The following is a 60,663-nucleotide window of genomic DNA, read 5'->3' as shown; positions in this document are numbered from 1 at the left end:
CTATAACCCTAGCTACTCAGGAGGCTGAGATCTGAGGATCATGGTTCAAAGCCTGCCCAGGCAGTAAGGTCACAGGAGACTCTTTCCAATTAACCACTCAAAAACCAGAAGTGGAGGGGCTGGGAAGATGGCCTAGTGGTAGAGTGTTCGCATCGTATACATGAAGCCCTGGGTTCAATTCCTCAGCACCACATATATAGATAAAAGCCAGAAGTGGCGCTGTGGCTCAAGTGGCAGAGTGCTAGCCTTGAGCAAAAAGAAGCCAGGGATAATGCTCATGCCCTGAGTCCAAGCCCCAGGACTGGCAACAAAAATAAATAAAAAACCAGAAGTGGAGCTGTGGCACAAAGTGGTAGAGTGCTACCAAAAGAGCTCAGGGACAGTGCACAGGCAAATAAATAAAAAATAAAACGTCAGTGCTTGATAGAATCTAGAATTTGAGGTTTTTTTGTTTTTTTTTTTGGCCAGTCCTGGGCCTTGGACTCCGATTTAAAAGCCTCTGCCCAGTACCTGCGATACCTAGATAACTGGCACACCTGGAGGCAGCCACTTCCTCTCACCTGGCCACACCTCCCAGCTCCTGCCCTAGATAAGGCATGGCCCGGCGATTACCTTATACTTACATCCAATCTCCACTTACATTCCATCCCAGAGTCCAGGAAAGAGGCGGACACTAGGACCCTGGCGACTCTAACCAGTTTAGCCGGCTGCCCGGAGTGACGTGATGCGTCAGTGGCGGCCGAGGTCATGTGACCGCTCCATCACGTGACGGAGAGTTCGCGACAGTGGAGCGGGTGGGCGGGGCAGCAGGCAAGATGGCGGCGCACTTGTCCTATGGGCGAGTGAACCTGAACGTGCTGCGCGAGGCCGTGCGTCGCGAGCTGCGTGAATTTCTGGACAAGTGCGCGGGAAGCAAGGTGAGGGTCCAGAGGCAGCCACACCGCCCTCGTCGCCCCTGACCCAACCAAGCCGAGTCCGCTCCGGCATCCTCTGGGCTTCGGATGGATGAGGTCTCCCAAGGCGGCGGGCCTCAGGGCCTTGCACCTGCGCCTCAAACTGGCTGCCGCGACCAGGCGGGAGGGCCGGGGTCGCGTGGCACCGCGACCGTGGTGACCGCAGAGAGCTGTCGTGATGGCCCACGGCCGCTGCCGCCGAGGCCCACTGTTCCCCGCTCGCGGGTCTGCGCCGCCGGCCTCGGAGACACGGGACCGGCCGGCCCAGTGCCACTCATCCCCGCGACTGCACGGGCCATGCTCGCGCCTCCTGAGCTCTGAAGCTTTGACGCCTGTCCACCCGGATTACAAATGGAAGACCCAGTTCCTGGGCTTTCAACTTGGCCTTCCCAAAACACGATTCTTGCCCGGCAGATCGGGGACTTCATAGTATTTTGTTCTTTTGACGCAGGGCCTCGCTACGTAGCCCAGGCTGGCCTCGATTTCATGATTCCCCCCTGCCTCCGCCGCGGCCTCACAAGTACTGGAAGAACCACTTATGGATATGTCAGTCGTGGGGTTTGAACTCTGGGCCTGGGCGCTGTCCCTGAGCTCTTCCAGCCCAAGGCTAGTGCTCTACCACTTTGAGCGCCACTTCTGGTTTTCTGGTGGTTCATTGGAAATAAGTCTCACGGACTCCGCCCCCCCCCACCCCCCCGGTTTGAACCATGATTTTCAGATCTCCGCTGCCTCCTAAGTAGTAGCTAGGATTACAGGCATGAGCCACTGGCGCCTGGCTATGGCCTGCCTTCCTTCCTTCCTTCCTTCCTTCCTTCCTTCCTTCCTTCCTTCCTTCCTTCCTTCCTTCCTTCCTTCCTTCCTCCTTCCTTCCTTCCTTCCTTCCTTCCTTCCTTCCTTCCTTCCTTCCTTCCTTCCTTCCTATGGGTCCTCGAACTCAGTACTTGACACTTTTGTTCATTGGCTAGCGCTCTACCAACGGAGCCACGCCTCCGCCCACCCCAGCCCCCTTTTTAAGTATTATTACCTCCTCCAAAATCACAGAACTACTACTCTACTACTCTAAAGAAAAAAAAATAGATTGGAAGAGCCCCAGGAAACCCGTCTTGGAAAAGTAGAACCCCTGAGAAGAAATGGCAGGCTAAATCCTAGGAGCCAAATTAAATTCAGCAAATGATACTAGAGTAGAATCTGAAAGATCATGGATTGTATCATGCCAATATCCTGAGTAATACTGTATTTTGTAAAATGTTTCACTAGAGGGAACTGGGTTAAGTACTCAGGAATCTCTCTGTTGTTTCTTGAAAATGAACATTGATTTACAGTTATTTAAATTTTTTAAAATGAGAAGTGAAGTTGGGATTGTTAGCAGTAGAAATATTTATAGGAGCCATGCGTGGCAGGGCATGCCTGTAATCCCAGCACTTGGGAAGCTGAGGAAGGAGCATCTGTAATTTGAGTTTGGCCTGTGCCATACATTGAGACACTGGCTCAAAGTAAATTAACTAGGGCTGGGAATGTGGCTTAGTGGTAGAATGCTTGCCTATCATACTTGAAGACCTGGGTTTGATTTCTCAGGTACCACATAAACAGAAAAAGCCAGAAGTGGCGCTGTGGCTTAAGTGGTAGAGTGCTAGCCCAAAAGAAGCCCAGAGACAGTGTCTGGGCCCTGAGTTCAATCCCCAGGACTGGAAAAAAGAAAAAAAATAATTAAAAATCCAAGGGCCCAGAGTGGTAGTTAGGAATAATGATATCAAAGGTCTTAATAATTGTTGATTTTCATAAAGCCGGGTCTAAGAATAGCTTTTTCTTTCTGGTGATGACAGTGATTCACTCTTCAACTTCCTAGGAGCCTCCTGTAGCATCACTTGTTTCACATCCTGTTTTCCTTTAAACCCTTAGGTTATCGTTGTGATCAGAACCAGTTACTGTTTTTAACTCTTGAGTTTGAAGATGTATCATATTCCTACAGTATATAGCTGCTACTTTCTGTTGCTGTGATGCTGACATTCTTTCTTAAGTTCTTACCTGTAGTAAGAATGTTTCTCCTCTCTTGTAGGCAATAGTTTGGGATGAGTACCTAACGGGACCATTTGGCTTGATTGCACAGTATTCACTACTGAAGGTAATGAGTTACTTGGGTTTTATTCAAGGATTAGTATTTCTGAAGTTTAGCAGTGATAATGGGATTCGATGTTTTTTTCTTAGCAATTGCTTGCAAAGCTGTTTGGTTGTTACAGACAGTGATTCTAATATGTGATTAACATTTTGCCTACAATAGTCTATGCTGATCCTAACATTGTTCTATGTGACCATCGCAGGCTTTGTCCTGAAACTTTATCCTTGATGCATTGACTTGAGGAGGTCTAAATTTTGATAGTAAAGTATTAGTATTGATTTTATTGGGAGCATGAGTGATTTTTGCATCTGGAAGTGAGAAATGCAAGGATTTCCATTAACCTTTTGTGTATATGTTTTCCTAGGAACATGAAGTAGAAAAAATGTTCACACTTAAAGGAAGTCGTTTGCCAGCTGCTGATGTCAAGAATATTATTTTTTTTGTCAGACCCAGGCTAGAATTGATGGATATAATTGCTGAAAACGTGCTCAGGTATCTCAGTGCTTATATTGGCAAAATATAAAGATGTTTGTGTGGTTTTTAACGTACTGTGTTCTTTCTCATTACAAACCCCAACCCTTGTTCCTCTTGAAAAACTGTGACATGATAGAAAAATAGTAGAGTAGGTGTGGGAAACTCATCAAGTGTTCTGAACAGTTTGAGACCTATAACCTTATTATCTTGGGATAGCTAAATGTATAAAGTTGTGGGATTGGAGGCATGGCTCAATTGGTAGAGCACTAGCCAATGAGCAGAAGCATCAGGTACTGAGTTTGAGTCCTAGTCTCATACAAAAAATAAGAAAAGTTTGAAGCTGTATCAATAGAAAGTTCTCTAGTTGTTTTATTGTTTTGAAACGCCAATGCTTATTTTTCATTATATCAGATGATTACATCTAAGCTTGAGTTTCCTAAGTAACGTAAGTAAGAGCTGATTAAAAATTTAATACAGCATCCAATCTATAGAGGAAGTTCTCTCTGCAGTCTGCATTTTGTGGTACAATTGATTGATACAGCTCCTAAAATCTTAAAAGCATGTGGGTTATTTTTGGAAGTCCACTCTCAAAGAGCACAGGGAGAGAGTCAAGAGTGAGCTCTTTTAATGGCAGACTCTGTTGCATTAGCTTGGCTAAAGAGCTACTTGTTCTCAGTAAGTCATAGGTTCTGTTTTAATAAACCTGGGAGCTTAATGCCCCATAAGTGTCCTAAGAAAATGCAAGGAGATAACCACAAATATCAAAGTAAACCACGCCAAGTCTGTGATGCAGCACTGCTTTCGTGCTGGGGGAAAAGGGAGCAAACTGGGTCTAAGTCTTGGCTTTTCTTTTCTTTTCTTTTTTTTTTTTTTTTTTTTTTGCCAGTCCTGGGGCTTGAACTCAGGACCTGAGCACTGTCCCTGGTTTCTTTTTGCTCAAGACTAGCACTCTACCCCTTGAGCCACTGTGGCACTTCCTCTTTTCTTTTTTTAATTTGGTCTTGGGGCTTGGACTCTGGGCCTGGGCACTGTCCTTGAGCTTTTTAGCTCAAGGCTAGTGCTCTACTAGTTGAGCCACAGTGCCACTTCCTGGTTTCTGGTGGCTAACTGGAGATAAGTCTCATGAACTCCTGAGTATCTGGGATTACAGGCATGAGCCACCAGCACCTGGCTCACCAGCATTTCTTTTCTTTTTTTATTTTTTTTTATTTTTATTTTTTTTTTTTTTTGGCCAGTCCTGGGCCTTGGACTCAGGGCCTGAGCACTGTCCCTGGCTGCTTCCCGCTCAAGGCTAGCACTCTGCCACTTGAGCCACAGCGCCGCTTCTGGCCGTTTTCTGTATATGTGGTGCTGGGGAATCGAACCTAGGGCCTCGTGTATCCGAGGCAGGCACTCTTGCCACTAGGCTATATCCCCAGCCCCTCTTTTCTTTTTTTAAAAAATTAAATTTTATTGACAAGGTGATGTGCAAAGGGGGTACAGTTACATAATAAGGTAGTGAGTACATTTCTTGTCATACTTGTTACACCCTCATTTTTCTTTCCCTCCCCTAGTTCATGTAAGCATATATATATATATATATATATATATATATTATCCAGTGTACCAAAATCATATACAGTAACCACGTAGGGTACACCAAAGGAAATTCACCTAGAATATTAAACATAATGACAACAATAGAATCCTCCTGTGTCCTTCTCTTAGAGTTCTTTTTGCTTATCCCCATCTTATATAATCATGTGTACATTGCTGTTGAGTTATTCACCAGCATTTCTTTAGTGCCTGCTGTGTACCAGGCAATGGTAAGCAAAATCACCTCAGACCCTAAGGAGCTCACAAGCTATTTTACTTGTTATTTCCTGTACAGCGAAGACAGACGTGGGCCAGCCAGAGATTTCCACATTTTGTTCGTGCCACGCCGCAGCTTGCTTTGTGAACAGCGGTTGAAAGACCTGGGCGTTCTGGGCTCCTTCATCCACAGGGATGAGTACAGTCTAGATCTTATTCCATTCGACGGCGATCTCCTGTCCATGGAATCCGAGGGTGCATTCAAAGTACGCTGGGCACTTCCCTCACATTAGACTTTAAATTTTTGCCAAATGAACAAACATGGATGCATGACGATCTTTTTTGTTTTGTTTTGTTTGGTGTTGGGTTCCCTTTTTGTTTTGTTTTGGTTTGTTTTTTTGCCAGTCCTGGGCCTTGAACTCAGGGCCTGATCACTGTCCCTGACTTCTTTTTGTTAAAGGCTCGCACTCTACCACTTGAGCCACAGCACTACTTCCAGCTTTTTCTGCTTATGTGATGCTGAGGAATCAAGCCCAGGGCTTCAGGCATGCTAGGCGAGCCCTCTACCGCTAAGCTACATTCCCAGCCCCTCAGTTTGTTTTTGACACCCAATCAAGTCACCAGAGCCAAAGTTGGTCCGGAACTCTCTAGCTGTCCTTAAACCTTTGACCCTCTTGCCCCTACTTCCCAAATGCTGAGATTACAGGTACGAGATTACACGTGGCTTATGATATTGTCTTAATTTGCATTCCATGATCTTTGTCAAGCTGAGGCTCATTTCATGTTTCTTTTGTTTTTGCCTGGGCACTGTCCCTGAATTCTTTGGCTTAAGGCTAGCACTGTACCACTTTGAGCCATAATTCCACTTCTGGTGGTTAATTGGAGATAAGAATCTCACTTTCCTTCCTGGGCTGGCTTTAAACCACAATCCTCTGATCTCAGCCTCCTGAGTAGCTAGGATTATAGGCATAAGCCACCAATGCCCAGCTGCACTAGGTATTTTTGATCCAGCCATTTTAGCTGTCAGCTTCCTGTCATAGCTGGCATCGATGGCAGGTGTATACCACCTCAGTTATCAATTGAGAAGGGCTCTCTTCAGTTTTTCTGCAAAGCTGTCCTTGAAGTACAGTCCTCCTAATTTCAGCCTCTCGGGTAGCTAGGAGTATAGGCATGAGCTAACAGTGTTCAGCTTTCTTCTTTTTTAAAACAGGGTTTTGCTGTGTAGCCCAGGTTTGTCTGGAACACTTGACTGTTCTGCCTCTCAAATGATGGGATTATAAGCATGTACCACCACCATGCCCAACTCCCTTAATTTTGAAGATTTTTTTTTTCTAGTCCTGGGGCTTGAACTCAGAGCCTGGGCACTGTTCCTGAGCTTCTTTTGCTCAAGGCTAACACTCCACCATTTGAGCTACAGAGCCACTTCCAGCTTTTTCTGTTTATGTGGTACCGAGGAATCGAACTCAGGGCTTCATGCATGCTAGCCAAGTACTTTACCACTAAGCCACATTCCTCGCCCTTGAATTCTTAATATGTTCTGGATACCAATTGTGGGTTACAATAATATAATGTGTAGCTTGTATTTTAAAGTTGTTACAATGCCTTGTAAACACTTCCCATTGGACTTTTTCAATAATAGCTATGTTTTGTAATGATAGCTTTACTTATAGTAGCACATGCCTGTGATACTAGCTACCCAGATGTAGAGGAAAGAGTATTGTGGTGGAGATACAAGTGTTGAGGCTGGAGACCTGCTGTGGCAAAAGCTTGAGACAAACTTAAGAGCAAAAGGACCAGGGTCATGGCTCAAGTGGTAGAGTGCTTGCCTTGCATGTTTGAGACCCTGGGTGCAATCCCCCATACTGGGGGAAAAAAGGCCATGTATTGTGCTAGGTTGTCCTGTGAGACTTTGATGCGGTGCCCAGGGACATGTGGCCCTCAGGAGACACCCTGCCAGCTTAAACTCAGCAGTGAAAGCTAGAACCCTAGGTCGGCACAGACTTCTGTTCCAGGAACTCCAACTGCACCTAGGGGTGTGGCTCACCCAGCTGGGCCCTGCTGAGGACTACTGGCTTTGCAGCCTGCACTGTGGCACAGCAGCTTTGTGACATGTCCACAGTAAACCAGGAAGTACATGAAAGTGAACCACAGCACCAGGAACTGAGCAGGGCCCTGGAAGATGAACGCTCATGGCTTCTCTCCCCTGCAGGAGTGCTACCTGGAAGGCGACCAGACCAGCTTGTACCATGCGGCCAAGGGGCTGATGACCATACAGGCCCTGTATGGAACAATCCCTCAGATCTTTGGGAAAGGAGAATGTGCTCGGGTGAGAACCAGCTGTTTTCTGGTGCTGAATGGGGGCTCCTTGTCCTCCAAATGAGGGAGGAAGGGAAAACTTCACAAACACAACCAAGCCTGTCAGTCAACAACTCTGTGACTAGGAATTGGCCTCTGTGTACCACAGTTAATGCCTGACCCGCGTCAGCATGCATCAGGACCCAGAGTGCTTTGTGTTTGTGCGCCAGGGGTGAGGACCCACATCATACCCGGACCCTCTCCCAGCACAGGTGGCCTCAGCCTTCCAGTTTTGAGTCTTGGGTTGTGAACAAGAGCCTCTTTCTTTTTATTGGGCTTCTGCTGTTTAAACTGAGCCCCAAAGTACAGTGCTGCATTGAGTCCAGTGTTTCCATGCACTGGAAAGTCATGCTGTGCCTTCTAGAGATAATAATGTGCTAGGAAAGCTCCCTGAGGCCAGCTGCTAGCACTGCTGGACGTGAGTTCAGGGTCAGTGACGATTTCTGCAAAGCAGTAGAGGAGAGCCATGGGTGCGGGGCTCCGGGAGCCGCCCCCTCTGCTGGGAGCAGTGGTTTGGGGCAGTAAGACAGTGCCTCACTGGGAAGTGCGGGCTGCTGTCGTTGCAATGGGCAGCCAGTGGCAAATGCTTCTGATGGCTGCTAATTCCTTGCCGTTTTTCTCCTTTTTTACTTTTTTGATTGTGTTTCTGTTTTTAGCTGAATTTTAAAACCTGCTAGTTCCCAGGAGGGCCCAACCTGATCCAATATTTTGTTTCCAGCAAGTGGCCAACATGATGATGAGGATGAAAAGAGAGTTCACAGGAAGCCAAAATTCAATATTTCCTGTTTTTGATAACCTCTTGTTGCTCGATCGGAATGTGGATTTATTAACGCCTCTTGCTACCCAACTCACCTACGAAGGTCTCATTGATGAAATCTATGGCATTCAGAACAGTAAGTGAGGTGCCACGAGTAGCTAATGCAGAAATACCTTTCTACATGGAAGCTACCATGCCCCTTTTTTTTTTTCCGGGAGGGGACAGTTCTAGGATTTGAACTCAGGGCCTCATGCTTGCTGGCCTGGGCCTCTACCACATGGGCCATGCTCTGCTCTAGGCTATCACTTTTATATTACATTCTTAGACATTATTTGAACTTAAAGATCCAATTTCTAATGAGGATTATGATGATTTCAAAGTGTAAGATAATATAAACCTTCTAGAAAGCAGTTCAGCAAATATAAAATTTAAATTAAAAAACAATTTTTATTGGCTTATATTAATGATAGAAAGGGGGATTTCATTGTTAAATCTCCACACATTTGTCCTGTAATCCAATCAGTGTCACCCTCTATCACACTGTCCCCTTCCTCCCCCCCCCCCCCCGAAAAAAATAGTGTCTCCAAGCAGAAAACTTTAACTCTTGGCCCAAGAAAACCTAAACCATGAGGATGTCCCTTGTGGAATCATTTTAGAAAAGAACGGATGAGGCTATGGGGCCTTAGAAAATAAATAAGCATATAAACGTTTATTTATAAAAACAGGAAATGGTCCTGGTGCCAGTGGTTTAGGATTATAATCCTAGCTACTCAGAAGGCCAAGATATGAGGATTGCGGTTCAAAGCCAGCCCAGACAGGAAAATCCCCAGGGGACTCCAATAAACCACTAGAAAACTGAAAGTGGCACCGTGGCTCAAAGTGATTGAGGGTTAGCCTTGACCACAAATCCTCAGGGACAGTACCCAGTCCCTTAGTTCAAGCCCCATGACTAACAAAAATAAATGAATAAAATCAACAAATAAAATGAAAACAGGAAGTGGCCAGAATTTGGACCTCAGAGCAGTTTCTGTTCTTTGCATTAGAGCAACTTTGAGACTGCTTTGGGCACAACTCATGGTAAGAAATATATTCATACTGTGTGTATATATATGGATAAAATCAAAAGGTTATTTAAGTCGTGTGGTATTCTGTGGAATTTTGTTTTGCTTTTTGCTGTTTGGGCAGTTTTGTTGGTTTTTGGGCAGTTTTGTTGGCTTTTATGCTCCCTATAGCCCAAAGTCCACTAAGGGACAGGACCTCCAGTTGGTTTTGGGTGGTATTTGAGGTTGGAAATCATCTTTTATGCTTGGACACTTCTCCCTCCCTCCCTTCCTCTTGCCTTCCCTCTCCTCTCTCTCTCTCTCTCCTCTCTCTCTCTCTCTCTCTCTCTCTCTCTCTCTCTCTCTCTCTCTCTCTCTCTCTTTCTCTCTCTCCTTCCTTCTCCCTGCTTTCCTTCCTTCCTTCCCTTCAATAATTTCCGTTTTATTATTTACTTAATGGTTCTGTGGTATTGACCTCAGGGCCTTGCACTTGCTAAGCAAGAGTAAAGACTTAACTCACTTTTGGTAGGACCGACTTAACTGTTGATTCTTCAGTTATTGCACACAGGCCCATATTTTCTCTCTTGTTGCCCAGGTTATGTGAAATTACCCCCCGAGAAATTTGCACCTAAGAAGCAGGGTGATGGTGGGAAGGACCTCCCCACAGAGGCGAAGAAGCTTCAGCTCAATTCTGCAGAGGAGCTGTATGCCGAGATCCGGGACAGGAACTTCAATGCAGTGGGCTCCGTGCTCAGCAAAAAGGCAAAGATCATCTCAGCTGCGTTTGAGGTGAGACAGGCTTTGGTTGTCATCCTGCCACCCTGGGGGTGGGAGTTCAAGGTCCCTGCTACCCTGGGAATAGTAGGAGCTTCGGTCACAAAGGTGGAAATTAGTTTGGGACATTAAATATGATAGGTGTCTGCCAGTGCAGGAGAACCAGGAGTTTCTAGGGGTTGTGTTAAATTTTTCTCCTGTACTTACTTATTTAGTGTATGGTGGTACTAGGGATTGAACTCAGGGTCCCATGCTTGCTAGACAGGCACTCTTATCTCTTGAGTCATGCTTCTGCCCCTTCTTGTATGGGTTATTTTCAGAGTAAGCTCTTGCCTTATGTCCACGCCTGTCGGGCGTCGTCCTGCTTGTGCTTCCTCGTGTTGCAGGGATTGACAGGGCGTCCAGCGTGCCCAGCAGTGGGTGAAGAGGGAATCTTAGATACTCCTGCCCAGGCTGGGCTCCAGTCTCCCAAGTAGCTGAAATCTCAGGTTAAGCCCCTACACCCTCAGGTTTTCTTCTGTTTTAGGAGGCGTGGGAGCATAAGGGTTTGTAATTTATAATTATCATTAACATTTCCATTATCTTCTTTCATTAAATGATTTCCTGCCTAACTTATAAAGAAGCCAGCTGTACTAGGAAAAAAATCACCTATACTAGAATTTACAGCCTAGGATAAAAATTCTGGGTTCAGCCCACATGAAGGTGGCAGGGGACCTCACCATGTGCAGAAGGTGATAATAAGAGTGAAGTCCCTGGCAGCCCAGAGCTTTTCCATTGATGGCTTCATTATCACCTCCTGCCTCTTCTTGCCTGGTCCTTACCCTCATGGCTCCATTATCACCTCCTGCCTGTTCTTGCCTGGTCCCAGCTTCTTCAGCTTCTTTGCTGTTTCTGTATTCAGTGTCATGTCAGGGCTGTTTGTGGACTGATTTACATGTATTCCATTCTTTTTCACCGTCATATAAATGAAACGTCCTCAGGGATTTCTGCTTCTCCTGATGGTGCTGCCATCTTGTCTGTTCCAGGAAAGGCACAATGCCAAGACGGTGGGAGAGATTAAGCAGTTTGTCTCACAGCTGCCCCACATGCAAGCCGCAAGGGGCTCCCTCGCAAACCACACCTCCATTGCTGAGTTAATCAAAGATGTCACTAGTAAGTGTCCAGTAGCATGGTTCTTTTATTCTGGGCCAACTGATTCAGCACCCACCATGCTAGCTATTGGCACCTTGTTCTTCCTGGGGAAAGTCAGCTATTTTACTTTACTTTATTTTCTCATTTCACTTCATTTCATTTTGTAGCCAGGGGTTGCGTATGGCAATGGATTGTTGGGGGCAAGTGCACTACAAGTTCAAGTACACCTCTAACCCTTTTGTTGATAGTTTGATGGGGGGTTGTTGATTTTGTATATGTCAGTCCTGGAATTTGAGCCTGGGCACTATCCCTGAGCTTTTTCTTTTTCTTTTTTGGCCAATCCTGGGGCTTGGACTCAGGGCCTGAGCACTGTCCCTGGCTTCTTTTTGCTCAAAGCTAGCCCTCTACCACTTGAGCCACAGCACCACTTGGGGCTTTTTATGTGTATGTGGTGCTGAGGAATCGAACCCAGGGCTTCATGCATGTAAGGCAAGCACTCTACCGCTAAGCCACATTCCCAGCACATCCCTGAGCTTTTGTGCTCAAGGGTAGGTTACTGCTTTACCACTTGAGCCACAGCCCCATTTCTGGCTCTTTGGTGGTTAATTGGAGATAAGTCTCACTGACTTTCCTGCCGGGGCTAGCTGAGATCTCTCTGATTAGCTAGGATTACAAGTGTGAGCCATCGGTGCCCAAACAATATTTTGTTTTTGAGACAGGATCTTACTCCTACCTTTGAGCATTGTAGCCTCAAACTCTGAGATTACAGGCATGTAAAAAACAAACAAGCAGGGCTGGGGATATAGCCTAGTGGCAAGAGTGCCTGCCTCGGATACACGAGGCCCTAGGTTCGATTCCCCAGCACCACATATACAGAAAACGGCCAGAAGCGGCGCTGTGGCTCAAGTGGCAGAGTGCTAGCCTTGAGCGAGAAGAAGCCAGGGACAGTGCTCAGGCCCTGAGTCCAAGGCCCAGGACTGGCCAAAAAAAAAAAAACACAAAACAAAACAAACAAATACCGATGTTTAATTATCTGTCAGTCATGGGGCTTGAACTCAGGGCCTGGGCACTGTCTGAGCTCTTCAGCTCAGGACTAGGGCTCTACCACTTGAGCCACAGCGCCTTTTCCGGTTGATGGTTAATTGGAGATAAGAGTCTTACAGACTTTCCTTCCCAGGCTGGCTTAGAACCTTGATCTTAAGATCTCAACCTCCTGAGTAGCTAGGATTATAGGTGTGAGCCACCAGTGCCCAGCTTGTTTTGCTTTTTAAATGTATTTTTCGCCTTATCTGATTGAACACCATGGCCTTGTGTACTGTACCACTGAGCTGTACCGCAGATCTGTCAGCTCTATTTTCACATTATATGCTTTTCATCATTAAACAAGAGTATGAATGTTAACAGTTAAGAATGTTTCACTTGGGGCTGGGGATATGGCCTAGTGGCAAGAGTGCCTGCCTCATATACATGAGGCCCTGGGTTCAATTCCCCAGCACCACATATACAGAAAATGGCCAGAAGTGGCACTGTGGCTCAAGTGGTAGAGTGCTAGCCTTGAGCGGGAAGAAGCCAGGGACAGTGCTCAGGCCCTGAGTCCAAGGCCCAGGACTGGCCAAAAAAAAAAAAAAAAAAAGAATGTTTCACTTGTAGTCAAGCATGGTGGCACATGCTTATAATCCCAGCTACTTGGGTGGCAGAGGCAGAAGGGTCAATACTTTGAGGCCAGCCTGGGCAAAAAGATAATAAGACTTTATCTTAAAATTAAAAACTCTGGAGTGTGGTTCAACTGGTAGGACCTGGGTTTAGTCTCCTTTACCACACAATAAAAGAATGATCCATGTGTGATTAACTCAGTTGATGTATTAGTCATGTAACAAAATAGTTAAGGTAATTAAAACATTTTTTCCATATTGGGAAATGCTTAAGAGGAATATTTCAGTGCTCAAGGAATTTTAATTTGTCTTTCTGGTTTTTGTTTTGGGGTAGATTTTGTTGTTGCTTCTCCTTTGAAAAGTTTTTCTGTGATCAGGAAGCACTCGGCCCTCAGACAGACATGTTTCATTGTAACCTTCTTGTACAGCCTTTTGAAGTTCAGAAAATGAAAATTTTTGTTCTGGAATTGGGGATTTAGCTCAATGGAAAAGCACTTACCTGGCAAGTGCAAGGTACTGAGTTCAGTCCTCAGTTCTGAGGGAAAAAAATTGTTTTGCAGAATTGGCATAAGAAACCTATGTTTAGTATTTTGGAAAAGCTCAGAAAATTTATGTTAAGCCCAAAGAGTTTATTCATTAAAGCAGAGGTGTACTTTCCAGATAAGGTGGTTTTGAATCTTAGATGAAAATTGGTCCTTTGTTTTCATAACAGAAGAGGAAATTAGTTGAAAGTGACAAAAGTGAAATGTGCTTGGGAAATTGACTTTCATGGATACAGAGTCTCTGTCCTCAAAGTCCTGAATCTGCCTGTAAATCCCAAGTCTGTATGGAAATCTCCAGTCAGTATGGAAATCCTGAGGATGGCACCGAAGTACCACAGTTGGTCTGCAAAGTACAATGTAGGGCAGAGTTCTAGGGTTGTCCTGTCACTGAGAAGACACTTCTCAGCTAATAATTACAACTGGGCTGGGAATATGGCTTAGTGGTAGAATGCTTGCCTAGCATGCACAAAGCCCTGGGTTTGATTCCTCAGCACCACATAAACAGAAAACCTGGAAGTGGTGCTGTGGTTCAAGATGAAGAGTGCTAGCCTTGAGCAGAAAAGAAGCCAGGGACAGTGCTCAGGCCCCGAGTCCAAGCCCCAGGATTGAACAACTGGTACTTGCTTTTCCTTTTTGTATGTCTTATTTCTTATCATACTTTGTATATAAGATCACTTAAACCAACGTTTACTAAAATTCTAAGTTGCAAATTTGCTAATTACATTTTTTAGCTTCTGAAGACTTCTTTGATAAATTAACTGTGGAACAGGAATTTATGTCTGGAATAGACACAGATAAGGTATGTGGTAAATATATAACTGTTCTAACGTATAATTGAAAGCTTATTAAACATTATTGGTTATAACCAGATAAGGTTTTGTTCTGATTCCCAAGCCATGCCTAAATATTTTTAGAAGCAAATATTTTTAGAAAGAAATAGTGATTCTTATCAAGTAAAAGATATATAACATTATTCTATGTAAGATGTTTTTGAAGTACCTGGTAAGATGAGATGTGGGCTCTGAAATCCAAGATTTTTTTAAGACTGTAGTAGATAAATTAAGATATTTGCATTTGCAGATGGAGATTGTAGCTCAGGTGTAGAGGACCAGCCTACCATGCATGAGACCTTGGTTTGATCTTCAGTAGACAAAAGTTAAATTAAAAAAACAGGATAGATGCTTTTTTGTGAGAATTTGTCATTATTTCTTTAAATATTTGGCTTCATTAAAACACCTTAAAGAACCAGGCACTGGTGGCTCATGGCTATAATCCTAGCTACTCAAGAGGCAGAGATCTGAAGATCCTGGTTCAAAGCCAGTCTGGGCAGGAAAGAGTATGAGACTCTTATCTCCAATTAACTACCAGAAAACTGGAAGTGGCGCTGTGGCTCAAAGTGGTAGAGCACTAGTCGTCAGCCAAAAAAGCTCAGGAATAGTGCCCAAGCCTTGAGTTCTAGCCCAACTGACAATAAATAAATAAACAAACAAACAAACAAATAAATAAATAAATAAATTCCTGCTACTTTACGCTAAATTGCTACTGTTCTTGAAACTACTATATTACACAAGGCCTAAGCGCTCAGCCTCCTCTCGGTATGTGGCCTCAGAGAGATGTACCAGGTAGGCATATGGGTCCTTAACAGGCTTGGCTTGTTATCATTGGATCTGATAACCTGCATGTTTGCGTGGTGGCCAGCATGTGTGTGACAGGGTTTGGGGGAGCTATGAACACATAACGAGCTATTGTCTCATATCTTTGACTTAGACAAATAATAATAAACATCAAATTCTTTTTTTTTTTTTTTTTTTTTTTTGGCCAGTCCTGGGGCTTGGACTCAGGGCCTGAGCACTGTCTCTGGCTTCTCTTTTGCTCAAGGCTAGCACTCTGCTACTTGAGCCACAGCGCCACTTCTGGACATTTTCTATATATGTGGTGCTGGGGAATTGAACCCAGGGCTTCATGTATCGGAGGCAAGCATTCTTGCCACTAGGCCATATTCCCAGCCCAAACATCAAATTCTTTAAGTCCCACACTAGATAGTCAGTGCTTAATGTATATACTCTGCTTCTAGGTCAACAATTACATCGAAGACTGTATTGCCCAAAAGCATCCGTTGATCAAGGTCTTAAGGCTGGTTTGCCTGCAATCTGTGTGCAATAGTGGGCTCAAACAGAAAGTGTTGGATTATTATAAAAGAGAAATTCTCCAGGTAATATACTCTAAAATTGTTCACTTTCCAGGGAGAAAGCATGTTCTAAAACTAGACTTCATGCCAGGAGTGATGGTACACACCTGTAATCTCAGTTACTCAGGAGGTGGAGGCAGGAGAATCTTGAGTTTGAAGTCAACCCGGACAGTGATAGCTTGAGAAGTGTTTCAGAAACCAAAATAAAAGTACTAGGAATGTGGCTTCAGTGGTAGATCATTTGCCTTGCATAGGTACAATCCTATATACATATGCATATATGCGTATAATTGTACTGTTTGGGCATGTAGTTACTATCTTTTTACTTCTTTACCACCAAGAATTTTTTGGAGTCTCTGAGAATCATTGTTTGCTTGTATAATTAACAGTAGTAGCAAACATTTCCTAATCACTTACTATGTGCTGGGATCTATTGGAACAGCTTACACAAGTGAGGTGAGTATGTAGTTGTAGAGTCTTCAACACAACCCTGGGCTCCAGTCAGTTCCTGTCTCCAAATAGAAAAAAAATGTAAGCATTCATATTTTTTTTGTTTGTTACATCAGCAACATGTAGAAGAAGTATATGAAGCAAAATATGAGCACTCCTGCCCCTGCCCTATGTGTCCCCCTTCCCCTCCCTCCGCCCCAGCTGGGACCCATGCCAGCAAGTTTGCCTTCTTCCAGACTTTCACCTCCACATGTAGACAAAGAATGTTTCCTCCTCACTTTAGAGTGAGGAGACCGGCTGCTCCAGCCAACTTTGCGCTCCTGCCTTGGGACCTTGAGCAGGTCATTTCCCTAGCTCTAGCAAATGGTGGGGTTGGAAGATGACAAAGTTGATGAATATAAAGTGCTTGGACTAGAACTGCCCAGCATATAGGAAGTATCCTAGAAGAGTCTACAATTATTATTGTCTTAAAAAAATCTTCTACAGAGTCTATTATTCTTTGTCCCTATAACTAGATCTTATCAGAATGAATATATCTACAGATCTGCCCCATCCTTTTATAGAGCTAATTAGATCCCTTAATGTATTTCATGCTCATTAGGTTGGGCTCTAAATGTGACTTTAGAATAAAAATGTGAAATCCGAGTTGGAAACACGGAGTTAGGTGAGCAGTAACAGGCATTTTAGCACAAGTTTCTCCTTCTGCTCTGTCCCTCAGGCCCATTTGACGGTCACTGCTGGACCTTTACATACCAGATTAATTTGTTGGAAGTACTGTTGGAATTGCAGCCCTTCTGATCTGATATGGAGGGCAATGACTTCTCTTGCAGACCTATGGCTATGAGCACATACTGACCTTGAACAACCTAGAGAAAGCCGGCCTGCTAAAGCCACAGACAGGAGGCAGAAACAATTACCCAACGATTCGGAAGACACTGCGCCTCTGGATGGATGATGTCAATGAGCAGGTAAGATGCGCAGCTTAGTTATGTAACCCACCACAACCAGCCAGGCTGCCCAATCTAGACATCCACTTTGCTTTCTACAAGTCCTTTCTGGTTTGTTTGTTTTTAAGCAGCTCAGTCATGTGTTGTATCCATCCAAATCTCAGCAGGAAATGATGCTGTCAAACTGGGTGATCTAAGGAATGATTCAGAGAGATACCCAAAAGGGGGTATAGTTGGGAACCCATACCATTCCTTCTGGTTCCTTTTAATTACTCATAGTAGGGTTCCCATTTGTTTGCTTACAGGCTCTTTTCTCTTTCATTGTCTCACAGAATCCCACAGACATATCATATGTGTACAGTGGTTATGCCCCGCTCAGCGTGCGACTGGCCCAGCTGCTGTCCCGGCCGGGCTGGCGGAGTATTGAGGAGGTGCTTCGCATACTCCCAGGGCCCCACTTCGAGGAGCGCCAGCCTCTTCCCACAGGGCTGCAAAAGAAACGTAAGTCTCAGTCCATGGGCAGTTATGTGCTGCTAGTGTGGTTTTCAAGTATTGGAAGGTTGCTTTGTAAAGACATTTGTAAACCACTTAGGAGTCAGATGCCTGTGTCTATAATGAGCTCCAGAGCTGCGCTATTCCCTGGGGTGTAGCACTTTCCTTTTCTCCATCGAGGCTCCTGGGCTCCCAGAGGGAGAGATCAAAAACAGTGTTCCTGACTTTCCGATGAACTGTCTGCACCAACATCCATTGATCTTCCTATTGTTTGTTTTCTTGCCAGTCCACAAGCTTGGACTCAGAGCCTAGAAGCTGTCCCTGAGCTTTTTTACTCAAGGCTAGTGCTATATACCACTTGAGCCACAGTTTCACTTCCAGCTTTTTTTTTTTTTTTTTTCTGCCAGTCCTGGGGTTTGGACTCAGGGCCTGAGCATTGTCCCTGACTTCTTTTTGCTCAAGGCTAGCACTCTGCCACTTGAGCCACAGCACCACTTCTGGCCTTTTCTATATATGTGGTGTTGGGGAATCAAACCCAGGGCTTCATGTATACAAGGCAAGTACTCTTGCCACCAGACTATATTCCCAGCCCCCACTTCCAGCTTTTTGATGGTTAATTGGAGATAAGAGTCTCAAAGACTTTCTTGCCCAGGCTGGCTTTGAGCCAGGATCCTCAGATCTTACTGCTCTTGAATAGTAGGATTACAGGCATGAGCCACTGCCATCTAGCTGATCTTTCTATTCGTAAGAGTTGAAAAAAGTGCCTTAAGAGGCAGAAAGAAACGCACCAGTACTGAAGACTTTTGAGTTGTGAAATGTTTACATTGCAGGCCAACCAGGAGAGAACAGAGTCACTCTGGTGTTTTTCCTCGGCGGTGTCACCTTTGCTGAAATCGCGGCTCTGCGGTTTCTCTCCCAGTTGGAAGATGGTGGAACAGAATATGTAATCGCCACAACTAAACTAATGAATGGAACTAGCTGGATAGAAGCTCTGATGGAAAAACCTTTCTAGGGTATTCAAAGAGACTTAGCAAGGGAACTGCAGAACAAACCAACTGTCATTGAACAAGTGGCTGAAAGGAACCAAAACCCACAGAGACTAGAAGCACAGAAGTTGCTTTGGGGTCTGCTACCTCTGTTGCCTTCTTCTTCCTGCTTCTCTTGTATTCCTGATTTTCCAAAGGAAGGATAATCCACATGCATAAAAGAGACACTGGTTTTTTCACGTTTTTAAGTTTGGAGTCTTTATTTGAGAACTTTGGAAATATGGTAAGAAGTGGGATGGGTAGCTTAGGCAAGCATGCAAATGGGAACAGCTCTTAAAATAAAGCAGAGAGCTCAGGCTCTGTTTTGCCTCCCCAGAGGTGAAAGCGGAAGTGGCATATCTGCTGTCAGCACACAGCTGGATTTGTGTCCTAGGCTGTACATGACGATAGTGGTTGCATGTTGAGGTCTCTGAGTGGTTTCTTTGTTCTATCTTTAGCTGTAGTCTCTGTTATATTTGATTTTTAGGCCAAGACCGAAGTTTCTGTTTTTGATTTCCATCCATGGAGGTTCTACATCTACACTGAACAATGTAACAGGGAGCCATTCCAGAGCATATAACCCTTTACAAATGATTTCTTAGTGCATAAGTTCTAGTCTTGAAGATGCAACATCTCAGCGGTAGATGCCTCCCCTGAGGCTTGAGTTTGCTTCCATGTTCATCACAGATCCCACAATCCATGCACCATTCTGCTTGCAAGTGTCCAGCTTGTGGTCAGTCTCTGGTATGCTGACTTCAGCTGCCCCTGGCCAGTCTTATCGACAAGCAGAGGCAAGTTGGTAGCTTTTCTGCTGTTACCAGTTTCCAGAAAAAAATAAGTTGGCCCTAGCTGGGCACCATGGCTCATGCTGAAAGCCAGCAGCTCATAAGGAAGAGATTGGGAGGCTGGTTGGGGCCAGCCTGGGCAAAAAGTTAGTGAGACCCTCATCTCAACCAATGGCTGCATATGGTTCTGCACACCCACTTTCCTTTTACAAGGGTTCAGACTAGCCTGGGCAAGAACTTGAGACCCACAAAGATTTGGAAGTGTGGTGGGTTAGGTGGTAGCACAAGGCCCTGAGTTCAACCCCAGGTACTGCCAAAAAAATAAAAACAGCCTCCCTCCCCCCCACAATTAGCCAGTCCCCACTTAAAGGTGCCAGCTCATGTAGAGTCTCTATTGTTAATTACTAGCCACAAGTGTTTCCCTCTTGCCATTTTTCACTGCTGGAATTCTAACTCTGGTTATGAAAGAAATTCTGTATAAAAACTCTTTGGTATAAGGATAAAGAAATGGCATGGGGGGCTGGGGATATGGCCTAGTGGCAAGAGTGCTTGTCTCGTATACATGAGGCCCTGGGTTCAATTCCCCACCACCACATATACAGAAAATGGCCAGAAGTGGCGCTGTGGCTCAAGTGGCAGAGTGCTAGCCTTGAGCAAAAAGAAGCCAGGGACAGTGCTCAGGCCTTGAGTCCAAGCCCCAGGACTGGCCAAAAAAAAAAAGAAATGGCATGGGCAGTATTTAAAACACTCATTTCTCATGGAGTTAATTTGGCCTAGACATTGTTTTGAAAAGGGAAAACATTCCAAAATGGAAAAACATTCTTGTTTTAGAAAAAAAATCCTTTTTCAAATACTTGTTATCCCAGGGAGATTAGTTTATGCCTTTGAGCCCCATCAGTTTTCGGCCTCAGCTGCTTCAAAGAATGAACTCTACCTTGTCCCATAATGTTTTTTGGCTCCTGGGACTCAGTTCAAGTCTGGTCAGGCCTCCTTAGCTGAGGTTCTCATCCTACAAACACGTAGCCAGGCGTAGGCTCATGTGTCTGCTTTCACTTGTGGCTCTATACTTACCTGCTCACAGCAGAGCTAGGTCAGCTCCTAAAAATGCATTTAATGGAAGACTTCAAAACATCAATTGCTTCATTTGTATATAAATAGAGCACAGTGGATAATTATACATTATTTGCCTTTGTGTACATTCATTTAATACTTGAAATTCTTTATCTCAAAGAAGTGTGCCTTACTGAGAAAGGGAATGTGAACATTGCATTTATTCATGGAGAAGGTGTAGTTTTTACCCCACGTCTAGACTTTTGTCTAGCTGGGTAGACAGACAGTTCTGCTACACCAGTTCCTTCATAATGGAGTCTACATAGACACCATTGTGTCTTCTTATACTGTTTTGAATTTTAGCCAACAGAGAGACAAGTATTTAGTGGTTTAACTGGAGCAAATACATAATGGTTAAAAGAGGACATTTAATTATTAGTGAGCACTCTGTTCCATTCTAGCTCTGTTCTCAGTGGAAATGGACTGCTTACCCTGGCATCCTAGCTGCATCTTGTTCTTAGCTGTGCACTGAAGACTAGCTCAGTGCCACATGTGTGAAACCCTAGGTTTTAGCCTAATAGTAAAAAACAAACAAAAAGCTAGCAATATGTCACTAGGGGGAAATGTTTGTGTTCAGCAGAGTTGAATTTAAGCAAAAGTTCCTCTTTGTTGTTGAGAAAGGGGCTCCCCATGTAGCCCAGATGGGCTCAAGGTCACAGTCCTCCTGCTTGGCCTTCCTTCCTGAGTCCTGAGGCTAGAGGTATACACCACTCTGCCCAGCAAAATACTTTTAAAATATTACCAAAATGAGCCTGGCACCAGTGGCTCATGTCTGTAATCCTAGCTGCTTGGGAGCCTTGTTGTGATCACAGTTCAAGGTGAACTTGTGCTAAAATGTCCTTGAGATACCCCCCCCCCCCCAATGAATCAATGGGCACAGTAGTGCATGGCTATTATCCTTGCTCTCTGCAAACCTACCAAGTGCACGAGGGCAGGAAAAGAGACTATCTGAAAACCAGCAAAAATCAGGGCTAGGGGAATGGCTTAGAAAGCTAAAGGTCCTGAGTTCAAGTCCTATTACTGCTACTTCCCCCTTAAAAAATTCCCCACCAAAATGAACTAGGTGTCTGAAGCAGAGGGGCTAGATTAAAAGATGCCAAGGCATAGGAATGAATACAAGTATCACATAGACTTATTTGGACAGTAAATTGTACTTTAGAGTCTGATGTATTCCATCAGATGGTTTAATGATGACATGCTATTTAAAAATAAAACAGAGGAGCTAGGAATGTGGCTTAGTGGTAGAGTGCTTGTCTAGCATGCATGAAGCCCTAGGTTTTATTTATTTTTTAAATTAATTTATTTTTTGCCAGTCCTGGGGCTTGGGACTCAGAGCCTGAGCACTGTCCCTGGCTTCTTTTTGTTCAAGACTAGCACTCTGCCACTTGAGCCACAGCGCCACTTCTAGTCTTTTCTGTTTATGTGGTGCTGAGGAATCAAACTCAGGGCTTTATGTATACGAGGCAAGCACTCTTGCCACTAGGCCATATTCCCAGCCCCCTAAGTTTGATTCTTTAGCATCACATAAACACAAAAGGCTGGAAGTGGCACTGTGGCTCAAGTGGTAGAGTGTGAAATTTGAGCAAAAGTAGCTTAGGGACAGTGCTCAGGCACTGAGTCCAAGTCCTAGGACTGGCAAACAATAAAAAATAAGTAAAACAGGGGACTGGGAATGTGGCTTAGCAGTAGTGTGTTTCCTAGCATGAATGAAGCCCTGGGTTTGATTCCTCAGCACCACATAAACAGAAAAAGATGGAAGTGGCACTGTGGCTCAAGTGGTAGAGTTGTAGCCTTGAGCAAAAAGAAGCCAGGGACAGTGGTCAGGCCCTTATTAGTTTAAGCCCCAGAACTGGCAAAAATAAAATGGATCAAGAGGCATGACTCTGTGGTCAGAAAACTCATTAAGGAAGCACAAGGATTTGAATACTGAAAAAAATGTCATTTTGTCAGACTATTGAAGTAAAAGGCCCTTTTCATGCACTGAGGTTTGAACTCAGGGTCTTGTGCTTCCTAAATGAGTGTTCTTATGCCTCCAAGACTCAGATTCTTACATGAATATCATGTCATGTCCTATTTCCTAGCTTCAGCTTTGCAGCAAAATTTTCCTAAAATTAGAGGATGAGTAGAGGTTCAGTCTAGACCCTGTTTTGGCCTTGATACATTCATTTGAAGCATGAGAGTTAAAGGGGAACAGATTAGGCCTATTTTGAAAAGCCTGGCCTTTTTTGGTGTGGTGAGATATAGTCCTCAGCCACCCTTTCTTTCCTGTGGCTAGGCTGAACATGGAAATCTTTCAGATGACCAATTCTCTGGGGGAGCAATTGACTGCTCACTGGCTTCCTGAGTGCTTGATAATGTTCTGTGCCTGTTTTCAGCCAGGCTGGGCAGAGGCAATGATTTGATAATCAGAGATCCTGATTAAATTAAGGATCCATTTGCTCCTGAATGATTATGTTTATAAAAGGGTTGATGTCCACCCAGCCTGCCTTTTCAGAGGTCAAAAAATGGTTTTTAAAATATAGAACAAGTAAAAATAATCAGAAGCAACACAAAGTTTGTGCTTTCTTTTCCTTCCCTCTGGTATCTGGGAAAGTGCCCTTTGCTTTCCCCGCTGGCACCCTTGGCCTTGCACTTGGAGTTGACCCTGGAAATAGAAGGTCCCTGTGTGACAAGTCTGTAAACTGCTAATAAGCGCTTTGCAATTAGAATCAAGCTCTCTGGAGCTCCCAGTTATCGATGGTTCCGTTCGTGCATGCATGCTCGCACTTGCCCGTCTTTCAAGACTACAGCTCTTGCTATAGTCTGTGAGTGGTGTTTTTCCTAGGGCTGCGCTCAGCGTGTGTGTGTGGGGGGGGGGGGGGGGAGTCCACCTGGGGTATTTACGCAAGAAGGGGCTTGAATTCGCCTCTTGTGTATGGCTGCTTCCTCTGAGTGCAGTGAGGGGCTTCGCCAGCCTCTGCGCCGGCCCGCAGCCCAGCCTTGTGGGCAGGGAGGTGGCAGCGGCAGAGGGCGGGCCAGGTTGCCAGCGCTCTGACTGGCCTGGGATTGCCTGTGTGCAGCTCCCTGAGAGCTCAGGGACCTTGCCGAGGTTGCAGTTGGTCGCCAGACCACACCTAGCGGTTGAGTGCAGCTGCTGCCTGAGGATCCGAGCTCTGCCAAAGCCTGGAGTGTGCACACCCTGCCTACAGCACCCACCGAGCGCAGCCCGGAGGAGCCGGGGCTGTGGAGGAGTCGTGGAAACTTTGCCAAGTGAGTGAAATGGGGAGAGAGAGGAGCTGCTGGCAGGGCCGATGGAGGTCATGGGTTTGACTCTCACCATCTGAGGTGAAGCTGGCAGGGCCAGGGCCGGGACTGGTGCCCCGTGCACGGTAGGAAGGACACAAGCCCAGGAGCAACTTTGTGCTCATGGCATGACACCCCTGAAATCCCAGTCCTGGCTGGCCTTCTAAGGCAGAGGTGGGCAGTCTTCCACTGAGAAGCCTTGGCGGGCCGGCCAGGGGCCCACAGCGAGGGTCTGTGTGGCCTCTCCCTCCCAGGCAGGGGCAGGGCTGCACTGAGGCTTCCGCAGGGCCCGCTAGCCGCGTGGGCAGCACTAAAAATGCAGGAGGTGGTGGGATCCCAGGGCCTGGAGAACTAACGCGGCCAGGGCGAAGACGGGCCAGGCTGCCGCTCCCCGGGAAGACCAGGGTGGCGTTGCTCTAGGAGGGTCCTGCGGTGGGAACGAGAACACCCAGAGAAGCCGGCGCCCGGCCCCTCGGCCTTGGCGCCAGCCGTGCCCGGGCCTCTCGGCCTTCGGACCCCGCGGCTTTGGCGCCAGCGCGTTTGCTGCCTGAGCGCCAGGGCCGCGCGGGGCTCTCCGCGGTCCCGCCATCTGCTCAGGGTCTCCCCGGCCCCCGCAGGGCGATGCCGGCCTGGACCACCCTCCACGTGCTGCAGCTGCTACGGGAGCTGCTTGCCTTCGTGCTGCTCAGCTACACGGTGCTTCTCGGGGCGCTGCTGCTGGCGGGCTGGACCACCTACTTCCTGGTGCTGAAGTGACAGCGCCGCCGCCCGAGCTCCGCCCGAGTCCCTCCCGTGTGCAGCCGGGCCGCGCCCCGCCCCGAGCGCCCGCCCTCCTCGGCGCGCGGCCCCACTGAGCCCACAACTTTTCTGTCCGCTCGCGGGGCGGGCCCGACCCGATCCCCGTCACGGCGCGCGCCTCTGCCCAGCGTTCTCTGGCCCCGCCTCGCCCCACGTGGAGGCTCCGGCCGTTGGACGCCGGGCGCGGCCGTTACAGTCGTTACACTGAGTCCCGCCCCCTCCCTCCCTGCTTGTCCAATCCCAGCCGCGTCCTCGGATGGAGGCGTGGCCGGGAGGCCACATCCTCTCAGGTGGAGGAGGCGGTGCCCTGCCCGCCTCTCACGATGCTGCGTCACTTCCGGCGTGTGCGTCCGGCATCCGCCGTCCGCGGGATGGCGGCTCTGAGGAGTTGGTTGTCGCGGAGCGTAACCACCTTGCTCAGGTATGGCTACGGCGGTGGAATGGAGCTGGGGTGGGCAGGGCGGGTGACACGGAGTGCGCTGTTGCCGGGCCCGCTGCGCCAGCCTTGCTTCCGCGCCTTTGCCTTGTCGGGACGGCCGAGCGGGCCCGAGGCGCGCCCCCTTCTAAAGTGGGGACGGCCTCGGTCGGTCCGGGGATCCTGCTCCTGGTGGCTTTTCCGTGACTCTGTCATCCGAGCCTCGGCCGCCTCTCTCAGCCCGCTCCCGGTGACCAGTCTTGGGGCAGGGAGGCCCGGGGACGCGGGACCTCGACGCCCGCGGCGCCTGGGCTTCCCAGTGGAAAGTAGCAGAGACCCTGGGAGCCCCAACCAGGAGTTAAAGCTAAGTCCTCCCTGCAGAAGGGTGTGAAGGTCCCCGCGTAGCGGATGCTGCCCGGTCCACACCCCGTGGAGCAGCCCGCAGACTTACACGTAAATGCATTTGATTGGCCTTATTAAGTTCGACTTCTGTTTCCAGGTACAGACAGTGTGTTCCTATGGTGGTTAACTCCAAGAGACGCTGCTTCGCGGAATTGGTAAGACCGTGGCACAAAGCTGTGGTGGCTGGATTCGGAGTAACCCTGTGCGCCGTGCCTGTTGCTCAGGTAAAGTGCTGCTGCCTGACTCCGGGCGCCCTAGGGCTCTTTCCCACCCGTTATGCTATTGGTTTCTACTGTACCATCATTTCAGAGTTGGGCAGGTGTATTTATACTCACATTTTCATTTTCTCGTTTCTATTAGTATCAGCTTTTGCCCCCAAATTGGGTCCTTCTATTCCTTCTTGGGCTTGTGGGACCAATGACAAGCACCAATTGAGTAGTGATGGAAACTTGCTCTTGAGGCCAAGTATAGAAGTGGGAAGCAAACTGGAAAATCATCTCATCAACCTTAGGTGTCAGATGATTATGGAGTAAAAGCGCCCAGCCGAAAGGAATTCTTTTTTTGCCAGTCCTGGGGCTTGGACTCAGGGCCTGAGCACTGTCCCTGGCTTCCTTTTGCTCAAGGCTAGCCCTCTGCCACTTGAGCCACAGCGCCACTTCTGGCCGTTTTCCATATATGTGGTGCTGGGGAATCGAACCCAGGCCTTCATGTATAGGAGGCAAGCACTCTTGCCACTAGGCCTATTCCCAGCCCCCGGAAGGAATTCTTAAATGTGAAGACCTGCATATGTCTGAGGAACTGCAAGGGTGCTAATGCGGCTGGGGTGGAATGAAGATGCAGACCAAGAGTTAGCTGAAAAGTATGCACTTGTACAAGGTTGTTTTGTGGCTCTAGGAAGAGTAACAAGAATCTCTTGCTGTTGTGTGGGTATAAGATAGTGGCTCAGACTAGGCAGGCAACAAGAGACAGGAAGTTAGCCATACTTGGCAAATAGTTCATGTATTTGACGTGTATAACCTAGATTCTAAAGGCAGCTGAAAGAATGGAGCTTCCATTTATTGGGATGGAGAGGAGTGAGTTCAGTTTTGGAATGTCTGTGAGATGTTTAGGAAACATCTCAGTGGAGGCAGTTGACATGGAGGTAGCACCTTTTTTTTTTTTTCCTCCCAGTCCTGGGCTTGGACTCAGGGCCCGAGCACTGTCCCTTGAGCCACAGCACCACTTCCAGCTTTTTCTATATATGTGGTGCTGAGGAATCGAACCCAGGGCTTTATGTATATGAGGCGAGCACTGTACCACTAGGCCATATTCCCAGCCCTCATTTTTTTTTTTTAAATCACTGACTATAAGACTTATGGAAGGGCTGGGAATGTGGCTTAGTAGTAGAGTGCTTTCCTGGCATGCATGAAGCCCTTGGTTTAATTTCTCAGTACCACATGCACAGAAAAAGCCAGAAGTGGTACTGTGGCTCAAGTGATAGAATGCTAGCCTTGAGCAAAAGAAGCTCAAGGACAGTGCCTGGGCCCTGAGTTCAAGCCTCAGGACTGGCCAAAAAAAAAAGCCTTATAGAAAACATAGATAAGGTACCAGCAAGCCCATTCCAGCCAAATAATCCTGAAATTTTGTGTGTATTTAATAAGATTACCTTAGCAATGTGTATTTTCAGTAGCTTCTGAGGCTTATGCACAAGCCCCAGCACACTGCCTCATTTCTGTTGTCATCTGCATGATGCTGTATCTTTAGCTCTAAAACCCTTACTTTAAATATTGGGACATTTTCAGCAACAATTGGGATAATGGTTTTTTTCTTCCAAAGGATTTTTTGTAGTAGGCCACATGACTGAAGGCTCTATCTAGTCTTTGCACTAGACTACAGTGTTCTCCAAAACCCGAGTTGTGTGGTATAGAGCTAAAACCTCTTCTTGCATGCATCCCTCTGCCCTACCACTTTCATTCTCTTGTGCCAACCAGGATATATTGCTAGGCCTCCTTTGCAAGCAATAAGTGTGTTCTTCTCCTCCTTGTTTCTATTATGAAGCTGCTTTCCCTACCAGCTCCCAGCTCTCTTTAAGCATTTCCTAATTCATAGTAATAGCCATTGTTTTCCTAACCACCTGCTGGAGTATGTTTTGAAAGTTGATGATGATCTCTGTGGCACTCTCCTGAGTCAGCAGAACATTAGAGAAAGGGTACAGAAGCAAGATTTGGTTTGAGGGCTAGATGTTTGATGTGCTGTGTAACCATTCTGTTACATAACTGTTCTGAGTTTCTGGACTGTGTGAGGATATTAACATTGGAAAGATAGTTTATGAAGACTTGTAAGCAAAAATATCATTTTTCCTTCTGTATCTCCTCAATACAAGGTGCATGATAAATACTTAATTGCCTGGTTGAATGAAATATAAATCAGATAGGTAAAATTCTTGATATGTTCATATAGCAAAAATAGTTGACCGCTGCTTTCAACAAGTAGTTTGATGTGAGGGATCTATACTACAAGTAGCTCCAAAAACAAGGCAGAGTATATCATAGAAACATTGGTTTCTTTGTTCCAATAACAATAAGTACTGGGCTGGATGCTGGTGTCTCACACTATAATCCCATCTACTCAGGAGGCTGATACCTGAGGATTACAGTTCAAAGCCAGCCTGGGCAGGTAAGTCTGTGAGTCTCTCTCTTTTTTTTTTTTTTTTGCCAGTCCTGGGCTTGGACTCAGGACCTGAGCACTGTCCCTGGCTTCTTTTTGCTCAAGGCTAGCACTCTACCACTTGAGTCACAGTGCCACTTCTGGCCTTTTCTATATATGTGGTGCTGAGGAATTGAACCCAGGGCTTCATATATACAAGGCAAGCATTCTTGCCACTAGACCATATTCCCAGCCCCATGTGAGACTCTTATCTCCAAGTAAACTACTCAGAAAAAGCTGGAAGTAGTACTGTGGCTCAAGTGGTAGAGTGCTAGCCTTGAGCACAGAGACGCTCAAAGAGAGTGCCCAGGCCCTGAGTTCAAGCCCCAGGACCAGCAAATATAAAACAAAAACAGTAAGTACTCTTTTAATAAGAAAAGAGTCTTGGATGGTGTGTTATTCACATAACTCTTAAGGTAGTTTTTTTGTAGGTTTTGTTTTGGTGTTATTGAGGGCTGAACTCAGGGGCCTCAAGCTTATTAGGCATGTGTAGCACACTTGAATCGTTCACCTCGTTCTTTTTTTTTTTTTTTTTGTCCATTTTGGGGCTTGAACTCAGGGCCCGGGTGCATTGTCCCTGAACTTTTTTTTTTCCTCAAGGCTAGAAGTACTCTACCACCAGAGCCAGGGCTCCACTTCCCATTTTCTGGTAATTAATTGGAGATAAGAGTCTCAGCTTTTTTGCCTGGTCTGGCTTTTGAACCATGATCCTCAGATCTCAGTCTCCTGAGTAGCTACAATTATAGGTTAGTTTTGTTTTTTAATGTAATGGCTGAGGTCAAAGTGAAGAATTCTTCCTCTAATACTATGCTGCTCATTGCAGTCAAATTATCCTCTCACCATTCTCCTGTTTCTTTGTGTGTGAGTGTACATCAGTCCTGGTACTTGAACTCTTGGCTTGTCTCTTAGATTTTTTCCACTCACTGCCAGTGCTCTACCACTTGAACCACACCTCCTTTTCCAGTTTTTTGCTAGTTGGAGATAAAATACCTGCAAGTTTATTTGCCCCAACTGGTTTTGAAACTCAGTTTTTAGATCTCAGCCTCTTGAGTAGCTAGGATTTTAGTTATGAACCATCAGCACCCTAGTCATCAATTTACTTTTAAATACACCTTAATCCACATCAATATTATGAAGCCTTTTATGCTATTATCACTTCAACATAGGATTGGTGGCTGCCTGTATTTGCCTCTTTGTGGATTGTAGACTTGCCATAGCCCCGATTATATTTGATTGCATTTAGTTCTCTAGTACTCTGGCCTCCTCTACTTGCCTAAAATCCTTGAGGACAGAGAATGTCTTCTTCATATTCAGTCGTGTAATACTGTGTTAATATAAATATAGAGAATGGAAGTAGTAATAGCGGGACTGGAATTGCTTGCCTAACAAGTATGAAGCCCTGGGCTGGGGATATGGCCTAGTGGCAAGAGTGCTCGCCTCGTATACAAGTATGAAGCCCTGTCTTTTTTTTTTTTGGCCAGTCCTGGGGCTTGGACTCAGTGCCTGAGCACTGTCCCTGGCTTCTTTTTGCTCAAGGCTAGCACTCTGCCATTTGAGCCACAGCGCCACTTCTGGCCATTTTCTGTATATGTGGTGCTGGGGAATTGAACCCAAGGCCTCATGTATACGAGGCAAGCACTCTTGCCACTAGGCCATATCCCCAGCCCGAAGCCCTGTCTTTGATTCCTCAGTACCACATAAGCAAAAAAGAAATAAAAAATTAAATTAAGGGGCTGGGGGTATGGCCTAGTGGCAAGAATGCTTGCCTCATATACATGAGGCCCTGGGTTCAATTCCCCAGCACCACATATATAGAAAACGGCCAGAAGTGGCGCTGTGGCTCAAGTAGTAGAGTGCTAGCCTTGAGCAAAAAGAAGCCAGGGACAGTGCTCAGGCCCTGAGGCAAGCTCCAGGATTGGCAAAAAAAATAAATTAATTAATTAATTACTTTAATTAAAAGTTTTTTTTTGTTGTTGTTGTTTTTTGCCAGTCCTGGGCCTTGGACTCAGGGCCTGAGCACTGTCCCTGGCTTCCTTTTGCTCAAGGCTAGCACTCTGCCACTTGAGTCACAGCGCCACTTCTGGCCGTTTTCCATATATGTGGTACTGGGGAATTGAACCCAGAGCTTTGTGTGTACGAGGCAGGCTCTCTTGCCACTAGGCCATATTCCCAGCCCAAAAGAAAAAAATTTTTAAAGAAAGTAATAATAGCACACTCTAGAATTATTTCTCTTTATTATCTTAAATTGCCGGAGTCTTTTAAAAAAAATTACCTAAAGAACATAGTACCATTGCAGTATAAAACACTAAGCAGCATGAGAAATATTTTCTTGGCTGTGCATGGAAAAGTTCTGAGCTATTTAGAAGTTGAGTGACAATGTTTATGAGAATGTTTTTGTGTCTTTCAGAAATCGGAGCCTCAGTCTCTTAGTAATGAAGCATTAATGAGGAGGGCTGTGTCTTTGGTAACAGATAGCACCTCTACCTTTCTCTCTCAAACCACATATGCATTGATCGAAGCAATCACTGAATATACTAAGGTATGTACTCTTTATTAAGTCCTAATTTTTCCCCTTTAGCACTAGAGATCAAGCGTGGGGCCTTGTACATGCTATGCAAGTGTTCTAATCCAGAGCTACATTCCCCTCTTGCTAAGTCAAGATCTTCTAATCCAGGGTTTAACAAAGCATAGCAAGCTCAACCAAATCTGGTCCAATAGCTGGACCAGTCTGTTTTATAGGAGCGTAGCCTTGTTTACATTGTCTGTGCCTTAAGTTCTAGTAGCTATAGGAGACTTTGTAAGGCCTACACTAAAATATTTACCCTCTGGCCCTTTACAAAAGAAGAAAGTCTTTATCTTAATCACTAGTTTTGTATTTTTTAGAAAAAAATTTTTTTTAGTCCTGGTGCTTGAACTCTGCCTGGGTTAAACAAGGAAAAAAAAAAAAAAAAACCTGCCATAACATAGCCTAGTATATAAGATAGGGGTCTACCTAAGTCATGTTCCATAGAGATTGAAGGATATAATGTCTACCATCAGAAGTTTCTGTGCAGGGACTATTTAAAAATCATAAGACTGGTACGTCAGTTTGATAACAAAAATTGGAGAAAAAAAAAATCATAAGACTGGGCTGGGAATGTGACTTAATGGCAGAGTGCTTGCTAGCATGCATGAAGCCCTGGGTTGGAACACATACACAGGAAAAGCCAGAAGTAGTGCTGTGACTCAATTGGTAGAGTGCTAGCATTGAAAAAGAACCTCATGGATAGTGCCTAGACCCTGAGTTCAGGCCCCAGTACACACACACACACACACACACCCTCACCCTCCTCTCAAAAACACTTTTTTCTTATTTACTTATATTTTTAGTAGCTTTTTCCTCTTTTTTGTTTTGTTTTGTTTGGGTTTTTTTTGTTGTTCTGGGGTTTGAACTCAGGGCTTTGGGCCTGCTATGCCCTTCTACACACCCCAGAGAATTAATGGTTTTTGCCATGGACCAGGATCCTCCTCAGGCTTGAAGTACATGCTACCATGTCTAGCCCCCAGCTGTTTGATTTTTCTTCTACACTGTTCTCTCTTAATGTCTGAATTGCTGGAAATTTTTTTAATCTAATTACAAACCACAGATTATGAGATGACAGTGTCATGAAACAGTGGCTCTACTTTGTTCAGTAAGAGTGCAGTTTCAGGGAGTCAGAGGACTGGAATGCCAGTTTGCTGAAGTGGGACTTCACATCCTTGATGTGTAAATGTCACTAACTTTTCTCCTATGTCTCACTTTATCAAGACTTATTTGTTCTGTATTTGTAGGCTGTTTATACGTTAGTTTCCCTGTACCGGCAGTATACAAGTTTACTTGGGAAAATGAATTCACAGGAGGAAGATGAAGTATGGCAGGTGATTATAGGTGCCAGAGTTGAGGTGAGCAAAAACCCATTAGTCATTTCTGTATTAGTGTTCCTACCTTATTGTGGAATTATGTATCTGATAACTCTTCCTAAGTATGCTATTTTGAATTAAGTCCACTTAACTGTGTTGTCTAAAGCTCTTTGCTAAATTTACAGATGACTTCAAAACAACAGGAATACTTAAAGCTAGAAACCACCTGGATGACTGCAGTTGGTCTCTCAGAGATGGCAGCAGAAGCCGCATACCAAACTGGTAGATTGGAGTTGTTTGTTTGGGGTTTTGTTGTTGTTGTTCTTGTTTGCCAGTTTTTAGGGCATCCTGGGAGCTGTCTCTGTGCTCCTTTAGCTCAAGGCTAGCATTCTACCATTTGAGCCATGATGTCACTTCCACAAGTAGGAGGTGTGTGTGTCCCAGATGATTTCAAGAGCTGAACATTCTCCACCCCAAAATGGTATCCATTTTGGCTCTAACTTAATAAGGTTTCCCTCAATATGTTCATCACCACTTCATGTACATAGTAGAAAATGAGAATCCACAGACACTAGGTCACCCTAAATTTTTTTATCAGCAAACACTACTTCAGCCTATCTAGAAAAATACAACTATTCCCATTAGAAACGGATTGTGTACTAATAGTTGAAGCATTTCATTTGTTCAAAATCTGTATGACCTACTAATAGTCATAGAATGACACAGTTGGATGAGACAAGAACTGGAATCCCAGTTGGTGGTAAACTAGTATTAAGTCATGGAACGTTTCTCTTATTTCAAGCACTGTGGTTAGTGCTTCACAGGCACATTTTTTTCTTAATTCAAATAATTGTACAAGGGGATACAGGTACTTTTAATCCCCACAATTCTTTTAAAATAGGAGCTATTGCTGGATATCTATAGTTCACACCTATAATCCTAGCTACTCAGGACACTGAAATCTGATGATCAAGGTTCAAAGGCAGCCCAAGCAGACTTATAAAGTCCAGTTAGCCAGCCAAAAGCCAGGAGTAGAGGCATGGCTCAAATAGTAAAGTACCAAATGTGAGCAAAAAAGCAGCGGGAGAGCAAGCACTAAGTCTTGTGTTCAAGCCCTAGTACCAGCAACAAAAGATAAACAAATTGCTATTACCATTCTTCATTCCCACTCCATTTGAAGAAACTGAACACCTAAGTCACCATGGCATAGTAAGTGGTCAGACTGAGACTTAGCCAGCAAGCTCTTAGTAACCAGGCATGCTTTGTCTTACCTTAAGCATCCCAAGAGAGGAAATGCAGTCTTTTGGGGGCTTTTTCCTCTAAGGTATATTTCCTTCCAGTGGACCTAAAATGAGTGTTTTAGTGGGGTTTTTTTGTGCATAGTAATTGGAGATAAAAACCATGAATTTTTCTGTTCAGGCTGGCAGAACCTTGATCCTCCAGTCTCAGCCTCCTGAATAGCTAAGATTGTAGATATGAGCCACTAGTGTCTGGCAGTTGGTTTTTTAAATTAAATGTGCTTTGTGGAAAACCCAAATTAACATATTACCTGATTAAACACAAACTAGATACACTTACAGGAATTATAGCTTAATCCCAAATTATTAAAAAGAAATTAGTATGTTAAAATACTCTTGTTTTCTCATTAAAGGACATTAGACTAGAGTTTGTAGTATTAAATCATAAAAATGATACAAAGGTAGGGAATTATTGTTCATTTTTTGTTTTGTTTTTGTTGTTGGGGTTTGGGTTTTTTTTGTTGTTGTTATGTTTTGTTTTGTTTTTTTTGCCAGTCCTGGGGCTTGAACTCAGGGCCTGAGTTCACAAGCACTGTCCCTGGCTTCTTTTTGCTCAAGGCTAGCACTTTACCTCTTGAGGCACAGTGCCACTTCTGGCTCTTTCTGTTTATGTGATCCTAAGGAATCAAACCCAGGGCTTCATGCATGCTAGGCAAGCACTCTGCCACTAAGCCACATTCCCAGCCTGTTAGTGTTTTTGTTTTTTAAGAGATAGAGCCCAGGGCTGGGGATATGGCCTAGTGGCGAGAGAGCTTGCCTCGTATACATGAGGCCCTGGGTTCGATTCCCCAGCACCACATATACAGAAAATGGCCAGAAGTGGTGCTGTGGCTCAAGTGGCAGAGTGCTAGCCTTGAGCAAAAAGGAAGCCAGGGACAGTGCTCAGGCCCTGAGTCCAAGGCCCAGGACTGGCCCAAAAAAAAAAAAAAAGAGAGATAGAGCCCAGGGCATTCATTATACCTATTAGGTACTCTGGACTTTGAGCTTCCATTTGGCTTTCTCACTTAACAGCTGATGTTCTACCACTTGAAACAGTGCCTCAGTTTCTGGCTTTTGGCTGATTAATTGAAGTAAGATTCTGTCTAGGTGAGCTTTGAACCTTGATCCTTATTTCTCAGCCTTTTGAGTAGCTAAGATTATAAATTTGAGCCACTGATACCCAGTTCAAAGGATTTTAAGTGAATGTTGCGTAACTATACGGAAAACAAAACCTGAGAAATTAGGTTAACAGTGTTATAGACATAAATGGCATGCAAACATGGCAGCAGGGTTCGTAATAGATGTGCAGATAAACTGCCTCCACTGGGGCTGGAAATGTGGCTCAGTAGAGTGCTTGCCTAGCACACATGAAGCCCTGGGTTGTGGATTCCTTGGTACCATATAAACAGAAAAAAACAGAAGTGGGGCTGTGGCTCAAGTGGTAGAGCACTAGCCTTGAGCACACAGATGCTCAGGGACAGAGCCAGGCTCTGAGTTCAAGCCCCAGAACCAGCCAAAAATGAATGAATGAATGAAAAATCTCCTCTACTCACCTAGCAGCCTTAGGTTAAAGGCGAAAAGAGTAGGATGTGTATGAATACTAACCAAAGAATGAAATGATTCAGAGTGTTCTGAAGAGTCATACTATCAGTGATTCACACCTGTAATCCTAGCTACTAAGGAGGTTGAGATCCAAGGATCACAGTTCAAAGCTAGCCTGGGGAGGAAAGTCAGTGAGACCCTTTATCTCCAAATGAACTGCTCAGAAGAAGCCAGAAGTGATGCTGTTGCTAAGTGGCAGATCACTAGCCTTGAGCACAAAGAGGTTCAGGAACACCCCAGGACCAGCAAACAAAAAGCCGCCAAAAAAACATAATTCCTACATTACAGAAAGTATACCAATGTTCAGAAATTGACAGACCTCTGCTATTGTGTGGGGCAGCAAAGCATGGATGCCAGACCAGCACTTAAAAAACAAAACCTAGTTTAGTGTCACTTCTAAATAGATGTCCCTTGAGTACAATGATAGCACAAGATGGAAAAACTGCCCATGATTCATGACTTGAGGATATTTATGGTATATTAAAAATTCCCCATGGCCAGTACTGGTGGCTCACACCTGTAATCATGGGCTGCACAGGAAGCTGAGATAAGGATTGTGGTTTGCAGCCAGCCTGGAAAGGAATGTGTATGAAAGACACTATTTGCCATTAATCACCAAAACAAAAACAAAAACCTGGAGTTGTGGGTGAAGCAGTAGAGCATTAACCTTATGCATGAAAGTTCAGGAACAGCACCCAAGCCCTGAGTGCAAGCCCAGGACTGTTACACACACTTAGACACACACACCAATATATGCCCATAAGGCACTAAATAAAATATAGTACCCAACTTGGTGTGTTGATCCAAGCCTATAATCCCAGCACTCAGCAAGCTGAGGCAAGAAGCCAGATTGTACTACATAACTGCTTCATCTTTTTCTTTTATTAATGGGGAATTGAATTCAAGATGCAGAGGGTTCTTGGAGAAGAAAGCAGGTCTGGGGGTCTAAAAAAAAATCAATGTAATGTGCTGGGGATATGGCCTAGTGGCAAGAGTGCTTGCCTCCTATACATGAGGCCCTGGGTTCAATTCCCCAGCACTACATATGCAGAAAATGGCCAGAAGTGGCGCTGTGGCTCAAGTGGCAGAGTGCTAGCCTTGAGCAAAAAGAAGCCAGGGACAGTGCTCAGGCCCTGAGTCTGGCCCAGGACTGGCCAAAAAAAAGAAAAGAAAAATCAATGTAAGCGGGGTTCCAATACTAATCACAGCCTAGCTTTCTTCATGTCCACCTGTGCCCTCTGCTTTGTCCTCTCAGTGCCTGTTCCATCTTTTGGCAGGAGCAGACCAGGCCTCTATAACTGCTAGGAATCACATCCAGCTGGTGAAGTCACAGGTGCAGGAGGTGCGCCAGCTCTCCCAAAAAGCAGAAACCAAACTGGCAGAAGTGCAGACACAAGAGCTACATCAGAAGACACAGGAGGTAGGGGACGAGAGGGCTGACCAGGAGCAGGAGGCCTACCTGCGGGAAGATTGAGGGCCTGAGCCAGCCACCATCTACCCACCCCGTGGGGAAAGCAGGGGTGGATGCCACGTGCTCAGCACGGGCACAACTCTACACAGAGAAGACACCACTGATCCTGCACTGGCCGGTCAAGCCAGAAACCTTTGTGAGCTGAGTGCCTGGCCCTTCCCTGTAGTCTCTGCTTTTCCTGGACCTGGTTCTTAGCCCTGGGGCACTGTACCCTGTTTAACATTGCACACACACCCCAAAAACATCCCACAGCACAGCTGCTCTCTCTGGCTGATCTTACCTCACACCTCAAGCATTTCATCAACCTGGGCCAGAGAGGGGGTCCTTTCTGTCACACCCTCAAGTTCAATAGCTGTTTAACCTCAGTTTTTAATCTTGTTCAGATTTTCAAATATGATTTAGTATTTGCTCCCTCCATAGGGATGAGAGTTGGGGAAGGGGGAGCCTATCTAGTTTTTAAGCTTTCTCTTTAAGTGTTTATGTAATACCTTCTTTAATCTAGCCCCTTGGCCCTGTGAGATAGCTCAGGTCGAGGCATTGAGTCTGCTATTAAGGAAGGAATGCAGTGTCACCTGGTGCTTTCAACACGACTTAACTCTTAACCCATGCCTCCTGTTTCCTTTCTTCGAGTTCCTCTACTGAATCCAAAGGAGTATATGCAATGCTTTTTTATCTGCGTTTAATGTGTGTGCGTGCACACGCGCGCGCTGGGCCTACACAGCATGCTTCAGGCTCACCTGAGTAGGATTTCCCATGGATTTCTAGCCCTATTTGCTGGACAAGTTTGCCAGATTTCAGTGTTTTTAATCAGAGCGAGCAAGGTGGGGGAGGGTTCACAAGAGCATTTCCTATCCACCTGTGAGGATCAGTCTTCCAGGTTCTCTCTTTTTGCCTAGTAGATCAGCACTGAGTCCACTCTGCATATTTTCAGCCCACCCCCAAGAGCTGAGGCCTGGGAGCTGCTGCACACTGCAGCCCCTCATCTGTCACCATTGCCCACATGGTCCACATCTCCAGGGGGCGGAGGCGGTGCACCAGCAGGAGCCCCCTGTAAAGGCAGGGGTCCAGGGGGTCCAGGGGCTGCCGGATTCCAAATGTCTTGAAGCCAGCATGGTGCATGGGGCTCACCCCCACCTTCCTCAGGCACATCCCAACGAAGACGTCATCGATAGGGAAGAGCTCAGCCTCCTCAGAGGCTCTGTTGAGCTTCCTCACTGTGGCTCTGGACATGACGTAGCCGCCGCCCCCGGCATAGGGTGGGTAGTGGCGGGCCCTGTACATGGAGGGCGGGATGAAGTATTTGACTCGAGTGTTCCTGTTGGGCAGGGCCTGGTGGATGACATCTCCTACCAGGAGGTCCTGGGCTGGGTCCTGGCCATCTAGGAACTCCAGCACATTGGGGACATGGACAAACACATCGTCATCTCCCTTCAGTATGAAGTGGGCCTGGGTGCAGGCAGCCGCCACCCAGCGGTGCAGGTGCAGCTCCTTGAGCGTGAGGTTGAAAAAGTCTTCAGCAAAATCCCACTGCAGGATGTCATCGAACAGCCGGCTCTCATAAGTCAGCAGCTGGGCCAGGGGTTCAGGCCCTACCACCCCTAGGAGGAACACAAGCTTCAGCTGTCGGCCCCTGGCCCAGCTCCCTGCCCGGCCCCACGTGCCGCGGATGGCTGCACGCTGCTCCACATGACTGGGCTGTGACTTGATGGCTAGAAGCAGGAAAGTATCCTTGGCACAGCGGGAAGGCTCCAGCAAAATGGAGAAGTTTCTGCAATGGCGATAGGTCAAGAAAAGGCGGTGCCGGCTGGGCAGGGTGAGGGAGGTGCTGGCCGCCGTGTGGTTGGGTAGGCAGCGGCTGTGGTGGGGCCCCGGAGAAGCCCAGAAGGACTGCGGGGCTTCAGAGCCCCCGGTGGGCACAGCCTCCTTCCTCAGGAGCAGCAAGCAGCTAAGCAGCAGAGCCAGGAGGAGCAGCAGCCAGCCCCTGTGGCACATCGCGGCGACGCCCTGTGAGGTGAGAGACCTGAGCCCAGGACCCTGCTTGCTTTCAGGACTGCTTTATCCTTGGTGTGCCCTCTGCCACTCCCCAGAGAATCCCGAGGCACACCTGCTCTACCACTCGCCTGCCTTCTGCCATCTTCAAGGGACTGGCCGGGGGCAACGTTTTCTCCTAGGTAACTTGCATACATTTTAAAACACCATAAACACTCTCAGCCTCTCCCAGGAAATGTGGTGGGCTTGGGCTTTAGAGGGCTTCACTGCAAATGCACACTTGGTTGAGCTTTGACTCACATTCGTTCCAAGCAGAAGACACTAAACGCTCTTTAAACCTAAAGTCAAGATACTGCACAGGGAAGTGGAGCTGTGGCTCAAGTGGCAGAGCACCAGCCTCCCAGGAAGGAACAATCTCAAGGCCCTGCGTTCAAGCCCCAATATCAGCACACAAAAAGGTTTTGCACAGAAAAGCTGTGCGGACAGGCTCAGCGCCTGTCTGATGATGCAGCCCCAGGCACTGAGCATAGGGTTCCAGCCTCAGGGGAGAGGAGGTTGCACTGCAGGGCAGGGTGTCCATGGCCTCTAGAGAAAACACATGCACACCTGTGCTCTGGTGGCTTCTTGGTGAAGTCAGCCAAAGTGGAATGCAAAGTCCTGCATAGCACCGGAAGGCATAAGCCCCACAGCCCCTGGGCCACAGGCTGGCCCCCTGGTTCTGCCGCTTACTGCACCGTTTCCCAGCAGTGTAAAGGTGGAGGAAATGCATCCACCAGGGCCACAAGGAGCCAGCTTCACCCAGCTCATCACTTGTCCCTCCAGCTGCCCCTTTCCCAAAAAATCTAAGTCTCCATTGCTACACCTTCCAGATCTTTCTCCAGTTCATCTGAACGTGCCCACCTCTACTGCCCCTACCGCCCCTACCATCTTCTCCCTGGCAAAGCGCCCAGGGGTCCAGAAGCCGCCCCAGGGCAGTGAGCCTCCAAAAGCTGCGTGAAGCCAGGGGACGAGCTCCGCAGGGGTTTCAAGTGGGAGCTGGGAGCAGAGACGCAGTGGAGGCTGTGGAGCCAGGAGTGAAGACCGCTCATGTGTGCGGGCTCTCCAACTGTGCTTGGGAGAGGCGGGGACTTGCCAGCGAGAGGCGCCCGCGCCCCGGGGACAGACGAGCCCCGCCCGCGGGGGAGCCATTCCTCCACCCCACCTCCGCGCCCCTACCCCGAGAGCCGCTGACACCCGCTGCCCACGGGAAGCGGGGCCACGGGAGCGAGAGCACAGCACTGAGCAATGAGGGGCGTGCAGACACGAGGGGGTGCAGAGCAATGAGGGGCGTGCAGACATGAGGGGATGCAGAGCAGTGAGGGGCGTGCAGACACGACAGGGTGCAGAGCAGTGAGGGGCACAGAGAAACTGAGGTCGCAGAGCCTTGGGGCGCAGTCGCGAAGAGGGGCGCAGAGCAACGCGGGGACTCGGCGCGGTAGCAGCCCCCTGATGGTCTTTCTAAGCGGCTCTAACAGGTGCGAGGGGCTTTCGGGGCTGCGGCGCCAAGCCGGGCTGACCCCGCGGGCGCCAGGCCAGACTGTTCCCCTCCCTCGAGGCGGGGCACCCGGCGGCCCGCGGGCCCCACCGCAGGAAGCGGCTGGACACACGCAGACGCACCTGCTCCGGCACAGGGGTGGCGCCCATCCTCCCGGCAGTGGGGTCCGTAGCCCAGTCCTGCCATCCGGACCCCGAGGACCTACCTGAGCGCACGTCCGGGTCGCGCACCGGAGAGCAGCCAGTGCAGCGTCCAGACGCAAGCCGCTCGGGAAGGGGTCGTGGGCGGGCCCGGTGAGGGGCGTGGTCTGGTGGGGGCGGGGCCTCCCTTGGTGGCTCTGTGCGGACGCCCGACCTGCGCCCGGGGTGAATTTCCGCTAGGCCCCGGTGCCTCCGCCCGCACCCCGTGTGAACTACTGCGGCCGGCCGTCCAGGGCACCTGCCCAGTGCCCCAGCCCAGACGGCTCCGCCTCCCCCTGAACCGAGGCCGGCGAGGCCGCGGCGCCGCAGCCCCTCCCCGCGCGGGCAGGCAGGCGCCCAGGCCGGAGTGCTCAGAACGCCTTTACTGGCCCCGCCTAGTCCGCCAGGGTGCGGAACGCCTCCTCGGCCGTGCGGTACTGGCTCAGCTGGATCTGCACCTCCACGGTCAGGGGCTGCGGCCGGTACATGGCCTCGTAGCTCGGGGCCGCTGCCTTGGTCTTTTCTGAGAAAACAAAAACAAAACACAAGCAGATGCGTGGACTGCAGGTGCTCACCGCACATCTCAAAACTAATCAGTGTCAGCCCTTCCAGGGTTCACGAAATAAGAAAATCAAATTGCATCTATGTCGATCCTTTAATAAGATGTAGTCCTTCCACGTTACAAGACACATTAGCTTCTTAGTGATAAAGATTGGGACCAAGAAACTGAGTGAATGGGTCTGGGGATATGGCCTAATGGCAAAAGTGCTTGCCTCGTATACATGAAGCCCTGGGTTTGATTCCCCAGCACCACATATACAGAAAATGGCCAGAAGTGGTGCTGTGGCTCAAGTGGCAGAGTGCTAGCCTTGAGCAAAGAGAAGCCAGGGACAGTGCTTATCAGTGGACATCAGTGAACTAAGCCATCACCCAGGGCATTCTCACCCTCCAGATAGCCCACTTTCCCTCTACTTCCTTTCCTATCACTTTCTCTTTAAAAAGAAGCAATCAATCATGCCAGGTGCTGGTGGCTCACACCTGTAATTCTATCTACTCAGGAGGCCAGCCTGGGCAGGAGAGTCCATGAGACTCTTATCTCCGATAAACCACCAGAAACCTGGAAGTGGTACTGTGGCTCAAAGTGGTACAGTGTTAGCCTTGAGCTGAAGAACTGAGGGACAGCGCCCAGGCCCAGAGTTCAGGCCCCATGACTGACAAAAAAAGAAGCAGCAGAAGAAGCAATCATAGAGATTTGTGTTTGTATGGCAACACTGTCAAGGTACAGCAGTGCCGAGGCGGTTCTCAAGGTCTCAGAGCTCTGCTTGCTGAGCCTTGGCAGGGCCTCGGGGCCCACACTGCAGCCTCGTACCTTTATTACCAGCTTTAGGTTTCTTGGTCTTCTTTGAATCCTGAAAGAGAGAACCACAGGTGAGATGCTAACTGCCAGGAGGGGGCGGATGGTGAGGGGACCAGTGATGGAGAGAGGGGAAGGGGGGTGCATCCCAAAGGCCCACCCTCCCCTTTCCACCCAACCCAAGGAAGGCCCTGGGTGGCCCAGCATGCACTGCAGCAGAGGCAGGCAACATGACCAGCCTGCTGTACCCTGGCAAATATCAGCCTGTCGATCTCCAGGCTGCGGACCACACCGAAGTTGCACACGGTGGACACCAGCGGCTCGCCCATGAGCAGGGGCTCCAGCACCAGCATGCCATGGCCCAGCACCTTCAGGATGGGTGGATCTTGCCGCAGCTCCTTGGGCTGCTCCTTCTTCTTCTTAGGGGCCTTCTCCTGTGGAGAGGCCAGGAAGGAGGGCCGGGCCGGGCCAGGGACTGACAGCAGGCTCCTGTCCCCTGCATGGACAGGCCCCGGGGCCGCCATGCCAGTACCTGGGGGGCCTCCTCCACTTTCCCTTTCTTGTCTTTGTCCTTTTTCTTGCCATCCTCCCCTTTGCCCTTCTTGGCAGGCACGGGGCTGTCCCCAGGCGACACCAGGGGCCAGGAGAGAATCTAGGCAGAGCACACAGCCAGGTAAGCAGGGGCGGCGGGATAGCCCCCCAGGCCCTGGCCAGGGTGCCTCTCCCTTTGCAGGAAGGCATGCGATGAGGCCGCTTCCATGGCGGAGGGCAATGGTGGGGAGGCCGGGGCAGCGCCTGCACCCACCTTCTCCTCCACGATGGTCACTGTGGTCCCCGCCAGCAGGAAGGCCTTGACGTGCACCAGGTCCCTAAGCGTGTGCTGCATCTCATACCCGCAGGGGATGATGTCAGCCCAGGGCTTGGGGACCGTGCTGAACAGGACTGTCCTTGGAGGGCAGAGGCCGACAGGGCACTGTCACCAGGTGGGCTGGCAGAGCTGGCAGAGCGGGAGGGGATGGAAAGAGAAGGCGAAGCCAAGGGCAGGGCGGGGCAGGGTGCAGCTCTGCACAACCGATGGAAACCAGCCAGAAATGCATCCAAGGGTCTTTGGTTTTGTTTTAAGCAGTGTAGCAGGAATAATTAAATAAATAGCTTGTGCTATAATCCTGGCTTTGAAGCCAGACCAGGCAGGCAAATCCTTGTGATGAATCATCGGGAAACCTGGAGAGGATTTTGAAGTGATCTCTAGAAGTCACTGAAGAAAGTTCTCACAGCAGTGAGAACTTTCAGGGCCAAACTCTGGGCAAAGGACAGCGAAGGGCTGCGTAGTGTAGAACCACGGCTTATAGGTGCAAACAGCCTGGAGTGATAGGGCATGAGGTTTCAGTGAGAAAGTTAAGGGATTGGTGCCCAGGTCTCAAGTTCAAGCTACAGTACAAAAAAAAGCCCTTGTAAAGGTAATGACATCAACAAAGACAAAAAGCATGTATTCATCCTTTTCCTAATTAGTGTAAAAAGAAAATACCTAAGGGCTGGGGATATGGCCTAGTGGCAAGAGTGCTTGCCTCGTATACATGAAGCCCTGGGTTCGATTCCCCAACACCACATATACAGAAAACGGCCAGAAGTAGCACTGTGGCTCAAGTTGCAGAACGCTAGCTTTGAGCAAAAAAGAAGCCAGGGACAGTGCTCAGGCCCTGAGTCCAAGGCCCAGGACTGGCAAAAAAAAAAAGAAGAAGAAAGAAAATACCTAGGGTCTGGGAATATGGCCTAGTGGCAAGAGTGCTCGCCTCATATACATGAAGCCCTGGGTTCAATTCCTCAGCACCACATATATAGAAAACAGCCAGGTGTGACTCAACGGGTAGAGTGCTAGCCTTGAGCAAAAAGAAGCCAGGGGCAGTACTCAGGCCCTGAGTCCAATCCCAGGACTGTCAAAAAAAAAAAAAAAAGACAGATTCAAAGCCAGCCCTGAGACTCATCTCCAATTAACCACTAGAACCAGAAGTGGCACTGTGGCTCAAGTGGTAGAGCACTATCCTTGGGCTGAAGAGCTCAGGACAGCACCCAGGCCCAGAAAAGAGAGGAGCAAACAGATGGTAAATCAGAGGACAGGTGTGGTGGCTCAGGCCGGTAATCTCCGGAGGCAGAGAGAGGAGGACGATGGTGCCAGGGGTCATGCCTACCCTGGAGAGGGGCAGAGACGGGGGTCAATCCGTGGCCGGAGCTTCGCCAGCTCTTCTGCAGATTCCGTGGACTGTGGCAGTGGGGCTGAGTGGACTGTGAGGCCAGAAGATTCAGACGGGACCATCTCGGTAGCCCCAGACTCCACGGATTCATCAGCCGCTTCATCAGGGATCAAATCCACTGGCTGCGTACTTGTCACAGGGACCTCCCTGCTGGCCACCTTAGAGACCTCCTTGCTGGCCTTCTTTTCTACCTCCCTGATGGGCTTTCTGGGGATCTCCTCCTCCTTGCTGGCCTCTTCAGAGGACTGCTCTAGGCTCTCTTCTTCCTGCGGCTCTGGGCTGGGAGAGGGCTTGACGATCTGTCAGAAAAGACCATGCGCTGCAGGTCAGGCCGTCCCTGGTCCCCTCGTCCCCTCCACGGATGCCTTTTGCCTTTTTCTTTTGTGGCGGGATAGACCCTTGGCTAACACTAAGCAAGCATGCTCCCCCTAGTGTACAGTGGAGAGTGAAACAAAGTCAAGCCTCATTTCTCCTGAGAGTCCAGGTTACTGGTACACACAAGGCCAGCTTCCATGTGATTGGGAAGGCGCTGGCTATTTGTCCCCATCCCCCAGTGTCCCTGAGTCTTAGACCACGGGGTGCAGAGAGGTGGGGGTGTCATGGTGGAATGGTACCTGGGCGCCAAGCCCCCTGTCCACTGTGATGCAGGGACACCATCCTGGCTTGACCGCACACAGCCCAGGCCCAGCCCGCTCCTGGGGTAGCCGGGCCACACCTGGGCCAGCACCCCGTCATACGCTTTCTCCTCGCCCTCCTCGTCCTCCACAAAGTCGTAAGTCACATAGTAGTTGTAGGTGATGAACGGGCCCTCGGGGCCCGGCTCAGGGTCTAAGATGGAGGAGTCCACCACACCCCTGACACTCCCAATGGTCACCACAAACTGTGCTTCACGTGCCAAGAGATCTGCCAGGGGACAGATGGCAGGAGTGAGGGACCAGGACAGACAGACAGACAGACAGCCTAGGGAGTGGGGGCAGGGGAGGGACCATCCCCCATCGGATCAAGTTCAACGGGAAGTCAGAACGCCTTGTCCTGATCTGTCACCCAAGGTCACAGACCACACTTGTGGCAGGCTCTTGATGGCTCCTGGGGGCCGAAGGCCCTGCCATACCTGGCTCATGGGCCACAAGGGGGCGATCTCAGGCTTCCCTGGACGTGACTGAAACAACGAGGGGGGCCAGAGGTCATCTGGAGAAAACCCTGTCCCAGACCTGGCTTGCTACACCAGACCAATGTCAAGATCAGGTTGGGAGTCTGGTGTGCTGGGCAACTGCACTTGGAGGCCGGGCTGTGGGTGACACCCCTGCCCTCCACCCACCCCTGCTGGACCCACCAGCACTGCGGCTGAGCCCCCGGAACTGGTGCTTCTCGTTGGGGGACACGATGATGTCATCCAGCACACAGAGGCGGGCCAGGCTGTCCACGGTGAGGCCGCGGTAGTAGGGCACCAGGGCCAGAGGGTTTCCCTGCAGTACCAGCAGCCGCAGGTTCCGGAGGGTGGAGAGGCTGGCCACCATGCTTTGCAGGTCTGTCAGGTCGTTGAAGCCCAGGTCCAGGGAGATGAGGTTGGGCCTGAAAGGGAGACCACGCCACGGTGAGCCGGGGCCAGCGCCCCAAAGCCTGGATGATAAGAGGCCTGGCACTTCAGGCTCGTGGCCTGAGGCTTGCACTGCCTGACTCCATTCACACAGAGCTCTTCCTCTCAGTGAAAAGCCCAGTTTCCTGTTGTGCCTCCTCAGGGTGGAGGGGCACAAGTGGCTTTGGGGCCCAGGGGTGCCAGGCTGGAGGTGCTCTTCATTGTCCTCCTGGTCATAGCCGCACACAGCTGCACGCCCCATGGCTCACTTCCTGGGCTAGGGTGAAGAAGAGCAGGCCGGACCGCAGGAGAGAGCACTCCCTGGGGGCCTCAGGCACCCTCCGGGGACATTCTGATTGTCACCAGACGGGCATGGAACAACTCCAGGCATCAAGTGGGTGGAGGGAAGAGGTGGTACTGGAGCTCGGGCACAGCATAGGACACATCCCAACAATGAGCAACTGGCTGCAATGTCAATGAAGCCTGTGGAGAAGCTCTGCTGCCCAGCTCTGCCCTGTGCCCGGCTGGCCCTCATCCGACTCCAGCAGGGTTTCTGATTGACTGAGAACCCAATCTAGGAAGTCAGGGCCTCCAGGGTAGAGTCATCTATGGCTAATCCTTCCCTCCCCTCCTCCTGGCCCCCACATACCAGTGTTTAGAGGTGACGAAGAGACTTTCCATGGGGCCCAGGAGCTTGTTGTGGCCGAGCCCCAGGTGCTGCAGTCTGGGTGGGGGGTGCGTGCACAGGCATGCCATGCTGCTGATGGAGTTGCCATAGAGCTCCAGTACCTGGAGGCCACAGAGGGGGCTATGCTGGCGAGGCCCAGGCTCCCCAGCCTCCGCCTCCTGCTCTGCCCTGGGAAACTCAGAAAGGGGCTGTCTGCTGCATGCACTCTTTATTTTATTTATTTATTTATTCATTCATTCATTGATTTACCTGCCATTTCTGAGGCTTGAACTCAGGGTCTGGGGCTGTCCCTGAGCTTTTGTGCTGAAGGCTAGCACCCTACCATTCGAACCAAAGCTCCACTTCTGGCTTTTTGCTACTTAATCAAAGATAAGAGTCTCACCAGTTTTCTGCCAGAGGGTTAGCCATTCTCAGGGTTTAACTCAAAGTCTGGGTCTTTTGGATAGGGTGAGCTGAAGATTCATGATAAATCCTGACCTATCTTTTTCATCTTTTTTTTTTTTTCTTTGCTGATCCTGAGGCTTGAACTCAAGATCTGGGGGCTGTCCTTAGGCTTCTTTTGCTCAAGGCTAGCTGGCGCTCTAACACTTGAGCCACAGTAACACTTCTGGTTTTTTCTGAATAGTTTATTGGAGATTAGAGTTCTCATAGACTTTCCTGCCCCAGCTGACTTCAAACTGGGATGCTTAGATCTCAGCCTCCTGAGTAGCTAGGATTATAGACGTGAGCCACCAGTACCTGGCTTCAGCATATATTTATGTTTAACTTTGTGTGTGTGTGTGTATACCTGGAGTTTGAACTCAGGGCCTCATGCTTGCTATGCACTTTACCATTTAAGCCAAATCTCTAGTCCTTTCAACTTTTGGGGGAACATGGCCTAGGGCTAGGCCTTCTTTAGCACATGGCCACCCTGACCAAACCAGTCTAGGAGCAGGCTTTCTGGGTTCCTTGCTTGAAGCCCCCCTGGAACTGAAGCTCTGTACCTTGAGTGTCGGGGGCAGATTCGAGGCATCGACTTCATTGATTTCATTGGCACTCAATATCAGCTCCTCAAGCTTTAGAAACTTCAGGAGGTCTTTATCCACCAGGCTTATCTGGAAGAAAGGAAAGGAGGCTGAGGCTCTAGCAGACCAGGTGGCGGTAGAGCAAACATGGAGTCTACATTAGGAAAACAGCAGCAGAGTCATTCCCAGCCCCAGTCCTACCAGCCCCCACACCCCAGGCCTTCCCCACACTGCAGTTCTGCAGAGTCAAAGGTCTCCCCCAGACCCGCCCCTCCTCTGTGGGGCACTTCAAGGCCCATGTTCCATGTCCCTCAGACTGTGAGATTCTTGGGAGAGCAGGTATCTGGTCTTCTTTGCTGTATACCTCAGAGCCACAGTGAATCCTAGGCTCTACCATCTGGCTAGCCTGATCAGGGAAGGCTTGCAGGAGTCACCCTGGCATAAGGGAAGCAGAAGCCACCATTCCCTGTGGCCTACAGGACATCAGGGACCTTCCCCACCGGGCCTTCCCTACCTAAAGGAAGCCCTGCAGCTTCCCCAGGGGCTTCCTGGAACACAGATTTTCAGTGTTACTAGGACAGTCCCTAGCCAGTACTGTGTATTTCCTGGGTTCTCTGGGGGGAGGGGGGAAGCAAAGATCTGGAAGGCTAAGGCCAAGTTTCCAAGCAACTTTTGGGTCCTGTTATGTTGGATCTAGCAAAGAAGGCCTTTTAATAACATTAGAAAACAAAGTTAGTGAGATGTGAAACTTCCCCAGCTCCTGTCCCCACAGTTAAACGTGAAAAGAAAAAAAAAAAATCAGTGTGGACCAGGTGCTGGTGGCTCACACACACCTATAATCCTAGATACTCAGGAGGCTGAGATTTGAGTTTCATGACTCAAAGGGAGTCTGGGCAGGGAAGTGTGAAATTCTTCTCTCCAATGAACCACCAAAAACCTGGAAGTATGGCTCAAGTGGTACGGAATAAGCCTTGAGCAAAAAACTCAAGGATAGCACCCAGACCCTGAGTTCAAGTCCCAGGGTGTGACAGGAATCATCTGCAAAAAAATGCAGATGAAGAAGGAAAGGCAGGAGCCGGTGGCGGGCGCCGAGGGACGCCGCGGCCTAGGGCCCGGGGTTCCAGGTGAGGCGCCGTGGGAACCCACCTAGCCCCACCGGCGCCTTGGAGGCGCCCGCCCCTTGACGCGAGGAGGAGGCGCGTGAGGGCCGAGACCCCTGGGCTTCCCGGGAGGGAGGGAAGGGCTGCGCCCTGGTCCGCCCGCCTCGCCCTGTTCCCCTGCTCCCCCCCCGCCCCCCCCCCCCCCGACGTTCGGCTCCGCTGGAAAACACCTGTAGAAAGTGCCGCCGGAAGCTCGCGTCTGATCCGCCCCCGGTGACCAAACTTGGGGATTGGTTTGCACAACAGGCGCTAGCTTACGGGAGCGGGGGGAACAGGTGTCCCGCCAGGCGGGGTGCTGGGGAGACCGCGGCCGAGACGGAGTCAGGCCAGGGGCCCGGAGGCCAGCGGTGCAGGGCGGCCGGAGCGCGCCGGTTACCTTAGCGGCTTAGCTCCTGCCTCTTGCCGTCTGGGCTCTGCCCCCGCGGCCCTTTGTGCCTCATAACTCACCGAAGGGTGAGGGGTGCGGGAGCCCGACGCGCCCTGCCGCCGCAGCACCCTCCTGCGGGACCGGGAACCCCCAAGGATTCCGGGACACCAACTGGAAGCCGCACTGCGGCGCCTGACGCCATCACGTCGGCACCGCACTTGGGCCCCGCCTCTCGAAGGTGGAGCCAGTGAGGAAGCCCGGAGCCGACGCGGGGCGGGGCCAACCGCCGTCCTCCCCCGGGGGGCGGGACCCCGCGACCCCTGCCCGCGACTGAGGCTCTGCGTCCTGGGGTCCCCACCGGGCCCAGGCCCGCGGAGCTGGGGTGAAGTGTTCCCTCGCTCGTTCCCCACGTCTGCCCCCCTCCCGACTTTTTATCTCGCTGGATCTCAGCACCAGCTGTGCGACTGGGGGCTGCCACGCCTTCCCCTCAGCCGGAGGTTGGAGCCAAGGCCCAACCATTCTCCGCCCGCCTCACCAAGGGCCCTGGCGCAGCTGCGGCTCCGTGGGCAAAACGCGGCCCAGGTCTCCTCCTCCCCTGGTTGGGTTCTCCGGAGCCTGAAGAACACCTTCTTGGTCCTCACCTTATCCCCAAGATCGCCCCGAGGCTCCCCTGGGCCTAACCGTCAGCCGCTCCTCAGCCCCTCGCGGCACAGGGCCCGGGACCTCTGATCTTTTGACCACATCTCTTTCCCCTGGAAGAGGTGACAGGGCCCTTTCCAAAGGATGCAGAAAGAAACTGGAAAGCAGAGCCTTGCAGCCTGCAAAGGGCAGGACAGGAGGTGCAGCCCCTGTGCTGAGGTCAAATGCAGCCTGGGGCCTGGGCTGGAGAGAGGTCAGAACGCTGGTGCCCTGGGGTGGCTGGAAACAGGACAATTCCATAAAATGGCTGGCTTCCAATTGTGATCCTCAGATTTCAGCCTCCTGAGTAGCTAGGATTACAGGTGTGAGCCATGGATTCCTGGCTCCCAACTTCCTAAGGTTGGTGTTATGAAAGATAATTACTGTTCATTACATAGGCTGGATGATCCATGACATTATCTGTTCATTCAAGACATGTTTGCTGAGCCCGCTTTGCTCCCAGCTCCCTGGAGTGGGGCCAGTACAGGGTAAAGACATGGTCTCTGCTCTTGGTCCAGAACACTGCGTTGCTTTTCCTTCCTTTCCTTTCTTCCTTTCTTTTCTTTTTGTTGGGGGGCTGGGGAATGAACTCGGGGCCTTGTGCATGGCAAGTGCTCTATCACTGGGGCAAAACATTGTAGGAAATGGTTTTCAGCATATTGGGCCCTTTCACCTGAATGAGCAGTTGCCCAACAAGCATGTGAGTGGGTGTCTATGGACATAAATATGTATATATGTATATATATATATATATATATATATATATATATATATATATATATATATACATATTTTTTTTGGCCAGTCCTGGGGCTTGGACTCAGGGCCTGAGCACTGTCCCTGGCTTCTCTTTTGCTCAAGGATAGCACCCTGCCACTTGAGCCACAGTGCCACTTCTGGCCATTTTCTGTATATGTGGTGCTGGGAATCGAACCCAGGGCCTCATGTATACGAGGCAAGCACTCTTGCCACTAGGCCATATCCCCAGCCCCATAAATATATTTTTTAATTTTCCAATGGGAGCATAGTGGGTTACATCAGCTTGCCAGACAACATTAGGTTTAAGGCCTCTGGTGTTAACTCCAGGAGATTGCAGAGGCAGGACCTGCAGAAATGGCATACATGATTTGCATGTCCTTATGATCTTTTTTTAAGTCCTTTATAGGGACCAAAGGGAATTTTTTATGTAACCCTCTCCAATTTGCAGATGCTGAGTTGAGGTCTCTTGTAGAGGCTGAGTTGGGGTCTTTTGCAGATGCTGAGTTGGAGTCTCCTGCATATGCTGAGTTGGGGTCTTTTGCAGATGTTGAGTTGGGGTCTCCTGCAGATGCTGAATTGGGGTCTTTTGCAGATGTTGAGTTGGGGTCTTCTGCAGAGGCTGAGTTGGGGTCTTTTGCAGATGTTGAGTTGGGGTCTCCTGCAGATGTTGAGTTGGGATCTGCTGCAGATGCTGAGTTGGAGTCCCCTGCAGATGTTGAGTAGGAGTCTCGTGAATAGTCTGGGTTGGGATCTCGTGCAGATGCTGAGTTGGTGTCTTCTGCAGGTGCCGAGTTGGAGTCTCCAGGAGATGTTGACCTGAGGTCTCATGAAGATGCTGAGTTGAGGTCTCCTGCGGAGGCTGAGTTCAAGTCTCCAGCAAATATTGATTTGGGGTCTCCTGAAGAGGCTGAGTTGAAGTCTCATGCAGATGAAGAGTTGGGGTCTCCAGCAGAGGATGTGGTGGAGTCTCAGGCTGAGTCTGAATTGGGGTCTCTTTCAGGGGCTGTGTTGGAATCTCTGGCAGGGGCTGTGCTGAGGTCTCCTGAGGAGCCTGAGTTGGGCTCTCCTTCAGAGACTCAGTTGGGATCTGCATAGTAGAACACATTTTACTCTTTGTAGTAGGTTGTGGAGTTCGGTTTCCATGCTGAACTTGAAGGGGAAATGTCACATGAGGAGGAGTCTTCTTAGGGGATGGAGAATATTCAGCCTCAGGTGGGTTGTGAAGTTGAGGAAAGCAGCAGGCCCACTGCTTCAAAGGTGACCTTGTGTGTCACTGGAGTCCAGGTTGGAGTTGGACCTATGATGGATAATGGGGCTTGGGATCTGAAATCATTGGGTGGTGTTGAAAGGTTATTTAAGGTCTCCTGTCTGCTTGGAGAAAGTCCAACCTCCATATTGGATTCTGGAGTTAGGGTAATTTCCACATCAAAAGGTTGAACTGTGACTTCAGTCAGATCTGGATGCTGAGACTGAATCTTATCTGGGTGTAAAAGGGTTACCTTAGGGTGTTTTGGAGGAGTTGTCTTCTTCAGAGATGAAGATTGTTGATAACTCTATGTTGGATTCTGGAGTTAGGGTAATTGCCATATCAAAAGGTTGAACTGGGGCTGGGGATATGGCCTAGTGGCAAGAGTGCTTGACTTGTATACATGAGGCCCCGGGTTCGATTCCCCAGCACCACATATACAGAAAATGGCCAGAAGTGGCGCTGTGGCCCAAGTGGCAGAGTGCTAGCCTTGAGCAAAAAGAAGCCAGGGACAGTGCTCAGGCCCTGAGTCCAAGCCCCAGGACTGGCAAAAAAAAAAAAAAAAAAAAGGTTGAACTGTGACTTCAATCAGATCTGGATTCTGAGACTGATTCTTATCTGGGTATACCTCAGGGTGTTTTGGAGGAGTTGTCATCTTCAGAGATGAAGATTGTGATTGTTCATAGTCTATGTTGGATTCTGGAGTTACTGTAACTTCCTGGTCAAATTGCTGAAATGTCACAGTGGGCAACGTTGAATGCTGAGTTTCATTTTGACCTCTTATTAGAACTGTCAGCCCCTGATACTCTGCAGATTGTGAAAGCATCTCGGTAGGGGGCTTTGTAGGCTGACTTGGGGCCTCATCTACTGTTGGAGGAAGTTCATCTTCAACAATAGCCTGCAGTCAGTTGGATGTCCACAGGTTGAACTGTGGTGGGGGGGCGCTTTTTTGTGACCTTAGAATGTTTAGCTGTAGTAGAGAGTTCTGGAGTAATTGTGAGTTCCACGTCAATAGGTTGAGCTGTGACAGTGGGCAATACTGGACTCTGAGTCAGATCTTGATTTGGTGTGGGAACTGTCATCTCATAATGCACTGGAGCTAGGGTCTCCGGCTCAGAAGGAGGCACTGGAAGCTGAACTGGACTCAGAACCTGCGCTGAAGAAAGTTCTACATCCATTGGAAGCCTCTTGTTGGGTAGATGACAGTTCTCCCTCCTGAAGGCTCCCTAGAGGCTGGGCTGGGGTCTGTTGGTGACTGGGAGTGGTGAAGGTAATCTGCACATTTGCATGATGAACTGTGACATTTGGCGATTTTGAATGCTGAGTTGTTTTTATTATTATTTATTATTATTATTTTTTTTTTTTGCCAGTCCTGGGCCTAAGCACTGTCCTGGCTTCTTTTTGCTCAAGGCTAGCACTCTGCCACTTGAGCCACAGCGCCACTTCTGGCCATTTTCTATATAGGTGGTGCTGGGGAATCGAACTTCATGTATACGAGGCAAGCACTCTTGCCACTAGGCCATATCCCCAGCCCCTTGAATGGTGAGTTTTATTGCTGCTTGGAAATGGAACACTTCCATCTTCTTGCACAGATGACACAGCCTCCTCACTATCAAGCTGTTGTGCTGGGGTTTCTTCCGGAGCTCCAGGGGACTGGAGCTTCTCAGGAATCCCAGGGTTCTGAGTATGGGTCTGCAGCTGGAACTCGGAAGATTCACCTTCCTCAAGGGGTTCTGGAGGTTCATCTGCATTCTCTTGGGCTTTCTCAGGTACACTATCAATAGAAGCCATATTTATACTTGGGTCTAGCTGAGATTCTGCAAATTGGTTTTCACTTCCCAGCTCATGCACTTCATATACTTGCTGTCTTAGCCGATGTAGCCAAGACCAAACTAGACCCTTTCTCAGGTTCTGGGGTGAAACAACCACTGGTTTAACTTCTGAATTAGTTGAGTACACAGAGGTGGAAAAAGTATTTCAAATGATGGTGGTCTAAAGCCTCAGCTAGAGAGCTGTACTCTGTCTGTTACTTTTGAGTGGCAGAGGCACTTTTGAGAGGCAGAGGTCAGGCCTGGTTATGATCCTCACCTTGCACTGGCACCGTCTCTGGGAGTCTGTGCTGCAGATTCAACTTGTCTGGCAGATCTTGATGAGAAGCAGGAAACTGATCTGATCCAGGAAGTAGCTGTCCAGCAGAATCTGTATTGGGAAATGTAAGCAAACTGTGAGTCGGCTCCTGAGGTCCAGCAAATATCTGAGGTGGAGCAGAGGATCCTAGGTCATCAAAGCCTCCCAGGTCCATCTTGTGATTGAGCATGGTTGAAAGCTCAGGTGAGATGTGAGAAAAGAGTGAAAACCCGGGCTCAGTAGGTCCAGCTGGATCAGAGTTAGGCTGGAACTGATTGTGGCCCACTGTGGTATTGGCCTGGCTTGAACAAACAGCCATAAGTGTATTGATATGAATAAAACCTTTGCAACACCTTTCCTCCAAGTTTGTCAAGATGTTGCACTGGCCCTTAATAAGTTCCAGGTAAGAGCATGCTTAAAAACTACTTCTGTGTGGACCACCAGGTTGCTTTTAATTGGAGTAAAGTGGCCTCTTGTAAGACTCATTGATCTGAAATCTGCGGTTCGAAGCCAGTCTGGGCAAAGAAAGGTCCCTGTGAGAGTCTTCGTCTCTAGTTGGCCAGCAGAAGTGCTGGGAACAGAGTCGTGAGTCGCTTTGAAGCTGGAAAGCTGAGGGACAGCACTCAGGCCCTGAGTCCAAGTCCAGTGACAGACCAAGAGAAATGCCAAAGGTGCATTTATACCAGCATGGAAAAGTCATTCCTGAGACAAAAGTGATGGAGCATCCAGAGTCAGTAAGCCATTGCTTAGATGGCAGAGATGGTGTTAGATCCTAGAGTCACTCCTGTTTGGCCTTTCAAAAGTTAATCAGAGGTAAGAGCTGGGAGGTCCTAGAAGAATAATTTGTAAGCATGCCTTTTATTGCCCATGTCTATCTACTTTGTAACTGGACAGGAACTTGCCAGTCATCTGTGATAGTGGGTAGTAAAGCTAAGTTTGTTAAATGGGGGATAGTTTAAAAATCCCAACCCCCTGCATCTACTCAAAGCCCTGACAGGCAGTGAGAATTTTAAGCTGATACATCTGTTCAGGAAATTTGTGGATCTGAGATCTTGTCCTTATTGAGATCTAAGGCCTGCAAAGGTAGTTTAGGCATTGTTACATCATCAGTTTCACCATCCAGGGAGGAAATTGCTTTTACAAACCAGAGTGCTAAAACACTACCGTGTCATATCCCAGAAAGAGGTCTGTGCAGTTATTAAAAGGTTAGCTATTTACTCCAGTTTGGAGTAAAGTTCCCAGTAACATCTAGTCCTTGGTAAAGTAGGCTAAGGATTGATAGGTTTCTGGCTAGGTAAGTGTAAGGCCCTCTCCCTGAGGACTACACGAAGATTCCCCACCTCATTAGGTCTCCACCCAGTTACCTGGATAACCTGCAGACCTGGAGGCATTTACCTCCCCTTTCCCTGAGGTCACATCCTAATCCACCTGTCTACACCCCTTGCCCCTGCCCTAGATATAAGGCAGGGCTGGGTGGGGGTCCTTCTCTCTCTCCCTTCTCTCCGGCCATGGATCACCTCGGCCACAGGCTAGCAGTTTGGTAATAAACGTTCTCTCCTGCCTGAATACCGTGTGGTGTTCTCCTTTACCGGCTACCTACTTTAAAAAACCTAACAGTAAGGTCAACGCCCCTGAGTCAGCCTGAAGAAGTTACACAAGATGGATGATCTCCGCCCATCAGCTCTCCCTTCAAGATCAAGGAACCAGAGTCATTTTAACATAATAATCCTAGCCTTATTGGAAATATTTGATTACTGAAAGTTATTGCCCTGGGAAAATTATGGCCAAAGGACATTGCCTAAAGCTGTCTTGACAGTGTGTCCAGATGGATTAGGGTGTGAACACAGAATAAGGAGGGAGGTAAATGCCATCAGGTGTGCCAGTTACCAAGGTAACTGGACAGAGATTTAAACTGCTGGGGGCATCTTCATGGAGCCCTCCTGGGGGTGGATCTTACAGATGCCACAGGCCAACCTTAGGCACTTAGAGGCACTGGAAACTGGAGAAATCCACTCTAAAATAGTAACTCATGATAGTTGGCTCTGGTCTGGTTTCTTAGGAGCAGCAGTCCCATCGGACTGACCCTATCTTTGTTTTCCCCAGCAGCCTGTGGGTGAAGTCACAGTAAATTGCCTTGATGTAGTTGAGATAAACCGGATTCTACAAACCAGAGGAAAAGAAAATGTAAATAGTTTAAAACTCTAGCAACAAAGAAGCCCCAGGAAATGTAAAGAGGAAAGTTAGTATAGAAAGCCTTGGAGAAAGGGATAGAGGAAACAAAATGGTTTCCTCTGGATAAGAAAGGGATTTGAAAAGTAAGAATTGTCAATTGTCACAGAATGTTCAAGTAAGTCACTGATGGTCTGAGTAAGTAGAAGAGGACATGAATGGGGATAAGGAAAGACTTTAGAAAGAGAATTGGGGAAGACAAGTGATTCCCTTTAGATTAGAAAAGGGAAGGGGCTGGGGATATAGCCTAGTGGCAAGAGTGCCTGCCTCGGATACACGAGGCCCTAGGTTCGATTCCCCAGCACCACATATACAGAAAACGGCCAGAAGCGGCGCTGCGGCTCAAGTGGCAGAGTGCTAGCCTTGAGCAGGAAGAAGCCAGGGACAGTGCTCAGGCCCTGAGTCCAAGGCCCAGGACTGGCCAAAAAAAAAAAAAGAAAAGGGAAGACATTCCCTAGAAAGTTTGAGTATGTAGCAAACGGTATCAGTATGTCTTAAAATTAGAGCTTATGAGTAAAGTTGGTATGTAATCAAATTGGCTATAATATAAATAGGATCAGAATTGGGGCTTCGGTGTGAAACTATGTTTATCTGTACCTGTATCTGCAGGAGTAGGGGACTTGTGTGATGTCATCTAAATGTAAACCAGAAAGATTTCATGTAAATATCTTTAACTGCTTGATTCCCTCGCTGAGATGGTTTTGCAAAGTATGTGAAGCCTGGATTTGCTCATGTATAGGCTAAGGAAAAGGGTGCACAACTTCCCTTGGCTACCTTAATTTCTACCCTCATGGGGCCCCTAATAATACTTTTGCTTGTGCTTACTATTGGACCCTGTATAATTAACAAACTTATTGCCTTTGTAAAAGATAGAGTTAATGCTGTTGAATTAATGGTGTTACGAGCCCAGTACCAACCTGCATGCTATGGTGAGGTAAAAAAAATCTTAGAAACTAACTCAGAGGAACCCATGATTGGTTTCCAAGGTTCATAAAAGAAATGGGGGAATGAAGAGACACAAAAGACCTCAGTGACTCCATCTTAAAAATCTAAGCTTGCCCTCCCCTAAATCAGGAAGTTACACAGAAAGCCTGCACTAACATTTTTTGAGAAAAACTGCTGAATGTCTGTGTTAAATATAAGCAAAGATTGAGACAGACAAGGGACAAGAGGAAGGAATGCGGTTTAGCCCTCTGCTAACAAAGTTTAACTGTAGCCCTCTGCTAATAATGTTTAACTTTAGCCCTCTGCTAACAAAGTTAACTATAGAGAAGCTTAGCCTATTTCCCTCTGCTTGCTTAGTGTGATGTAATTGCTATTCATTAATCAAACATATGCCTGACTGTGAGAAGTTTCCCCAGATTACTTAAGAGTTGTTTGTTTCATGATATAAAAAGACTACTAGAGGGCTGGGGATATAGCCTAGTGGCAAGAGTGCCTGCCTCGGATACACGAGGCCCTAGGTTCGATTCCCCAGCACCACATATACAGAAAACGGCCAGAAGCGGCGCTGTGGCTCACGTGGCAGAGTGCTAGCCTTGAGCAAAAAGAAGCCAGGGACAGTGCTCAGGCCCTGAGTCCAAGGCCCAGGACTGGCCAAAAAAAAAAAAAAAAAAAGACTACTAGACTTTGACTTGGGGCCTCTGAGTGTCACCATTGCTGCTGTGTGTGCGGAGGCCTGAGCTAGCTCACAATAAATGCCTCTTTGCTGTTTAAAAAAAAAAAAAGAAGAAGAAGAAGGAAAGGCATAGAAGGAAAGGGCATGAGGAAGATGGCTGGGAGGTGGTCCTGCCTGCCAAACAAGCTGCTAAGCCCAGTGAGACAGAAGGCAGGAGAGAGCCAGGCTCAGCCTCCACAGCCGCTCTGCAGCCCAGCAGGACTACACCAGCACGCACCTGCTTGTCCACCACCCTCAGGGACCGGAAGTAGGAGTAGAAGAAGGTGTCTTTGAGCTTCAGCGGGCTGTGGATAGCCATCTCTCTCAGGAAGCGGTCCTCCACCGAGGAGTACCCCAGCTGAGCCCCGTGGGCCCATGGTGATTGTGGGCTGCGCACCAGGCCCAGCAAGGTCTCCACGGTCTCCTCCTCTGGGCTCACTGCCTCCTCCTCCGTGGGGACCAGCTCCCTCCAGGTATGCCAGGTTTTAGGAAGAAAGCGAGACTTATTCTGCAAGTTGGAAGTGGAGAATTTCTCTAGGTCTGATGTGTCCATCTTAAAGATTCAAAACCATTCAAAGTTAAACACACTGTCCACTGGAAAAGCAGGGAAAGGAATTGCAAAATCTCCACAATGATCCTCACAACTGGGATTGGAGATTAGGCATGGAGATAGGGACAAATAAGGGAAGGGTCTAGACTTGAGAGACACAGATCAGAGGACAAAAGGCAGGGAGGATGGAGAGGACGGGAGAAGGGGGGGCCTGCCCAAGTCCTGGGAAGATTCTGCACTGTCCCCCTCGAAGCTGGAATCCTTGTGCCATGTTCCCAAAGTACAGCTGAGAAACTGCTACACCAAAGACCTTCACCCCAAAGCAGCCTGGTGTGAGAAGTCTGGGGTGCAAGAGTCTCTAGGCTAAGCAAGAGGCCCTGATCCAGGCCAGCTCTATGGGCTCAGACTGAGGTAGTGCCAGGGCCCTGCGCTAGGTCGACGCCCTTGGAACCCAGGCCCATTGGCCTACCCCCAACCCCAAATGGACAGCGGCTCCCCAAATGCAGTCTTGCACCTCCTCCCGGGTCTCACAGCCAACTCCTAGGTCTGGCTGGTCACCCCTTGGTTCCCAGGATGCTCCCCAAAAGACCACCGGGCTTCTAGGCAGGCTCCCCCAAGCATCCCCTGAGTCTGGGGCAGGCCCTGTCCCCCTTCCCAGCTTTTTCCCTCCGGCCAGGCCCGGACCCCTGTCTCCCGCAGGCCCCCGGGCGCCCGCACCCAGCTGCCCGTGCCACACGGGAACTCGCTCAGACACAGCTGCCGCAGGTGCTCGCGCACGGCCGCGCTCACGGTCCCCGGCGCGCCCTCGCCGCCTCTCCAGCTGAGGATGGAAGAGTTGGAGGACGCCATGCCTGCGGGCCTCAGCGCCCGCTGCTGGGCAACCGCGGGACGCGCGCGCGCTCGCCACCCCCGCTGCTAGGCAACCGCGGGACGCGCGCGCGCTCGCCACCCCTGCTGCTAGGCAACCGCGGGACGCGCGCGCTCGCCACCCCTGCTGCTAGGCAACCGCGGGACGCGCCAGGCTGGGCGCGCGCGCGGGAGCTGGGGGCGCGCGCCTTCTCCCCACCCGGGCCCCGTCAGCGCCCAAGCCCACGGGTCTCCCCTCCAGCCCTGATGTATGGGCAAGCGATCATCCACTCGCCCAGCCCACCAGAGCCGTGGCTTTCGTGGGTGACCTGTTTTTTGTTTTGTTTTGTTTTCCTCGCCCCGAGGGCTGTCCATGGACGGTTCTGTTTATTTGGCTGATCTGGGGATCGCAGTGTCTACTTTTTAACATTTTTCTTGAGAAGAAGTGTGCAGTGCGCACACTGCATCCGGGTCAGCGTCACGGGCCAGCCCCGCTGTCGGCCTTCGCGGCGGCTGCCGCACTGGGACCCCGAGCTGGACTGACCCAGTGTAAACCCCGCGGGGTTTGGGGAATTGATAGGAAATGCAATACCTTTGTCGAGATACAATTTCCACACCACCAGCCCTCCCCGCCCCCCACATTTTAAGTGTGCAATTCTGATGTTCATTGTGTAAGGCTGTCATCTTTTATGACTATAATCAACAGCTTTCAACAGCTACAAGAACCCTAATTCGGGGCTGGGAATATGGCCTAGTGGCAAGAGTGCTTGCCTCCCATACATGAAGCCCTGGGTTCGATTCCCCAGCACCACATATATAGAAAATGGCCAGAAGGGGCGCTGTGGCTCAAGTGGCAGAGTGCTAGCCTTGAGCAAGAAGAAGCCAGAGACAGTGCTCAGGCCCTGAGTCCAAGGCCCAGGACTGGCAAAAAAAAAAAAAAAAGAATCCTAATTCCATTAGACAGTCGAACCTTCCCCCCATCTTCTCAGCCTCTGACAAACAACAGTGCTCTACAGAGTACTCTAGATATTTCATATGGGTGCTAGAACAGGCTCTACTTGTCCTATATCTGGCTTCTCTCAGTGTATTTCTAAGGTTCATCCACATTGTAGCAATGTCAGTCTGCATTCTGAATAGTACTCCATTGTCTCACGACCACATTATTTATCCACATATCAGTGAAAGGATGTTTACATTGTTTCCACTTCCGGATATTATGAATAATAATGCATGGACCTTGGTGTACAAGTTTTTGTGTGAACCTATACTTTCACTTCTTTCTGTTCCCTCCCTTTTTTCCCTTCCTTTCTCCCTCCCTCCTACCCTTTCTCCCTTCCTTTTGTTACTGGAATTTGAACTCAGAGCCTTGTGCTTCCTAGGTGAGCCACCAGGCTGTCCACATTTCTTTTGAGTAGATGAAATTAAAGATAGATACATTTAGCCAAGTGCCTGTGGCTCACTCCTGTAATCTTAGCTATTCAGAAGGCTGAGATCGGAGGATCATGGTTCTAAGACATCCAGGCAAAAAAGTCTGTGAGACTCTTATCTCCAATAACTACTTAAACCTACTAAAAGCAGGATGTGGTGCTGTGGCTCAAGTGGTAGAGTGCTAGCCTTGAGCACAAAGAGTTCAAGCTCTAGGACTGGAAAAACATACGTTTAAATATTTGGCCATTTGACAAGTATATGTTTAATATTTGAAGGCATCTCTAAATTATTTCCACACTGGTGGTCCTGCCTTATATTCATTCAGGAAATATGTCACTATTCTGGTTCTTCCATACTCTCAACTCTTTATATTAATAACACCACCATAGATATGACTAGAATCCCTTTGTGGTTTTTAGTTACATTTCTCAAATGCCCAGCTAGTACTAAAGATAGTGAACATCTTTTCATGTAGCTTTTCTTGCCTTCTTTTTTTTTTTTTTTGGTCAGTCATGGGGCTTGAACTCTGAATCTCAGCCCTGTCCTTGAGCTCTTCAGTTCATGGCTATCTCTCTACCACTTTGAGCCATAGCTTCACTTCTGGTTTTCTGGTGGTTAATTGGAGATAAGAGTCTCATGGACTTTCCTTC

The 60,663-nt window shown here is 48.6% G+C and overlaps 4 protein-coding genes across 4 annotated transcripts; 2 read left to right on the top strand and 2 right to left on the bottom strand.

The window, feature by feature from the left end:
- The first annotated feature begins 792 nt into the window (after positions 1–792).
- On the top strand, positions 793–19,032 carry Vps33a (VPS33A core subunit of CORVET and HOPS complexes). Its single transcript, XM_048343015.1, has 13 exons — positions 793–917; positions 3,010–3,075; positions 3,434–3,561; positions 5,414–5,600; positions 7,544–7,660; positions 8,408–8,582; positions 10,082–10,275; positions 11,286–11,412; positions 14,317–14,384; positions 15,660–15,797; positions 17,054–17,191; positions 17,503–17,671; positions 18,493–19,032. The coding sequence occupies exons 1-13, from the start codon at positions 816–818 to the stop codon at positions 18,672–18,674; spliced, it is 1,791 nt and encodes a 596-aa protein (XP_048198972.1). The 5' UTR covers positions 793–815; the 3' UTR covers positions 18,675–19,032.
- A 5,964-nt stretch (positions 19,033–24,996) lies between these two features.
- Diablo (diablo IAP-binding mitochondrial protein) lies at positions 24,997–37,000 on the top strand. Its single transcript, XM_048343014.1, has 6 exons — positions 24,997–25,083; positions 25,577–25,703; positions 30,572–30,703; positions 31,975–32,085; positions 32,229–32,325; positions 36,200–37,000. The coding sequence occupies exons 1-6, from the start codon at positions 25,034–25,036 to the stop codon at positions 36,394–36,396; spliced, it is 714 nt and encodes a 237-aa protein (XP_048198971.1). The 5' UTR covers positions 24,997–25,033; the 3' UTR covers positions 36,397–37,000.
- A 181-nt stretch (positions 37,001–37,181) lies between these two features.
- On the bottom strand, positions 37,182–38,778 carry B3gnt4 (UDP-GlcNAc:betaGal beta-1,3-N-acetylglucosaminyltransferase 4). Its single transcript, XM_048343013.1, has one exon. The coding sequence runs from the start codon at positions 38,383–38,385 to the stop codon at positions 37,321–37,323; it is 1,065 nt and encodes a 354-aa protein (XP_048198970.1). The 5' UTR covers positions 38,386–38,778; the 3' UTR covers positions 37,182–37,320.
- Positions 38,779–40,431: 1,653 nt separating this feature from the next.
- Lrrc43 (leucine rich repeat containing 43) lies at positions 40,432–58,588 on the bottom strand. Its single transcript, XM_048340714.1, has 12 exons — positions 58,457–58,588; positions 57,428–57,697; positions 46,946–47,056; positions 45,924–46,063; positions 45,032–45,270; positions 44,372–44,601; positions 43,636–43,997; positions 42,255–42,396; positions 41,982–42,101; positions 41,698–41,883; positions 41,465–41,504; positions 40,432–40,618 (listed from the first exon to the last, which is right to left on the bottom strand). The coding sequence occupies exons 1-12, from the start codon at positions 58,586–58,588 to the stop codon at positions 40,491–40,493; spliced, it is 2,100 nt and encodes a 699-aa protein (XP_048196671.1). The 3' UTR covers positions 40,432–40,490.
- Positions 58,589–60,663: the final 2,075 nt, after the last annotated feature.

Source organism: Perognathus longimembris, chromosome 3, assembly GCF_023159225.1.
Source record: "Perognathus longimembris pacificus isolate PPM17 chromosome 3, ASM2315922v1, whole genome shotgun sequence".
In the NCBI taxonomy this organism is placed as follows: Eukaryota; Metazoa; Chordata; class Mammalia; order Rodentia; family Heteromyidae; genus Perognathus; species Perognathus longimembris.
The sequence above is the reverse complement of the archived record's forward strand: the minus strand, read 5'-3'. Positions and strand labels throughout refer to the sequence as shown.

Coding starts and splice junctions, on each gene's coding strand:
- Vps33a (XM_048343015.1), top strand. CDS start 816: ATGGCGGCGCACTTGTCCTATGGGCGAGTGAACCTGAACGTGCTGCGC. Junction 10,276..11,285: donor TCATCTCAGCTGCGTTTGAG/GTGAGACAGGCT, acceptor TGTCTGTTCCAG/GAAAGGCACAATGCCAAGAC. Junction 17,192..17,502: donor TGGATGATGTCAATGAGCAG/GTAAGATGCGCA, acceptor ATTGTCTCACAG/AATCCCACAGACATATCATA.
- Diablo (XM_048343014.1), top strand. CDS start 25,034: ATGGCGGCTCTGAGGAGTTGGTTGTCGCGGAGCGTAACCACCTTGCTC. Junction 25,084..25,576: donor AGCGTAACCACCTTGCTCAG/GTATGGCTACGG, acceptor TTCTGTTTCCAG/GTACAGACAGTGTGTTCCTA. Junction 32,326..36,199: donor AGAAGCCGCATACCAAACTG/GTAGATTGGAGT, acceptor ATCTTTTGGCAG/GAGCAGACCAGGCCTCTATA.
- B3gnt4 (XM_048343013.1), bottom strand. CDS start 38,385: ATGTGCCACAGGGGCTGGCTGCTGCTCCTCCTGGCTCTGCTGCTTAGC.
- Lrrc43 (XM_048340714.1), bottom strand. CDS start 58,588: ATGGCGTCCTCCAACTCTTCCATCCTCAGCTGGAGAGGCGGCGAGGGC. Junction 47,057..57,427: donor TGAGGGTGGTGGACAAGCAG/GTGCGTGCTGGT, acceptor CCTTTCTTCCAG/ATAAGCCTGGTGGATAAAGA. Junction 42,102..42,254: donor TGACCATCGTGGAGGAGAAG/GTGGGTGCAGGC, acceptor TGCTCTGCCTAG/ATTCTCTCCTGGCCCCTGGT.